Genomic DNA, 70,744 nt, shown 5'->3' on the forward strand with positions numbered 1-70,744 from the left:
AAACAATCGAAGCTACAGAAGAACATCTGCACACTTATGACAAACATAATGACTTTCAAACTCATCACAAAAATTTGTTATAACCGAACATATTACGTCTTACGGTAGTGAGCATTGAAAAATGATTAGCAATGTTATTTATGCTGATGTCATTAAGAATATTTTGGTGATATTGCAAACAATGCTAGCATTCAACCTTTCCTGTCCCAAAGTATTTCTCAGCCAGGTTTTCAATCTACCAAGATTAGAAAACGACCTTTCACAAGCAGCAGAGCTTACCGGGCAAACTAAGAGGAGTAGCTCTTCACAGAGTCAATGTCAAGCTTTTTTCCTTGCAACGTGACACTAAATTGCTCAATAATTGCCAAAGGCAGTGCTCCCATTACTGCAGTGCCGTGGCCTGGTCCAATTCGTCCTTCCTTCACTCTTTGCTAAAATACCTTCAATGAAGGTCCTTCATTGTCTAGCGTCAAATTCAAGACAATTTAGAACTGTGATCAAACATCAATAAAAGGAAAACAACAGCAATTCGAGACGCTTGCAAACAACTAAATCGAAGTACAACTTCACAGCAAATATTTTTTTTAAATTATTGGGGGGAATGTATCCCCCCACTTCGGCACCACTGCTCTTGACGCAGGGCCGGTTACCGAGATTGGCAGAGTGAAGTTTTCCGATTGTTGAAGTGTTGTTGCCGGGGAATTATTCCATTCACCAGGTGCCGCTGAATGGAGAGCAATTCTGAAAGTACGTTGCTTAAGCGCACACCACGAGAGTCGAACCAGCACCGCGCGATCTTCAGCCGGGCGCGTAACTGAGCTAACGGGGCGGACTAAGCTAACGTTACGCAGTTCACATGAAGGAGACATACGACAACATAAAGCAACTTCTAAGATGCAAAGTATGACCAACATCAATGGAAGCCGTGTGGTGACTTAAAGGTAGTAGCTCTTGTTATGGGTCTGCAGCTAGGTTATACTAAGTAGCCTACTGCTGTTTTCTTTGCGAATGAGATAGTCGATCGAAAGATTCCCACTACGGTAGGCTACATCAAGAAAGACTGGCCTCTCCGTCAATCATTAACTCAAGAGGAGAAAAACGTTCTATATCCACCAGTGGCGTACCGTGACCACTTTGACAGGGTGTTCACTGTTCAGTGACGGCAAAGCAACAGCGGGGGGTCTGGGGGGCCTCCCCCAGAAAATTTTTAAATTTAACATTGAATTTGGTGCGTTCTGAGAGCATTTTCAGCACAAATTCTGAACATGAACAGAATTGACAAAACTAATGTTGTCGGAATGGAGAAGAATACAAAATAGATATGTATTTGACAGCGCCTATTGAATGAGACTTAATATCAAACATTAAGTTGCATTTCTAAAGTCACATACTTCAGTTCAGTTGCAACACCTTGAGAAATGTACAAGCGAATTAAAAACAAACAGGTGAAAGTTAAAATAAAAAACAATAGCAAAGCAACTCGATAACACTGGTCAACAAAAAAAACATTTTTTTTTGCATAGGCTTTGAGAACTGATTTAAGGTAACTTTAGGGTGCTGAATCCGAATCTGACCTCAGATTTATCCCATCACGTCAGGTTTGTGAGATATGATAACAGCAAATTGCTACTTTTGTCAAAAGTGGAAGATTTGGCGTTGCGTTTACCACCAACATATGCAGTGCTATAACGAAAGGTTAGTGTTAGATAGGCCAAAACAGCTTAAATAAGGTTACTGAACAAGCATTGCCATAAGCCTGTTTATATCTTTGTGATTTCATGCAAAACATTGACGGGAGTGGGGTCAGTTATACTTTTAGCCTCCCTTTTGACTTGTTACTACTGGATGGTTAATAATGTTGCTTAGAAAACAAATTGGTATCAAAATTATAGTGGGTGGGTGTATTTCAGCTACTTATGTACTACATGACCTGGATTTCTGGATATAGCACAATGTGTATGTGCAATAAACGCAACGTCAAATCTTCCACTTTTAACAAAAGTAACAATTTACTGTTATCATATCTCACGAACCTAACGTGACAGGAAAAACTGAGGTCAGATTCGGCACCTCAAAGTTACCCTAAATCCATTAAAAAACTCCAAGCAAGAAAAGTTGTGTTGACCAGTGTAATAAACAAGAAAGTCGATTGCTATGTTGGTCGGCTGTACTTTTATCCGCCGTACTACTTAGTAAAAACGAAAATGTTTAACACCTCGACTACAGAAGGAAAACTCATCTATAGCATAATTCGATTCTTCTTGTTTGTGCAATAAATTTTTGAATTACATCGTCGTAGAAAGCTTGCTTTTGCTTCAGTTCTAGCAAAAGTTCCTTCTCTATTGAAAGCAAGCTGAGCGAGCTCAGTCTTTCTTGTCCTTGTGTGGAACGCAAGCAGGTATGTATTCTCTTTAGAGCTGAGAAGCTTCGTTCTGCCGATGCTGTAGTGCTGGGAATACTAAGTACGAGCTGCGTTAAGTTAAACAATTCGTTGAAGCCAGAACTTAAAGAGTTTTGATGAACATACTCATACATGTTTTGAACAGTTTGTTGCGAAAATTCTGGCAGCGAGTACACAACTTGAAGTTCAGATTTAAGCCGAGAATAATCGAAAATTCCTCCATATATATCTTGTAATTTTGTCATTAAATGGTCAGGGAATTTTTTTTTGAATTCAGGAAACTTGTCACAGCACAGCAGTTGAAAAAACTCGAATTTTGTGACAGCAGTAAATCTTTGATCGATCTGACAACAAACACTGTCGATTATATCCTGATAGAGCAATGAATAAATGACTTTATTAGTTTCATTATCAAAATCTTGATTACGTCTTGGACGCCTGGATGGACCATCATCACTTGAGTCTGAAATAAAAATGGAAAATCTTACTGGGGTGACTGTGTCAATCTAAACAAAAGCATGTTGTCTCAAACTAAACATACAGGGTAAGTACCTAGTTTACTTACAGCCTACCTAATAATAATATAAGGAGAGGTAGTCAGTTTTAAAATGTATAATATACATTATCAGTACGGTAATCGAAGTTTAGTCTAAATCTTGTATATATATATAACAGTTTTCTGACCTGAAGTAGCTGAATCCCAAATACAGTTGAAACCAGTATTTCTTTCCTCAAGGAGCTTGACACGGATTTCATCAATTTTATCTTTACAATACATGACATCAAAAGATTTGCATTGTAGAATATCATACAAAACATCAGTCAGTCCAAAAATTTGAGCAAACACATGCAACAAAAAAACTGTTTGATGTTCTTCCAAAAAATTCAAAAATCCTCTTGCTTTCACCACATCATCATTGTCCCAATTCTCAGATTCCACAATGCTATTAAAAAATAAACTAAGTTGAGATCTGTATTCTTTGACAGTGCTAGATAAACGTGAGGTGAAATTCCATCTTGTTGGAGCAACTGTTGGCAATCTACGCTGCACAAATTCCTTTAAAGCATGGGTACGTTTTGAAGATTTAGTAAAAAAAGCAGCTAAGCCAGAAAGAGTTTTTAAAAATATGCGGCACTGTCGAATACTTTGAAGGCCTTGTTGAAGAACTAAATTCAAAACATGAGCATGACAATGAACAAACAAGGCCTTTGGGTACTTATCTAAAACTCGCTTTTGCAATCCACTCAGCTGTCCACTCATTACACTTGCTCCATCGTAGGTTTGTCCAACCAATTTTTCTTCCAGTGTGAAATCTTTCACAACTTTCTCAACATGCTCCATCAATCCAACTGCAGTACGATCTGCACTTACGTCAGTGAAACCCAAATATCTTTCATAAACTTTTCCTTTGTGTACATACCGAACTACTGTCGAAAGTTGTGACTTCGTCGAAATATCTGATGTTTCATCAAGAATGATAGAAACAAAGTTTGCTTCATCGATTTGTTCTTTGATCGTGTCAAGCATAACATCCGCAATGGCTTTAATTAAACTATTTTGAACAGCTGGAGAAGTTCCTTTAAACACTGTGGCTGCTTGAAGATGGCCATTCAGCACTGCATCATACCCTCTTGTGTAGTCAAGAAGCTCAATGTAATTTCCTTGATTGTTGGATGTTTCAGACTCATCATGTCCTCTAAAAGGTAGCTCTTGCTTTGCTAAGAAGCAAGTTGCATTGATCAGAGTTCTCAAAACTTCTCTGTTTGCTCTTACATTTTCATTATGACGAGACACTTCTTCTAACCTCTGATTACTTAAAGCAGTATCTATTCGTTGTCGTCCAAAAGTACTTAAAGCGAAGAAAGCTTCAAGGTGTCTTTTTGAGGTCTCGTGTTTTCGCACAGCGGCAGTCAAATGATTGAGATCAAAGTAACCCAATTTATTCCAAATTGAAGACTCAGTACAAAACAGAATACAAGGCCAACAAAACAACTTGTTCTTTATATTGCAACCAGTCAGCCAAGATATTTCTTCAAATCTGGATGTAGAAAATGTGCGCACTGTTGTTTTTGTTCCTTGTTTGCACTTGTTTGTTTTTAAATTTGGCATGACGGGTTTTGGTTTTCCTTTCTCTACAATGGTAAGCTTTTCATCAAATGATCGTGATGAAAATGATTTTTCCAACAATGATGATATAGAAATTGCCATATTGAACTGTTTATGAATTTATTAATATTATTGAAATTACTATACTTGTAGAGTGTACAAACGATATGACTAGTTCAAATTCTTTATCCTGGCACAGCACTTTGCACCGATGATCTTGGAAGTCAAGGATTTAAACTTTATACGAGTCAATGCATCTCCACAGCAGCTCTATCTGAAAAAACATCAATTTGTCATCAACAGGGATTCACATAAATATAGTTCTTATGTTCATAGTAATATGGGCAACTTTAAAAAGAAATTATTTTTTTGTCCACAAAGTACAATTTCCTATCTAAGTATGTCATTATGATGTTTATGTCCATTTGCAGATAGTGAATACAGCAGCTGTATGTTGTTGTCTATATCTATGCAATGTTCTCTGACTAGTACGTATGTATGTTTTTATATAAGAATAATATAAGAGAATATTTTTTTTACAAACTTAACAGTATGATAGGTCTGGTAGTTGGTGCATTTCAGATGATCATTTTCCTCACAATTTGAAAATACATTAACTAGTAACTCGATATTCAAGTACTCACTTGATATACGGTAGGCTACCTATGTATTAAACAGTACCGGTATGCATCAAACTTCTTTTTTTTTAAACTAATTTTTATTGGTAACATCTCCTGTAACATATTAACAGGATGGAAGCTGACCTCATATAAGATCTTTTGCTTTCTTCCTCTCTCAGTTCAGTACATATACTGTAATACCAAAAAATAAACCAATGATTGATTGATTTTCATTTTGTACATACCTACTGGTACCGGTAAATTTCCTAGGCTTGCCACAGTAAAGATGGTGATCAAGATTGCTGCAAAATCATCACTGGCTTGAAAGCTAACAATGCATTTAAAAAAATGCAGTTCAAACTAAGGCGTAGAGCTAGATGAATGAAACAAGAGTTAAGTTTGGCAAACAAAATTGCCTTGAATTCTAGGAGGCATCCACTTTGACTAAAAATACAATAAAACATTTGCAAAAGGCCTTTATTTCTGGTTAAAATCTGCCTAATAACTTACTTTTGCAGTAGAAAGCTATTTTTCTGCCATTACCTCACATCAAAGTAGCTTACTTTGACGTCTTCTCACAAACATAGGCTACCTTAGACTGACGTATGCTAGGATGCATTGCGTTACGGTACGTCAAAGCCCATCCAAATGTCTGCGACAAACCGCACGTCACCGCAGACAAGACGCACGCAGTCTAAGCGCTCCAATACACTTGCATGGAATGTATCGAGCGATGCGATTTGTCGCAGTAAAAACGCATGTAGTCTAAACGCAGCTTTAGCCACTAGCCAATTTTTTTACGAAGTGGCTATTCTTACAACATATTGTAAAACTAGCCTCTGAAGCTATTCTTACAAGCACCACTCAAGCAAGACGTTGTTTACTCGAGCAAGACCTTAATGCGCTCAGGCGTTTCATCCGACGACGCTCATACGTAATTTCGCGCGCATGCGTATTGGCTTGTGCTGCACACTTGATCGTAGAGTGAACCGCGGTAGTTGCTGATTTTGCTGATCGAAACTACACGTCAATGAATCCATCGTCATCATGATTACGAAGGGAGCATTATATTACAGTTTTGAGACACTTTCTTCGGCTATTAAGCAATGGGAAAAAGAAAACTTTGTCAATGTTTATGTGAGAAATTCCATAACAATTGAACGCGCAAAACGACGTCTAGCACTTACATCCACAAAAACCTGGAATGAACAGTTGAAGTATCGTACAATACAGTATGCTTGTGTGCATGGAGGAAGAACACCCAAATCATGTAGTCAAGGAAAAAGACCAAATCAAAGGTAAGTAATGATGGTTTTGTCCTTGGTGCCCATAGGTTGAGCTACTCATGTACGGTAGCCTATATGCATAAGTTTTGCTAATAGATTGAGTTTTGCATAAGTGCAAATTGCCTACATTCCTTATGAATGCTAAGAACTTAGCAAAATGCATATATTCTGCTGAACCATTCCCGCATGCTGTCTATTGTAATAAGTTTTGCTAATAGATTGAGTTTTGCATAAGTGCAAATTGCCTACATTCCTTATGAATGCTTAGAACTTAGCAAAATGCATATATTCTGCTGAACCATTCCCGCATGCTGTCTATTGTAATTTCCATTGAATTGTCATGCCCAGAATTATTCCTAAGTTGCATTGAATTACCCATTAGTTTTGTCAATTTACCCATATGTTACGTCGAATTGCTCATCAGCACAATTCGTCGAATTACCCGTAAGTCTCATGAAATTATCCATAAAGACATGCCTTATGGGTACTTCAACGCAGCTTTTTGGCAATTTGACGTCACTTATGGGTAAATCGACTAGATTTATGAGAATGCTCGGCTGAACTTGTGGTAATTCAACGTGACTTTATGGGTAATTCAGGTGGGCTTATAGGTAATTGGATGCAACTTATGGGCAATTTGACATGACTTGCAGGTAGGCTACTTTAACGTGAGTTATGGCTAATTTAGGTGTACTTATGGGTGATTCAACACGGCCTATGTCACCTCATCTTTGTTGTTTTTCAGTACTTTTATCAAAGGTTGTCCATTTGGAATCAAAGTAAATGCAACGTCAGATGGAAAAGCGCTATGCATCACTGAGATTAGTAATGTCAATGATCATAATCATGATTTCAATGAAGTAAGTGGAAATAACCCTTTGTAGTAGAGTCATAGCCTTTGAGCTATGGTCACACTAGCCCTGTATATGATAAGGAGGCTTTCATCAGAAATTATGTGAAGGATAAAAAAGAGCAATAACATTAGGGGGGGGGGTTAATCGGCTTTTTTTTCAAATTCAATTTTAACCCAGGTTTTAGGATACAACAGTACATTCTAAGACCACTAGTAAAAAAAATTGAAATTTCCGTCCAAAACCCCCTTTATCCAAAAAATTACTTTTCGTGTATAATTGCATTTTGATTATGACACTTGAAGTTCAAATATTGTTTGCTACTGTACTAAAACACGTTAAGAATGTTGCAAGACAGTTTTTCTGATCTTGACTTCATCGTAAGACACGGTAAAGTGGTCATTTCACTTTGCGCGCATGACTACGCACATGCTGAATATGACCAGTTTGTGCGAAACTGGTCATATTCAAGCCGCCGATTCACCAAACCTGGTGATCTTGCCCATCTCTGTGGGTTGGACACCTGTCAAAAGATATGTCATTTTCTTGACTATGTGCATATAAATTATTTTTCAGAATGCATTTAATTTGATGCCTAAACAACGAAGATTAAATGAAACAGAAAGCAGTGTGATCGGAGAAATGCTTGCCACCAAAGCAAATAAAAAGTTGGTACAAAAGCACATTGCAGCTTCTACAGGAAAAACAGTTATTCTTAAAGATCTGCATAATATTGCCGCAAAACAGAGACCTTTGTATGAAAACACCTATGATGAACTTATTAATGAAATGAACAAAGAAAAAGGTTAGTCGACAGACAAAACTTTTTTGTCTGTTATACAGTACAAGATATGTTCATGCTAAATAGTAGAGATGACTTTCTAATTTCTATGTGCAGTATGATAAGTAGAGATAGAATGAGCTCCGGTTCCGGTCAAATTCTGGCTCCGTACTGGAGGTGATGTGACTCCGGCCTAGAGCCGGATGTGTGTGTGCAAGCTGTGGTCAGGGTCATGACCTTGGAAAAATCTAATTTTTTGCATCATTGTAGTACTGCAGCAATGCAAGAATAGGCTACCAGGTTGCCTGTAACATTGGTCAACACCGTAGGCGTATTTGCAATCTACAGGTCGCTGCTGCAGATTGAGTGTCACATGATATTGTGAGCATTCTTCTTGAACCATTTCAGATATAATGTCAATTAAGCAATTCGCGATTGACCTCTTGCCGTAATGGTTTAGACTGCAGATGAATTATTTCGATGACGTGGGTTCAATCTCACCATTGCCAGTTCAATTTAAAGTGTTGACCGCCTGGTTTACCGGTCAATAGACTCTGTCTACTGCAGCAAACTGCGGATTACCAGTACGCACATCATAGTAGGCTACACAAGAAAAATATCTAATTTTCAGACGTTTTTCTATTCAGAAAACGTTTGTCTAGTATAACCAACACAGAATATTAGCAGTACCCTACAACGTGTGGAAAATTTGCAACATTGAGCTATAAAGGGTCAATTGAGAGTATTTTTTGCTTCATTTTCTTCATAAGAATTCATTCTACTTTCCCAAACTCATGCTCCAAAGATTTTTGTTGCAACATAAGGCGCTATGGGGATTGTAAGATTGAAAGCGGGATCAAGGAATTCAATCAAAGGTCTTCAATATCTTGAAACAATTCTACTTTGAGTGGATAGAAATAGAAAACATTGCTAAATTTGAAATCTACGTAAAAGTTTACTCCTAATGGATCCTTTTAACGGACCCTAAGCATTGCAATGTGGCATCTTTTAGAGAATGGGGTGAGAGTGGTATACAACCGCTCAGTTGGAACATTGATTATATGATGTAAATATTACCAAAGGCCTAAACATCCTTCCTCTGGCCAATAATTAAAATAACATAGAATAGAAAACAAATTTCACTAAAAGTTGATGTTTTTGCTTTTAAATCTGATGGAGTGCCTAATAGGCCTAATTGTTTTGCGCTATTTTAGTCTGGCCCAGGATTGTCAAGATTCTTGCTTTGTAGGGTATACTAATCCTCAGTTTATTTTCATTTTAGGTGCTGCAGTAGATGTGTTTGCAGATGATGACAAACAATTGCAGGCGATATACTTTCAAACGAAAGACATGCGGGAAACCTTTGCGGCATATCCTGAAATGCTGCTGATTGATGCAACCTACAAACTTAATGACTTGAGAATGCCATTATATGTGATGCTGAATGTTGATGGCTTAGGTCAGAGTGAAATTGTGTGTCTGTGGCTTGTAGCCACTGAAGACAAACTGACCATCAGCAAGCTGTTAACTCAGTTTAAACTCCACAATCCAGCTTGGGATAAAGTGGAGGTTGTAATGGCTGACAAAGACATGACAGAGCGGGATGCCATGATGAAAATGCTGCCTACTGCAGAAATTTTAATTTGCTATTTTCATACCCTTCGCACTTTTCGTAGAGAAGTTTCCATGGAAAAATTAGGCATTTCTTCAGCCCAAAGGCAGGTATCACTGGAAATTTTAGGAAAACTGGCAAATGCCAAAAATGAGTCAGCTTATAATTTACTGTATAACCAATTCGTTGACACAGTCCCAATTGCTGTCACAACATATTATAACGATAACTGGCATGCTATTCGACATCAATGGGTGGATGGACTGAGCAACTTAAAAGCTAATTTTTTGAACAGAACTAATAATCGACTGGAATCCATCAATGGAAAGTTGAAAAGTGTCATAACAAGATACTCAGGAATGACCATGTTTTTTAAAGATCTGATGGCATGTATCCAATCTCTTTCCACCGAACGTGACCACAAAGCGTCAAATGCTTTCCTTAAGGTTCCAATTGATGCGATTTCAAGTGTGGCGGAGAGACAATACCAACAGCTACTGACACCATTTGCATATATTCATGTGCAACAACAATTCAAGTTAGCGGAAAAGGTTGTCATGTCAGAGATTTTGAATGATTCTGCCATAGTAAAATCTCGTGTCCATGGGGAATTGGCAGTCACAACAACAGCATGTCCTTGTGGATTCACATCATCAATGCTGCTACCTTGTAGGCATGTCTTGGCAGTTAGAAGGCAGCTCCATATGTCAGAGTACAATCCCAATCTTTGTTCAGAACGGTGGACAATGCAATATTTTCTTAAATCCCATCGCCTGACAAGAAACTCACTGGACAACGGTCCTGCATCCACATTACCAGCTGTTGAGATTCTTAACAAGCCTCAAAGAAGATGTGTTTTATCAGAACAGCAAAAGTATCGCCGTGTTCAAGATATTTCCCAGAAGATTGCGTTAATGATATCTGAACAAGGAATGGATGAATTCCAATACAACCTGGATAATTTACGACAAATTGCAGAGTTCTTGCAGGAAGGAAAGAAATTCCAAGTTGTGAACTTTTTGGGTCAAACTCAGAAAGGTAGGCCTATATGCTAGCACTATTTACTAAATCAGAAAAACTAGCCTATTTTTTCAAATATCTGAAGAGATATGGGTTAGTTACTGCAACTTGCGTCGTGATTTTGCAGTCAATTTTTTTTTGAGCAATGATTTTTATGGCGTTGAGCTATCCAATATGTGGGCTAATATGTACTGCATGCGCAGTTGCGCACTAATTTACGATTATACAAGGTTGCAGATGCTCAGTAATTCTGCTTTTGTGAACAACTGCATGATCCTTTTCAGGCACTGATACTGGAAGTGCTGCTGCAACATCTTCCAGCAATGATCCTGGAATTGCACTTCCTACAGTCTCAAGTAGTAGTTCACAGCACACACCCGGTGACGTCTTGTCGACCGTTGATACCAGTGCGATTATGATGCAGACACCGTCCAGTTCTATTCAGTCTTTTACAAGTATGTGCTGTTTCTGAAACATTCATTTCTGATTAGTTGTTTTTTCTTGCATTGCATAATGCATTATGTTTATTAATTTTTTAATAAAAACGTTGAAATAGTGATGTTTTCTACGTTGTAGCCTATATTCGATTCTCGTTGTGTTTATTAACAGATGATGCAGGATCAATTAAATTTCCACCGAAGATGATGAAACGTGGCAGGCCAAAAGGAGCTGGATTGACAGTCATTGGGTTACCACGCAAGAGACAAAAAAAGAGCGGACCAATTCTATTCAGACTGAAGTCGTCTTTTCAGAAAGAAGCAGGTTTGTTGCATTTATGTTTGTGTGACTTCATTTTTGTTATAGCCTACGTTAGTTTAAAAAACTACACTTTGACTTCTGTGGGTCTGCCTAGCCGATAGGCTACGTCAAAGCGTACGTAGGCTACATCAAACAAAGTCACCCATGGTCATATTTTTCAGCAATACTCAGTTGGTTTGTCGATTCTGAGGTAGTAGAAGAGGTCTTGCGTCCATTCAGCGATCGACTGATCGAAGAAAATGAAATTGAAACGTTGCCCGAAAGAATTCCAATGAAGTGTTTAGATGAAAACATTGCCATTGCTTCTGTGCGAAGACATTTTTCTTTTGACGGTTGGACGTTGATGGAGAACCTACTGACCACTTTGCGAAATAAAGGCCGCTGGTTGTGCATCTCCTGTTATTTAGATCTTGATGCAGGCGACAGCATCATGTGCGACTCGTGTCTGGATTGGCACCATCTGAGATGTCTTGGTAGAACAATGCCGCCAAAAACGAAGTCTTGGTTCTGCAGGAAATGCAACCTTATGGAGAAGTGACAGTGAATGTTCAGGTGATACTGCAATCTCGCTTTGTCAATTAAACCAAGGTTATGTAAACCGTGAACTACGAAAAGACTTATTGGCCTTGACGCGTTATGCTTGAAACTTGTAACATTTGATAAAAATCGTTTCTTCAATGGTCCTCACATAAAACGCTAACGATGTGTTCTTGAATGACTAATGAGTCCAATCCTGGCATTAAAAGTTCTGATGCATTTAGGACATTTAACATTCTTTGGGAGAGCTAGCTGAAAGTCATGGACTAGTACAGGTTTGTAATGTAGTTGCTGCAATATACTACGGTCCAACAAGACCTTCAACAGTTCATTAATATTCAACTATTTTACTGTTTCCAACTTAACACAATTAGTATACGTATGTTGAACTCTTTCATAGCAAATGGTGGTACAGAACTTGAAAATAGCAAGTAAAAGGTAGCTCGAAGCTGCAGTTTTTTTTTTGACTGACTCATCAGGAGCTGTCATCAGAATAAAACAAACCTAAATGTGGTGAAGTACTTATAGTAGAAGGAAAGAAGAAAAACTGGAGCTTCAAACTATCAGCTACCTTATACTCGCTAAATCCAGATTTGTTGCATGTGTGTAGTATTTACATTTCTTCACTGTAATCTTAGGCTATGGCATAAATGCTTTGATTTCTTATGGCAAAAAATGGGTGATGAAGATCCATAAGTTTATAACAGTAAAAAATCAATTGTTTATTGTTGAAAGTGGTTGGCTTCAGTTGAAGATGCCATGAGATCCATTGAAGAGTACGAAGCAAAAGCAGGAACGAAGCTTGTTGTTGTTCAGAAACGAGCATACGGTGCCATGTTAATGTTGATTTTTAACATCCTGTCATTGTAATTCACTAGTGTACTAAGTGTTGATATTCATACTACAATAATAAGCCTTTTCTTTGTTGACAAAGATTCTGAAAAGGTTTCTGCAAAGCACAGTGTTTTCACCAAAGTGGAGGATAGACATCATAAAAGAGGAAACGGTTTACTAACTGCAAAAAATGCTATAAACATATGTAAATGTGTTCTGTTTCATCAACTTTTCATCTCGTTTCTTAAAGACACTCAGTTTTCAGGTGTAAAAGCTTTGTTGATTCAAAGTAGCCTAGCCTACTTCACTGACCTCTTTTGTATTTTTTCCATCTAGTGTGCCAAATCCATACGCCTATGTGGTGTTATTGATTGGACCAAGTGACATGTCCAGCGGTAACCAAAGGCAGGGTTTGGGTCACAACCAATCTTTTTGAGACAATTTATTTTTTACCATATTCACGTAGTAGGCTTGGTGGTTTTCAATGTTACGTACAGTACCGTATATTATTTCTGTAGGCTACTATCATAAGATGAAAATTTAGTTGATTGTAACTCATCGTAGATGAAGATAATACGATTGTTGCATCGTTGCGGCCAAGGCATTTGCCTCTTGGATGCAACTTACAAGACGTCCAAGTATTCCCTTCCTCTATTTTTTCTTTGCGTCAGAACGAATGTTGGTTACCAGGTTGTTGCTACTTTTATTATCCAAAATGAACAAGCTTCGGACATAGCAGAAGCACTTTCTGTTGTAAAAGGGTGGTCAGAAAACTGGAACCCTTCGTTTTTCATGACCGATACATGTGAGGCGGAAATCAAGGCCATCGAAAGCGTTTTTTCAAGTTAGTGAATTGCATTAACATTTTCGTTGCTTGTGTGCTGTCTCCATTGCTCATGCATTTGTGTCGTCACTGTTAAGTTGCTACTGTACTTTACCACTCAGTGCCCACGACTTCTTGTTCCGCAGATTGCTACGTGTTACTCTGTGCCTTTCATCGCGAACAAGCCTGGGAAAGGTGGATGAGGAAAAGTGACAATGGCGTTCGCGATGATAAAGCAATTGTGCTGACATACTAGACGCAATGAGGAAAGCAACTACATAGAACAGACTTGTTTGCAATCAAACCAGGCGACAATGAGCGAATGGCAAACGCGATACCCCCCTATTCAGGGATAATATGCGTGTCTGTGACCGCAGGGGACCTGGAGCCGAGTTGTTTTGCACGTTGATAGCACCATGCAGTTGCAAGCACAGTAATAGGCTACTGAGCTCACATTTTGAACAATTCAGTGATCTTCACACCAAGGCTTTTTTTCAGTTGCTAACACGGCCACAAATCGCAGCGCATATGCGTGCTTAGTGTTAAGTAACAGCCTAGTGGAAAGTGTTGTGGATTGAATTTGCTAGTTCAAATAAGTATATTAATTCCGGTACCCAAAGCCTCAAATGAATTCACGAATATCGCAATTGTTAACAATGGCATATAAATTAGGATGTTAGTGCACACAAAGTAGGGAAAGTATTGCTTGAAGAGTTGATTCCTGGGACAAAAATTGAACACTGTAGGCTATGTCGAGCAGAAACTGGTTTAGTGTTTTAAGGTGGTCAAAAATGTAAGCATGCGTCTATTTGCATCCAACAAATAACGAAACTCTAAACTTCTCAGTTTGGTCGGGAAACAAAAAGGGTTGCGAGGACAAATGGCAGGTCTCATCTAGGCAAGGAGAGGAGGGACACATGGGTGATGATCTGGCCTAACAGTTACTGTGCTGTGCTCAAAATATGTACAGTTTTTGTTTAACATGTGCGGTATTCACTTTTTGTAAATAGCCTAGCTTTTCGGAAATGCAACGAGTCATCTGGCGCTATTTGCTTGTGTTTGAAGCCCGGTTGCTCGCTTTGTGAAAAAGCTATCAACCTCAACTTTTGCTTGTCAATAGACAGAGATATGTTGTTTAGATTAGCGTTTATTAAATGCTGTTATCTTTAAAAATATTTGTGGGATAAATGGTTAAAGTCGGTCAAGTTCAACTCTTTACCTAAGAAATATTTTTAACTTTTAGAGTCTGGCTGACCTTAATTTGGATAGACGATAGCTTGTGCTTTCCAGCAATGGTTCAATTGTTAAAATCGAAGCAGAAACAAGCAACTTACAACTAATTTAATAAAGACATATAATGATCGCAGACCGGGGAGACTTGTATACTTGCTTCGATTCGGAAATGCAACGAGTCATCGGGCGCTATTTGCTTGTGTTTGAAGCCCGGTTGCTCGCTTTGTGAAAAAGCTATCAACCTCAACTTTTGCTTGTCAATAGACAGAGATATGTTCTTTAGATTAGCGTTTATTAAATGCTGGTATCTTTACAAGTATTTTTGGGATAAATGGTTAAAGTCGGTCAAGTTCAACTCTTTACCTAAGAAATATTTTTAACTTTTAGAGTCTGGCTGACCTTCATTTGGATAAACGATAGCTTGCGCTTTCCAGCAATGGTTCAATTGTAAAAATCGAAGCAGAAACGACAAAGATATATTATTGATTAAATGCTGGTATCTTTAGAAGTAGGCTATTCTTCGGATAAATAGTTAAACTTGGTCAAGTTTAATTCTTTTCTAAGGAGATATGTGGTGTTTTTCGGGCTTGTGTTACATAGCTATTAGGTAAAAGCGGACACTTGCACGCTTTTTTTTGTCATGGTTGACTAATTTCACCCCACTTTTCCACCATTTTATGGTGGATTCCTCCTGTGTGACGTCATCGCCTTTTTAACCAGGGTCGCGACTTGTATACCAGTTCCAGATCACGCATGAGCGCATATTGATGTCAAACGTAATGCTTGAGTGGTGCTTGTAAGAATAGCCTCTGAGGCTATTTTTACAATATGTTGTAAGAATAGCCACAGCCATTTTTTTATTATCAGTAGCCTACCGGTATCATTTTGTTCATTGGCTTCACATTTTAATATATATATTATATACCGTACCGGTGGTACACCCAAGACGAAACAAACATAGGCAATAATTAATGTGAGACAAACCAGGAGACACAGAAAGCGACTTTGAGTCAGCTGGCACCTGCTACATAATTAAGGTGTTTCAGCAATAAGGTACGGTACAATACCAGTAACATACAAACACTCCAATTACAAAACGATTAGATATGTTGTTTTAAAATGGTGCATCAATGATATTGGCTGTTGCCATAAGCTTTGTTGCAGATTCAGACAAACTGGTCCTAATTTACTGGCATTTGGTGCATAAAAAACATTTTATCTTATCTTGTTTCCAACTCTGATCACCTCAAACCATAGCTCAAACTCTAACCATAGCTCTAACCCAACAAGCTAAAACTTGCTATTTCCTGGGATTCCCCCAATGACGCGCCAAGGTGTGCAAATCAGTGAGTGCACACCCTAGCTGAACTAAAACCATTGCTGTTTTAGCTGCCTTGTGACGTCATTTTTCTTAATTGTTTATTTTAAATAGCACTCGCCAAGGTGTCAGTGCACACCCAGCTTAAAGCTTAAAGGTAATAACCGAAAAAAATTAAAGGCAATGACCTCAAACGTTGGAGTATTAAAATTAGAAGGGGACGAGTTTTGCAATTGAAAAGAAAGCAATCAGCATGCAGCAAGATGTTAGAATATCAGAAAAGTAAAGAACATCGACAACCGATGAAAATTTTCTTTTTTTCTGGATTTCTTGGGGTGTGCAGTGCACACCTTGCACACCCTGAATATACGCCACTGATATCCACCAACGTTGCACATAAAACTAGGTTTAGTGAAGAACTTCGTCAGGGCAATGGACAAAGCAGGAGCTGGTTTCATACCTTGGCAAAAAATTTCCCCGAATGTGCGAAGCGAAAATAAAGGAAGGTGTGCTTATATGTCCCCAGATAAGGCACCTTCTTGAAGACGGTGAATTTGATCAAGTGTTACTTGGCAAAGATAAAATTGCATAGGAAGCATTTATGTTTCTGGGCAGCCGATTGTAGCATAGAATAGACAGCGATAGACACGTGTTTCAGCATTTATGTTGCTGGTCACAAAATTCTTGGGGAACAAAAGAACTGACAACTACACGGAATTGGATGTCCAATCTCATTAAAGCATACAGATACATGGGGTGCAATATGTCACTGAAGATACATCTTTTGGACTCGCACCTGGATTTCCCCCCACAAAAAAAAACTGTGGAGAAGTTAGCAATGAGCATGGTGAGCGATTTCACCAATGAAAAGAGGTACAAGGAAAAACAGAATCAATCAATGCTTGCTGACTTTTGCTGGATGATATCTAGGCATGCTCCATTAACCGTATACAAGAGACAGGCCAAAAGGAGAAGAACAGATAAAATAGATTAGAAATTTACATTTGAAAAGTAACAATTATTTGTTGCATATGCTATGCTGAAATATAAACGCATGCAATTATTACACTGTTTGAGACCTTTGCTTTGATTGTACTTCAGCATAATTCAACAGATCACAGATACGTTTTTTTTAGAAGTTTAACTTAAAAGCTTTGCAAGTGCGCAGAATAATCAAATCACACCGCGCAAATGGCCTGATATTGCTGCGCATCGGCGCACCTTAGAGAGAACACTGGTCAGTAGTCATGGGAGTGTGAGGTATAAAAAGTTTAAACAGGCTTTTATTTTTCTACATCAGTGTGACATAAGTTACTAGCCTGCTTCAAAAAATGTACATTATCTTTGCTGATTGTAAAAAATCCGTCGCAAATGCGTTTCAATTAAAACTTTTAGTATTGGCCACAGTACCGGTCAAATTTAGCCGATACTTCAAAAATGATCGATATCATCGACATCGAAAGCATACATCTCTAATTTAAGCCTTCTAAATCTTAACTGGGTTGCTATGTTGCTGAGCTAGATGTTCTGATCGTGATCTTCACTTTGTCCTGAAACCACAAACGCAGCTGCTGGAAAGGCCAATCTAACTTTAGTACAAAAGAAAAGAAGTTTATTTATTGTCACCAACATCCAACGAGAATGTCACGCAAGAAACAACTAGGCAACCTTTAACACTGTTGTGCAGCACCGGCTTTGGCGATTAGCGGGTCCCAAGAACACAAACGTTTCAAACCAAAACAAATCGATCCATTATAATAAATACTACGGTACTGGCTATTTCTGTTAGCCAAATTTAGGGATCTTTCGAAGCGACAAGGTTCTTGCGCCCCTCAATTCGGTTTTGTGTTGTCGTTCACATTGAAAGAATCAGTTACAAAAGTAACAACAAATGCAACAAAATCATATTGCGACACGTGGTCTATTCCGTGTGTTGAAATGCAAAGTAAGCGTTTTGCTGAACCTTTTTAAAAACGTAAAAATGGAAAATAACAGGCACCAAGACAATGAAGCAGAAGAAATTGAACAAATCCCACTTGGTATGTGAGGTCAAACCTAACCTTGCAAGAAGTTATTACCCACGATTAAGAGTCGTCGTTACTTCTTTGGCTGAAGTTAATATTGCAAAAAATAATAACCACGAGACAAATCCGACAAGATGGATATGAGCGGCATTGAAGCGGAACGAAACCGACCAATTACATTTCAGACAAGGACTTTATGTCGTCAAAGGCAAGTTCTGTTACGCGATCAGCCGTAACCTTCTCGGGTGCTTCTGGTGGTGAGGATGCTGTTCGACTCAGGAGCTAAAAGAAAGCAAAATAAGGAATTATATCATTGTTAACGTTTATCATATAGTTTCGTTATAGATGTTGCCAAAGCACAATTTCAGTGCAACGCACACTTGTTTTGATTTTGTGGTTGCTAATTCCCAAAAAGCAAGATGATTGTTTCGGTGGACACGGACATTTTAAATGAAGAGAATCTCTCCGCAAAAGCAAATGCATTTCTAACAAACTCGGTCTTCGGATGCAGTGCCGTTAAAAGAATAATTTGGGCCTGGTGCCAATGAGACTCTCCGGGCCCAAGTCAAGACACTTCTATGAAAAACGCAAAGAATATGCGGCGGTTTCTTCAAGTATCCGAGCCTCTTGGAAACGTTACGGCCCCCTAAACTTATCCCGGGCCCTAAAATCACCCCGGTCTAATAGTACCCTCTGGGCCCCCTTCTCAACGCTATTGTTCGGATGGTTTGTGAATCTGCAATGATTTGTGCGTGACGTATTGAAATAGTGTCAACGCTTAATTAGTGACGCAAGGAAAGACCAATGCACGAATCAAATCACACATGCAAATTGCAAACCTTGAGTAGGTGATCTTCCACAGTTCCTGCTCCAATAAACTCATGGACCACAACTTCCTTAGACTGACCAACGTTGTTTATTCTGTTGATTAGCTGAAAAAAGAAGTTTTGTACGTCAGTGAGATAAAACATTAAATCCAAGTGCTGTTTAACGTTAACACGAAGCTAACAGACAATAATCTGATGTGTACACTTAAACTTACCTGTTTGCGGCTGGCTGGGTTGATATGAGTGTCCAATAAAAATAAATGGCTTCCACCAGTTATGTTCAAGTTCATATGCTCGGCACCGGTGGAAACAAGCAACACCTGTGGTAAACAACCAAAGTCAATCAACCACAACGCGACACTGACACGGAGGTACAGGGGGTACTTTTAAATCAGGGCCCTGGATAAACTTAGGGGCTAGAAACTTTTTCAAGGGGCCCGTGAATTTGAAGAAACCACCGCGCAGTCTTTGAATATATAGTAGTGTGCTTTGGTACCCGAGTATCTCAATAGTACTCGGCACAAATTAGCCTTTCAACGGTCCTGCTAATGAACATAATGACGTGCTTGATGGTCAGGTTCAGTCAATTTCCAACCCGCCGGAAGTGGTGCGTTCTAATTGTAAGCATACAACAGGTACTTGGCCTTATTACAAAAAAAGTATTCTTCAGTGGAGTTTTATTAAGGAATCAATAAGTTTTTAGTCAATAAACTTCATCACATAATATGAACCAAGATCTTTTTTAATAGATAGCTTTGAATGAACGCCTACTCTTTTTTCTTTCTTATAATTACCAAAGTTCAAAGCAAGAATCAAGTCTCTGGCTGAGTGTTAGAAGGGTCACAATGACAGTAGTCAGCTGGTTCATAGAAAAATTGTCCTAAGTTAAGTGTCTACCAGTCAAAACACTCCATCTGCTGCAACGACCTACAGATTATAAATACGTCTCCGGCAGTGTATCCTAACAGTCACAACAAGACATTGTTAGCACTAGTAAAACATAAAAATAAACTAAAAGAAAGAAAATTTTTAAGAAAATCTTTTATACTTTTGGTGCAGTAGAACTCCTGTTAAAATCGTCGACTAAATCCATCCGTTTTCTTCCAGAAACGGAGTCGTCAATCACCGTAAAGTCGATGCTTACTTCGCCGAGGTGGCGGCACAGTGCGTCCACAAGGCCTGCCCACTGACTCACCAGCACAAACTTTACATCAGGGGTGTCGCATCTGCGAGAAGTGTTATCTTCAATAAAACTGAGGCCCAAGATATCGATATATATTATTCAACTCTCAACTTATAAAAGGCTATAAAATAAGTTATTGTACATTGATTCAACGTCTGCAGACAAGGGCTAATTTGAGGCCTGGAAATCTAAACAACGGCTTTGGCATCTGATGACACCGCTCAAACCATTTAGTCGCAGTATGTCTATTGAAATAAAGAATTTGAAACTGCAAAAAATATTATAAAATCGCAAATTACAAAAAGTAGCAAGCAGCTAATCAGAATCGTTAAGTTTTTTTTGTAGCTAGGTGGTTCACAACGTCTTGTCCATTACCCTTTAACAAAGTGGATAGCTGCCAAGATAACTAACCTGAGTTTCTGTAGAACGTCGATCACTGATGTTACCTTACTGCTGGGGGATGGTGCATCAACAACGGAAGGTTTATTGTCATCGGTGCGACTTTTGATCGGAAGCAAAGCCGAAGAAGCAACATCTGAACACAACCAAATTTATCTTTAGTCTTTTAGAAGTGCAGTGGCTGCTTCGTGATAACGGGTGATACTACAGGGTCATAAAAACTTCTTATCAATTGCTATGAAAACACAAGTTCATTATCTAAAATGGTAGATTTTTTCAAGCTACTATAATGTCATATCCAGAAAAATAGAATCTCACCAACACTTGTTAATAACGATGAATAATGAGGATCATTCGATACGAACAGTTCCAGTTTCTTTGTCAGGACTTTGACATTTAACGTATCGTCTAGCAAGCCAAGGTGGCAGCAGCATTGCATCAGACTGAACAAAAAAAGTTTAATGTTATCGCTGCACTCTCAACCACGACACAGACTACTCAAGTATCCTACATCGGTGAAACACAATGGCGGCCATCCTTAGTAGACGTTTAGTAGACTTAGGGACAGTGAACAAAATAAAACGTTGGGACAGGTGGTGTTGGGATAAAAGTCACCAACGACAATTGCTGGGGGAAAAAAGCTATTTCAGTATTGATATCAACCGAAAAAGAATCCATGACTGTTTGGAAACAAAAGGTTGACAAGAAACAAATAATGAACTTAAAATAACATTGACAGCTGACTCAAAGTCTGATGAGTTCATAGTCTCTTCACCCCACAATGTGTGACAGTTCTTATGTGTCAGTGCTTTTCTTCGGAGGGAGAGATTTTCTCACGCTATCTATTCCTCTTGCGATTCGAAACTCTCTAATTTTGAAATCATATGGTATATCAACCAGGTTTGAAGAGCTGTCAAGGATGTCAATACAAATCATTAACAATCTTTCCAATCGCTCGATAAGTTCTTTCAAGATCGAATAGCTTGATGATGTATACAACTCATCCGATTAGAATATTCAATTTGGGAATTATGTGCAATTGTGCATCTTCAAAATTTCCACTTAGGCAGGCGACAACTGGGCGTTGCATCTTTCTCTTCTTCGGAGTGTTGTACAGAGGAAGATACCGCAGACTGTGTGATCCATGACTGCACAATCTTCTCCATCGAGCAGAAAGTTTGTGATTTGATGATGAGACTAAAGATTGACTACTTACGAGTAGCTTCTCAGTGTGATCTGGACAAACATCGACCATCTAGCGCCGTAAGGGATAGTTTCAATCCCAAGATTCAAATGAAAAAAAGAATTGCTTCTTCGATTAATGTTTTTCTTTTTGCTATAAAGCGCATAATCTAAGCTGAACATGGTCGCAGCTTGAAACAAAAACCATACCGCAATAGCATGGCCACGATGAAGACCAAAAGCTTCTTTTTACTGATGTCATAGCAACCGTATGGGCTAAAGTCCGCTAAATTTATGTCTTCCTCATCCGTATCTTCATAATTGGCGACGAGCGTCTGAAACCGTGACTTGAGTTCGTTGTACACCTGCAAGAGTAGAAAAGAGTTGATTGAAGACTGAAGCAATGGGATTTTGTGACAACAAGTGGGTTTTCATCCACAAACTTACAGCCAAATTAACATTACACAAAACAGAAAGGTGAACATTTTATTAGAACTTTTGCAGCTCATCATGAACCAGTGAACCCTGTATGCATTACACTTCAAGATCACGTAGTTCACGGCATGCTCACTGCTCAGAGTCTTTGTTAAAATAGCTCGACAAGCGTTTTCCCCAGTAAGCCAAGCCATCGATATATGATGATGTGCTGGCGTTGAACTGATGTGATTAAATAGTGGATGCCGATTCAATCTCAGAGTTTCAACAAAACAAAATAAAAAACCTAGTTGGTAGATTGGCAAAGTGGCTAAAAAGACATGGTAGACTTACTTTTTGTTCTTCATTGTTCAATGTAAACTCATGCAAGGCAATGGTCTCTTTCGGCAATCTAATGCCTGGTTTGTCCAATGCAGTGTCGGGTGCTTTTTCTCTGCACATATTTCAAAATTCAAAGAAATGTAGTAAAAATAATAAAAATCATTACACAAGAAATTCACACAAGCTTGGAAGCAGCTCATAGCCAAGTATAAAGTTACTCTGATTTAAAATTTTAATAACTTAAATCAAAATAACTGCATGTTTTCACTAAAAATTGAGTGTGGCAACGACTTACCAAGATGCCACTTTTATTACAATATTATGGAACGAGTTGTATCTTCATGTTCCTGTACAATGTGTACATATTACAAATCTTACCTTCGCAGAACAAGTCCGGCAACTAAGTGTTCAAGCCATTTCTTTCCTTGTTCAGCGCCGCAGCGAATTTCATCTCTCCATACCCTATACTCGTGGAAGGGACGAAAACGCAAAAACTTAAGCATGGAAAATATGGCCGTATGGTCGTCGCGTACTGAAGTGCCTGATCAAAGACAATGGAGGTCAATTTTGAAAAAAAGGTTATTAAATGGAAGGGATGAAGCCAGTGCTGTGAGATGGACCAAGAATAACCAACAACAGACAAAACCCGTCCATCTCCACAGAGCTGTATTAGACAGATCGTTGGAATAGCAACCTTATACAACACTTTGAAAAAAAAGCTTTTATCAACAACCTGGAAGTATTCAACGTATTAAAAGAAACATAAAGTTCTGCATTGTGATTGGTAACTTGGAAACATGACTATCGATTTTACAGCTGCTTGAACAATACAACAAAACCTACTGTACAAAGCCCATCTTGACTGGGCGTTTAATAAATAAACAGCACGGGCAGTTGGACTTTCGTATCTTCGCATGAGGTCGGCTTCATCTAAAATGATTCGTCTCCATTTTGTTGATAAGATATTTCTATGTTTGTTGGCTGAAAGTAAATATTTCAGCTGTTTAATTTTGTTCCCAACGTGAGATTGCTATCTTACCTTTTTATTCTATTACATTTACATTAGATACACGATAACACAAAGAGAAGGAATCTAGGTTTTGTGATAATTTTGTTTAATTGAGTCATTCCATCGCTTGGCAAAAGTCATAAATCGGCTGCATAGCCGAGTGGTGATAGTTCTGGTATGACGCTCAAAAGAAATCCGGTCGAAACCGCTCAAGAGCATGCGGCTGTGTCTTTGGCAGGACACTTAAAGGCATGCCTGAAGGTGGACATGAAGATTGGCTTCCTTGCCTTCCCGTCGACTTAATCTAAATCTACAACCACCGGGATTAAGCATGGACACGAAAAAAAATCCACTGCAATTTTATTGCTCAAAACTCAATGTTGCGATGCAAGAGTGATCAGGCTCTGCATGAAGAAGTTAAGAAAGTCAGCGATACGTTACCGAGGCCGAGGGTCAAAGTTTCCCATTCTCGTCATCAAAATCCTTGGGGAACGTTTACGCAAAGTGACAACGTTTCAAAACATAAAAATAACGTCACAAGTTCCTTGGAAGCTCAAATGTAAAATAACATTTTCCTCCGCTCACCTGCTGACAGCTTTCCTTCTTTTGACCTTGTGGACGGATTGACTTTAGAATTGCATTGTGTGACTGCGATGCATAGTTACAAAATACAAAATTTATATTTGTAAATCGATCTCGTCAACTCTGGTATTATTAAATGAAATAAATTGCAAAGTATTTCCGCGTTAAGAAATATAAGTTCTCTCTAAATATAAAAAGTGACAATAAGTAACCTTGGACGCTGTAGAATTAAATCACATTAAGGTCGTTGAACAAGTCGTTAATATCTATAGCCTATTGTGAAGTAAATCTCATTAGTTTGAAAAAAAGTTTCCGAAAAAAATTGAAACATAATAAATCTCACCTATGTTGTATGCAGTGATGACAATGTCAAATTGAGAAAGTTCGTCAGTAACTTCATCTTCATCATTTCCATCAAAAACATACACAGCGACCAAATCTTTTTTGCAGCTGCACAGCAAGGGTTGTGAATGACAAGCATATACTAAAATGGCGTGATGTATTGTACGGTCTATTAGTTCTAAAATGTCTATCTTGGGTATGGAACATAGGACTGGTGAAACATGACAGTCGTGGATAGAACAATCTCTAGCGGGAAACCACCACTTCAGACGAATGGACTCCGTAGGGTGAACAATGGGTAAGGCAGGAGGAAAGACTAGAATTGATTGACTAAACTTATAAGTCTATGAATTAGCTGTGTAACTTAGAAACAGTTCATCATAAAATAATTTGACAACATTTAAAACAACTCAAGTTACGTGAACCCGGAACAAGCTAAAATAAGTCGAAAAGTTTTTATTAAAATACCTATCAATACTCTTCCACAAACTTCCATTGTAACATAACGATACGGAGTGTGGAGGTTTAACATTGGTGGTGATTTAATCCACTTTGTGTAACGCATATTATACATGTTTTGTACTTAGAACTATTTACATGTAAATATTTTCTCATGCACAATAATTCCATACCAGTTAATAATTTCTTTTTCCCAATGATAGATTAGGGCGTTTGTCGTTACAATTAGCGTGGGTCTCGGTGAGGCAGCTGAAAATAATCAAAGTTTGATATTTAGGCAAAGTTCTCAACTCTGAAGCAACGTCACAAGAAAAATAAATGCATATAAAGAAAACAAGTCAAAAGACCGTCATTAAATTTGTGATCGCGTTGTAAATTCTAAACCAGGGGTGTGCGACCTTTATTATAGGAGGGCCAGATATTAATAACTGGGTGAAACCGCGGGCCGCACGTTTATTTAACATATGATTTCTAGTAGTTGCAGGCACAAACAAGTAGTTTTCTTGTTATTCATGTTATTCTTATGGCATTATTAGGAGGGGGTTATCTCCTTGCAAAAATAATAAGTTAAGACGCATAAATTTCAGAAGAAAACTGCTATTCAAATTTATTGTCACACCGACTTTAAACGAGTTCAGTGAGAGATTTGCAGCTGGCTTCTTTTCCCGAAGACTTTTCCAAATTTACTTTAAAATGAAAGTGCTCGCAATTCAAAGTCCATTTTCCAAGTGCTCGTATGTCAGAAATGATCGATAGGGGATTTCATGACGCCCATTTTGGAAAAAAATTGTTTGCACAAATAGGTTGAGCCAAAAAGATCCAATTTTGAAGTCATGGATTTTTTCAAATGTGGAAAGTCATCTTGGTTTAGATGTCTTCGGTAAAAATCGCCAATATTCATTTCTCAATACATGTACTTTGCTTTCAAATCCGTTTACTCTTGAAGATCAATCAGTTCAAGTTGGATATCAGCTGGTGCTTTGTCAATGTCTGTGTTGAATGGCGAAGCGAATAGGCCTATACCAAACAAATATTCATGAGATTTGAAGTACTTGAAACGAGCCAAAATTTCATACAACAATTTTTCAAGTTGGTCTGCAAATTCAGTTTTCTTCTCAGAATGCATACCACAGTCTCTCAAAGTTGGAAAGTGGAAAAGATTTCCTGTCTCTACGTGAGCTTTCCAAAGTCGTAATTTGTTCATAATACCTTTTATGTGACCATACATTTTTACGTTTCAAATAATTAAATACAATAGATTAGCGGTGGCCGGTGGGAGATTTCTAGAACGGTTAACAGAAGGTGCGCAATCTACAATTATCCACTCCACAATGAATTGTTCTAATTGTAACTAAACTAAATTATCAACACGTTTCGCAGGCCGCACACAATTCAAAGTTGGCACATCTTCGCGGGCCGCACAATTTTTCTTCGCAGGCCGCACATTGCACACCTCTTGTCACAGTTTCTTTCTATCTCTTACCAGGAAAGAGACTTGGAAAGGTTCAATAATTAAATGTCGAATATTTCTACTGGTGAAATGATAATTAAAATTCTTGAAGGACTTTAACGAACGGCTTCTCAAATAACTCTAATTTCAAACACAATTTATATCAGCCCCAATTCTCATCTACTTGTATTCAATTGCTTCAACTCTCAATCAACAATAATCTCTGCACCTATTACCAATCCACAACTCATAACACAACTCTCAAAAAAAAAAAAAAAGGGATTACGCAAATTACACCACTATATATTTATAATTTATAGAAGGTTGTTCCGTCTAGTAACTTCGAGAAGGTTACGTAATGTTACATTGTAAGGACTCATTGTTCTGTCAAGTTGCACTAAACGTAAACAAGCAAGTTTAAAGAAGCTTCCAGATTGTCACGTAGGGTAGAAGATTCTAGAAAATACATTACATAATAAAGGTTTTGCAATCACAGATCTACTGGTAAACAGCCTTATGACGTCACGACAAACGACATTTGGCAATTGTGAAAAACAAAAGAACATTCCAGATTCGCACGTAGGGCAAAATGTTCCAGAAACACGTCGCATAGTAAAGATCTCGCAATCAAAGGTTACTACAGGACAATAACCGATAATAACCTATAGCATAAGAATTCCACAATCAAAATAGCACGCTCGATCAAGATACAAAGCAGCCCGTCGCAAGACCTCGCATATTGATTGTGACACCCCTGTTGTAAACTTTTGTAAAGCTTCGAGATGTTCCAAAGTGCGCCACTTCGATGATTGGCGGGCTATTTTTGTCGACATACCACAACTGTTCCGGCCAGGTACATTGTATATATTTTATTGAGCGAATGGTATAGTGCAGCAAGCCAACTAAGTAACGGCGATGATGCTTAATGGTTGCTTGGCTCAGGTAAAGTCACGAAAAAGTCTTCTTTTGTTATCTGTATCCAGCTATTTTCCATATACTAAATTTGCTTCTACACTTTCAATAAGATGGTTAAATATTTAGCTTTCTGCAAGAATGCTTCACATTTTCGCAAACCACTAGCGTTCTTGTCACCTGTAATTGTTGCCTGCCCGCTAACAAAATGTATATACAACTTACAATTATATTATACATTGTACACGGTGTCACAATGAAGCGTCCAATCAATGAAATGGCTTACACTTTACTTCGAAACAATGACGCCATGGCGTCAAAACGAAGATTCAAAGTAGCTTAAGGGGAAGTGGCAACTTTTCAACTTCCATTGAAAGGATACGGTGAGTAACTGAATATTACAGAATGGTGCTTGCTCAGCCCAAAAGACAGTTGGTCTGCTTAGCATGAAGGATGCCAAAGTGTCTCAGTTCATACGACGGAATGTAGTAGCACCGTCTCTTAGCCTATGCTTTACATGTAAAAATTTGGAAATACTTTGATCCATATTATCCACTGACAAAATTATACTTTTGTTCTGTCAGCCAAATTTAGTAATTAAACGTTGAATATCCAACAACAAAACTTCCTTTGATAAAATGATAAATGGTTAGCTGTGGTTTGGGATTTGAGAATGGTGTGTGGTAAAACTGACCATGTGAATATTCGAATTCATTTTTACTGAAACTTGAAACACCTGTACCTTTATTTTTGTCAGTAATTGATTTCGGGACATTGTTGTCTGTATTGTGTTCAATCTTAGTAGCTGTTTGATCAGCAGCAGCAGCAGTAGCGACTTCACACTCCGCTTGCTTGTTCATATCACTCTCGGATTCGCCCAACTAATTAAAAAAGATAAAACTTAAAAAGTTTTGCAGGAGCAAAATTAAGGTCTAACATGTCTTGGACAACAACAACACAAAGCACATAACAAACAAACCTCTTAAAGGGGCAGTAAACCCCAAACCATACTTTTCGATTTTTTTCTTTGCAAGTGCTCTAGAGATGTATAATAAGTGGTTGTCGTTGAAATTTTTCCTTAATTTCATTGCGTTTCCTTTGTAGGGCCGTTTTAGTTAGCCCTTAGTTTCAGAGCGACGCGTGCTCACTGAACCGTGCCATAATCGGACGTGACGTCATAACGGTACAAGCTGCTCGTATGTTCACGCAAGATGCATTTGAAATGCAGAGTAAGAGATCGCTTATGGTGTCGTTTCCAGCAAATGCAATGAACTATTTATGTCGATTTTAAGCAGCTTAGTAGTTGATAAAATGAACACCGAAAGCAACTAGCTTCAGGCAAGCACCATATTAGTTTATAAAGAACTAGGAACATTTTCTCAAGAACTCTGATAGGTATACTTTAGTGTACAAGTACAAAAATCACTCTCTCTATGCACACGGCAAAGCTTTTCTTGAAGCAGACTTTGAATTGTGACTTCTTTTTATTTCAAATCAGGATAATTTAAATCCAACATATTTTCTATGTTCACTTGAAAATTTCGACCTAATAGCCGAAACAACGCATGACGGCAGAGGCACACGGATTGAATGACAAAGGTAACCCCAGATCCACCGAACAAATTGTCTGTAGACAATGTGCCTATAACGTATTTAAAAGCAACTTTTGGTTACATGAATATAATACAACATGATTGCCCACGTTTAGGTATTGCATTTGCTACATCATTTAAGACGGGTTTTGGTTAGAAAACCGTGAAAAATAAGATGCAATTGCATCAGAAACATCTGGATGCAAACGTCTAAGCATAAATGCATGGAAAGAGGTATGCTTTCCCATTCTTCTCGGTGTTCTGCCAATGTTTCCCTTTCACACAATGCAATCTTCAAAAGGCTCTTGGCATGATCTTTAAAAAAGATAATGCATTTTAAATCAATAAAAATGTATGGTAGTCACAATGATTGCTGCACACATTTCACTTTACCGCACATGCTTATCCAGTCAACGAAATCAGTCCTTTTTACATTGATTTGCAAAACGTTGAATCAATGTAAAAATGACGAATTTTGCGTCAAATAAATGAATAATAAAATGACAAAATTTGCGTCAAATCCGTCATTTTTACATTGTTTCAACGTCTGCAAAACGTTGAATCAATGTAAAAATGATTGATTTTGCTGACTGGGTAATCACATACTACAACTACACAGTACACATATTATAAAGTAGCAGTTTTGGAATATTGCTAATTTCATAAAATTATGGTGTATAGATAACTTATGGTAAGTGGGGTTTTCTTTGATCGTTTTTAGAGAATAGCCTCATTCCTTATGCTTTGCTTTCGGATAGCTAACCCGAAACCTAGCGGTAGACCTGCTGCTATTCTTGTTGGAATGAATAGCAGTTACAAGTTGTCTATGCATAGTATAAAAGAAATGCAGTTACAAGTTGTCTATGCATAGTATAAAAGAAATGCAGACCAAAATGATGTTTGCACTCACAAGCCAATAAAAACTTATCTTTTATTACATCTATTATAACAAATCCGTAACAAAAATGTTGACCAATAATAGGCCTTCCCATCCCGCCCCGTTAGCTCAGTGGTTACGCTCAAGTTCGACTCTCGGAGTGTGCGCTTGAGCAACGCACTTTCAGGACTGCTTCCCATTCAGTGGCACCCAGTGAATTCTCCGGCAACAACACTTCAACAATCGAAAAACTTCAACTTTGCTAATCTCGGTAACCAGCCCTGTGTCAAGAGCCTCCACAAGTATGCGAAACTACCAGGAATAACCAATCAAGGCTTTGCCAGTCCGAGGATAAAGATTCAAAACCAACCAAGACACAAGCAGTTTTACAAATGAAACTCATTTTGGCAGCATGATTCTCAAAAGCAGCAAGCAATGTATGATGTATGAGGGGACGACATCATCGCCACCCGTTATTTTATATGTTAGTTTATTATAGAGTTAAAATTTCTTACCTTTTGCCACACTCCTTGGCTTCATGGCATCCTTTTGACAAACAAACACGAAAATCCGATATGTTGTATTGTGTTGCGGCATAACAAATAACGATTTTTGTTTGGCTTGACCCATCAGAATACCAGGACAACTATGAACACAAAAAGCACATCACAAAACAGCACAATACAACTCAAGATTACAAGACAGTAGGCTAATAAAGAAAACTCACATTTATGTACTGTTACATTACCGTTGCATATCGTGCTAGCCAGTAAATGAAATAAACACCAGTTTGTCAAGGACTTGTTTTTGTTAATATACTTGGTGAGTTATAGATGGGTCATTTTAAAATTGCATGTAGCTAGGATAGGAATCGCTATGCCAGCAGGCAGCAACTAAAATGTAATAGGCTTAGCCGGAAGATATTCTAAATTATATGAAAAACAATTTCTCAAGGATGGTACAGTACTCCCCATTCCCCAATTTATGTAGGGTACTTTATAACAAACATGTAGTAACATTATTGTTAACTCAAAATTACTTCAAGAACTTGACGTTTCCTGACAGCCGGTCGTATGGATGGATTGGAATTTTGTTGTGGAGTTGTCTCCCCACTGGACCTTGACTCCAAAGGTTGCAGAGTTGTTGAAATAGATTTTTTTGAAAAAAATTGAAGGGCATGCATTGCGGTTTAATGCTGTGTGGCAAGTCCCATGTTAAATTGAAGATTTTGAAAATCTGTTTCCTTGAAATGGAGTCGGCATTATTATGCTGGTCTCTGTTGCTCCTGGCCATACTCTTGTGGTGTTTACAAACTTGTCCCATTTCAATTTTCTTGTATGAAGAACCACCAGATGAACACTGAACAGTCATACACAACACATCGACTTGTCATGATGAGTATAAAACTGTAACAGGTTTAGCTTAATCTATTCAAGTAAGGTATGGCACTGGGAAAGCATGTACCGTATATTGAGGTAGGCATATTAGTTTAGCCTGTCTGATAGGCCTACAAACATGTCTGATAGTACACAAACATGACTAAAGATGAAAAATAAATAAATTTAAGCCCCTACAACCCTTGACTGTCTAAACCTCTTGTTACTAAATCCCATCAAAACCATTCTGTAGCACTGAAGCAAAATAATCGCATTTGCTTGTTTCCTGCAAACAGTGCAAGGCCTAGTGTAAATGTGTAATATGGTCTCTAAAATGATGTAATCTAGTATCAAAGCTACAATAAACTAAATCTGAGCTAAAATTTTTACTTGTGATAATCTTATCTACTGCTGCAACGCTTCAAACCTTATCTGCAGCTGCACTCAACACCTTAAACCAGCAAAATGTTTTTGCCAAAGTCTGGTTATGACGTCACGTAAGCAAATATTTTATTTTGACAACAGTTGAGGCGGCGTGTGTTCGAATTGCAAAACCAAAACTTTGTTTTAAGATTGCGCGAGAACAAATGGGTACTTTTTCATAAAAACAAGTGCAACGTGTTTTTGAATATCCCCTTTATGTATTTCAACTCTCAATTTGCATTTGAAAATGGGGTTGTCTGTCCCTTTAAGAACTGTCACAGATATATTTTTATGAAAAAATAGGCTGCATGCAACAAACAGAACGCAACTGTTGTACACACAGCAATTGAAGTTGTGCTTATACTTACCACAGGAGCAGACATTTGTGCTAATATGAAGGATATTATAGTGATAGTTTTTCCTAGGCCAGAGTCATCGGCCAATATACCGCCACTTGTAGGCTGCTCTTCTCTCCAAAGAAGCCAGGCCAGGGCTTGTCTTTGATGTGGCAGCAAATTCACCTAATTGTGACATTTGAAATCATGAAAACCGATTTTCAAAACTATAATTTCAATTATTGTGCAAATGAAGAATCTTGCAGTTTTTAAAGATACTTTTAAATAGACTACCTTTTGAAGTCAGTATGAAACAGTTAGATAAAATCTAGCAACATAGGATTGGTGGCTTTAGTGAACTTTTTTATTCTTCATTTTAGAAGTTTTGCATTCCTCACGAGAATTTGAATAACTGGCTTATTTCAAGCCCTACTGTAATCACATAGCTGCCGTTTAGAATTGAGTAAATATATCACTCAAGTCATTAGGTGGCGCTGAATGGAGAGATGTACAGTTGTACATGATGTCTGCTACACATATACCATACCTATCTAAATCATCTTTACTTGACCTAGTCAAATTTTATTCAGAATTGTGTGTCTAGCAATGGAGCTATAGGGGCGTATGGATGAGATTTATATTAGCAGTAAGTACTTTAAATCAAATAGCCTATATCACCGTCATAATTAAACAAAAAGAAAATCATAGTTGCATCATATCGAATCACTGGTCAGTTAAGCGATGCGAACCTTCTGCTTGCCCAGTCATTACTTCGCACTGATCACTTCACGGCTTGAAAATGTTTCGATTCTACGATAAGAAGATAAAGTGCAGACTACTGATTGTTGAAATATTTAGAACTTTTACAATTAATCTTCATTGTATAAACTCACAAGTAGACCATCTGGAATTTTTGCCTCATCAGAAGGACAAGTGGCTAATGTTAGACGAAACTTTTCCATTGTGTCTTTTGCAACCTGCATAAGTAATGATCTCATCAGTTTTGAGCATCACATGGTTTGACAATCTCTTGTAAGTCAAGCAAAGTAATCAAAATTATAAGAACCATTTTTAACTGAAATTTTTGTGAAGTTTGATGGGATCATAAACATACATAAATTTAAAACTGTTTTTTGAACAAGCTCTTTATGTGACACAGAGGCTCTGACATGAAGTTAGCCCCATTAGAGACTCTGTGATGTAAGCAAAGTATGACCAGTTTAACACTGCCATCTTCGACGCAGGCTACAATTGCTTCAATTCAAGTATCCACTACCCATAAAGTAACTTACACGGTATTCACATGTGTTGATATAACCGAATGAGGCAGAATAATAGGGTATATTTTTTGGGTCTGCTACTATTTGGTGAGTCCGATTCGGTGAGTTCCTAACCTCTAACCCTAAAACGGCAATGATAATTAGGCTACGGTACCCGATGATTTAAAAAAAAAATTGAAAAAATCACCGAATGGGAATCGGACTCACCGAATCGGACTCACCGAAACGGGCCATTCCGATATTTTTTGGGCTAATAACGAGTGTATCTAATATTAACACAATGACGAGAAAGATTTTATCAATATTAGGGTGGTTCTTATTTGCCAACTTTTGAACTTTTAAATTAGCGCCCTCTAAAATAGTTCCAAATTGGTTAAAATGAAAAACATCAACTTTCTTTTAAAAAGATTAAATCAACAATGCTCAAAAACTTTGAATTTTCTTTGCATTTCTAATTTTGTCCGATTCCATTTGAACATTTTTACAGTGCGGAAGTCAATTGTCATGGAAATTCCGTGGTTCTCTTAACGCACTCCGAACGTCATGGCATTAACTAAGCCCAAAAATGAGTTTTAGTGCAATGCTTGCATAGTGCATACTGAAGAACTTTATGAAAAACCCAAAACTTACTTTAATCTCCCAGCTTCATGTCAAAGTAATAAGCTTGGAAACCTCTTCAATGGAGCATGAATTAAACACGTTTAATTACATTTTCATTAGTAGAATTCAAACATTGAGAGCTTACAAGCCGAAAACTGCACAATTTTAAGATATTTGCAATTTTTGGGCTAACAAGAAAATGACATCATGGCTTGGAGCTCAGGAGAAAGTCAAGGTTGTTGGTTGAATACGTGGCTCAAAACTAAAGTTGCATGTTCCGCTGTTTCCCTCGGAATTGGGTTAGTTTTGTTTTCGAGTTGCGGGAAAATTGAAGAACTTGTCAGTTGTGTTCTGGTTGTTTCATTAGTTTTGTTTCATTTTCAACCAACTTTCATGGAGTAAAAATCATTTATACTTTACAATTTTCAGTTATTGATGACTTCACTTTGCACAAATTTTCTAAATGTAGGTTACGTTTGTGATTGTTTCATTAATTGCAACAATTGGGCTACTTTTAGACTAGTTTTTAAGGCAATTGGGCTGGAAATTATAAAACATTTGGTAACACTGTTAAAAACTACATTACTTTGTGTGTGTGGGAAAATATTGAAAGCTGTGGAGTTTTATAAAGCAATTCTAAACGCAATGCAAGACAGATAGCACTTGAAAGGATATTTGCACTTGAAAGGTAACAAAACTGTGAAAAAGCAGTAAGTTAAAGCAGTTGAAGCCACCTATAAATATGGATCTGTTGAATGATGGTGAAATGCGATCACCTTGTCCTTAAGACCTTGTGCAGTTCCACAAATATATCGTATGTATTTGTGGAACTGCATAACGTGGCCAAGATATCATGACCGAGCTCTGTGAAAGATATGCATTGTTATCTGCTAAAGACGATGTTTACAAAGCTGCAAATGAGAGAATCAAATCTGCAAAGCATCTGCCGTAAGGGATGACTTGGAAATCGGTGACGAGCTCCAAAAATGTCATTGAACTTCTTAACCATTTTGGACACATGTCTAATTGTCTAGACTACACTTTGTGTGAGGAGTATGAAACATAAATTGCCCCATAAGCTTTGGAGAAGGAAAAAGCTTATCCACTCTCCAGAGGGAATAATTGCAGAAAAGGATTCAACAAATACGATTGCTTGGGACAACTATGATGAAAATAATGATACGTTTTCAAGCAGTGGCACCCTCCATTATGCACAAGGTATATAATATGGTTCCAAAATATGAAAACAGAGGATGGATGGATTGTCATTTTATTTTTGTTTGGATGCGAAACGTACATGAAACAAAAATGTACACTGTACACTTGTACAGTGTGCATCCAATGAGAGAGTGCGAATCTCTCATTGAATTAGAAGAGAGTTAGATGGATTAAAAGAACAAACCCCATTACAGAGTGATAGTAGTAGTACCAAAGCTGATTTGTCTTGGATTAGAAAAAAGGAGTCTCAAAATGCCTCACACTGAGCTAGAGCCTGTAACAAAAAAGCCATGGATAGTTTCTATCAATTTCAAAACCTTTGATAAGTTTTCCAAAAATCTATTTAGGTCAATCTCCTTTGCTGGCTGTAAAGACACGCCTGTCGCCTATGTGGTCAGAATGTAAAGCTCAACTTACCCGTAGGTATTTGCTCAATAAACAGATGCATTTGCTCATTGCTTTCAAACCTTTCTGAAGCTAAAGTAAAGCATGGGATAATTGTTGAGCCTCAAATAAGGAAAACGTTGGCATCAAAAGAACTGGGGAAATTACTAACTGCTTTGAAAAAAAGTGCTGGCAAGCTTTTCGAATGACAGTGGAAAGATTTCTCAGTAACTATAGAAGAGAATATCACGTTATAGTCCTGTCAGATGCGATTAAAAGCTATCAAAAGCTTGGATGTCGTATGCCCTTTAAATTGCACTACAGTATATGCATTCTTCGGAATGGCCCGTTTCGGTGAGTCCGATTCGGTGAGTCCGATTTGGTGAGTCCGATCCCTTAACGAGGGATTTTTTCAATTTTTTTTTTAAATTATCGGGTACCGTAGCCTAATTATCATTGCCGTTTTAGGGTTAGGGGTTAGGAGTTAAGGTTAGGGGTTAGAAGTTAGGAACTCACCGAATCAGACTCACCGAATCGGACTCACCGAATAGTAGCAGACCCTGCATTCTTAGTTGAACTTTCCTTATGAAATTCTTATAGACATTTTAGTTATGGAAAAAAAAAAAAATGACCCGTTTCGGTGAGTCTGATCCCTATTCGGTGATTTTTTTAAAATTATTGGGTACCGTAGCCTAATTATCATTGCCGTTTTAGAGTTAGAGGTTAGGAACTCACCGAATAGTAACAGACCCGAAAAAAACACAACCAAGGGAGGTGGGATGAAATTATGATGGAAGATTACCTAATTGGAGTTTGGTACGGGAGGTTGACACAACATACAAATGAAAAACTCTTTCCCCTGTGCATTTTTAATTTTGAGGTGTCCATATTGATGGTCTTTCTGTGCTTTTATTGTGTTTTTTTTATGTGCAATTTTAAGCCATGTAAAAGCTATTTGTAATACATATTATTATTAACTTGAAATCATGATTTCATAAAATTAATTTGATTTGTAATTTGTGACAGAACCATTGACATTACAACAATTTTAATGCTATTTTTGAAATTTATATAAGTTTAAGTCAGTATACAGTCAGTTCAAGTCATTGCATAAAGACTTTGAGTGTAGTGTACACACAACACCTGGACTTAACAATAACAAGTCAATCTTGTTGCTATGACAACCATCTTTTAAAGCTGGTTATGAACAAATATATATGCAATTAAAACCATGATTACACAACATAAAAACTTCAATACAAATACTATATGTACAATTGTACATATATATACAATATATAATATATCATATATATGAAATTATAATTAAGTATTTTTTTGTAATCTGTATATATAATTATATATTATATGTAATGTATAAAACAATAAAAACTATTAATAATACTACAAAAAGTGCTCAATGCTAAGCAAAAAAGCAAAGCAGAGCGAATTAAATCAAATATGTATATTAGGGTGCACCATTTGTCCCCAAAAAATTTAAAACTTCTGTCATTTCATCCTAACTTTTTTTTACTTGTGAGGTTAGCTTAGTAAAAGACTACTTCAAAATTTTGTATCGTTTGGATAAAGTTTGACCCCCCCAGCCGGCCATTATTTAAGGCCACCTACAACACTTTTGGATGATTTTTGCCACTAGAGCGCGCTGTGGATAATAATCAACTAACAGTTTAGTTTCAGCAGATGCCTCTCTTCTTTCTCATTCATTAAAAATAAAATTGGTCAAAATAGGATGAGAGGGTGCAGAAATATAGGGAATTTTATATAATTTTATGCTTAAGAGCGCCTCTAGTGGTGATACTACATAATCAAATAACTAGCTTGTTTGTTATCCAAATCAAATGAAACTGGTGTCTAACTCCCCATTTTCGAGGGTGGAGATTTTATTTTTGATGCTTGGTTTTAACAGATTTGGTACTGAATGATAAAACATCATATTTTTTTATTTTACACTACTGTATGCAAAAGATGAAATTGTGTTATTACGGAGAATTGCGGTTTTTTATATTAGCTTACACAAAATGAGATGTTTAATGGAGAACTAAAGCAATGGCTTATTTATTGCAATAAACTAGCCTAACAAATTTACAAAAGAATTTGCCTATATCATTGTCACTTCAATTGAGGCAAATTACACTGGGGAACAATTTTGAAAAAAGTTTTGTTGACTTTGATTTCACACTTGATTTAGGCTAATTCCGGTGTGCTGATTTCAAAAATGTGGCCAGTTTTTTTCTATCACGCTAAGTTTTTGGTCTACAGCATACATCCAAAATATGCAACTTTACACGACTTTAGCCATATAGCTTTTCTATATGTACGTAATAGGAATGCACAAGCAAATCATATAGTAAGTTATATACAAGAAGGGTCAACTGAATTATTAAGCAACAAAGGCACAGGCATCGATTTAGGTCGATGCTTTTTCCCACATTTTTGGTTGGAGGATGCAATCATCCAACAAAACTAGATTAGAATGGTAAAATTGAAGTTAGTTGCTTGCCACTTTCAACCATGTATATAGGCCGTTTGTTTGTTAGAATACTATCATGTCTGCTACTGCGTCTGCTGTTTCTCGTCGTCAGTGTGTAAATAACCTGGTTTCCTTTTGCTATATATATTTGCGTCAGTTTTGCTATTCCTAGCCAAAGAAAACATGTCAGTGCATCTGTCAAATAAGCCTACTTTGCATATTTTAAAATAAAACTTGGTGATAAAGATAAGTCTTGAGCACCCCACAAGGTATGCAAGCAGTGTATCGAGAGTTTGGTATTCAAATTGGTATTCGAAACACCTACGCTCGAAGATTTGGATCATGATGAATGTCTTATTGATGGCAGGCCTAATGATGAAGATTTTGAAATTGAAGATGATTCAGAACTTGGAGTATTCCATCGGCATGAGTTGAATGATTTGAGACTAGGAAAAAAGCTTCGGAACTTAGCATCCAGACTAAATGAGAAAAATTTACTTGGAAAAGGAGCGACGGTATCGTACTTTCGATCGAGAGAAAGTGTGTTTTTACCGTACTGTAGTAACAGTGGCTTTGTGTATTGCCATGATGTAAAAGGTTTACTACAGGAGTTGGGAATTCCGATCTACAACTTAACTGAATGGCGAATGTTCATTGACAGCTCAAAGAGGAGCTTAGTACGTCCTTCTCCATAATGTCAATTTATTAGGTGCAGTACCAATTGCACATTCAGTTAGTCTTCGTGAAGAATACGGAAACATAAAAAGAGTTATGGAATCGTTGCAATATCACAAGCACAATTGGATCATATGTTTTGACTTTAAAATTGTATGTTTTCTTCTTGGTCAGCAACACAGATACACAAAGTACCCCCGCTATTTGTGTATGTGGAACAGCAGAGCCCAGATGAGCACTGGATGGAGAGGAATTGGCCTCCGAGATCTGACCTTAAACCTGGTGATCCCAATATTATACATGAGCCCCTTGTTGACAAAGAGAAAATTATTTTCCCACTGCATATAAAGCTCGACCTAATGAAGCAATTCGTTAAAGCATTGTCAACTGAAAGCAACTGTTTCAATCACCTCGTTTTGGCTTTTCCTGGCCTGTCAAAACAACAAATTAAGGCTGGTGTATTTGATGGTCCACAAGTTCGGCAACTCATCAAAGATGAACGATTCTGTGGTTCAATGTCAGAATTGAAAGAAAATGCGTGGTTATCATTTAAAAACCTTGTCAAGGGATGTCTTGGGAATACACGGGCAGAGAATTATATTGAAATTGTTCAGAGGCTATTGGAAAGCTACAAAGAACTTGGCTGCAACATGAGCATCAAGATGCATTTTTTGCATTGCCATCTTGCTAATTTCCAGGAAAACATTGGTGTGGTCAGGGATGAGTATGGAGAAAGATTCCACCAAGATCTGAAGGTGATGGAGGATATAGTGATATATGAGTGAATGAGGATATAGTGCTCTATAGTGACTAATTTGTAAAATAAGCATTAAAAATGAATTCTCCACCCTCAAAAATAGGGCTTAAACACCAGTTTCATTTGATTTGGATGAGAAAAAAGCAAGATATTTGATAATGTATTGTCACCACTAGAGGTGCTCTTAAGCATAAGAATGTATAAAGTTGCCTATATTTCTGCATCCTCTCATCCAATTTTGACCAACCTTTTTTTAAATGATTTAGTAAGAAGAGAGGCATCTGTTGAAACTAAATTGTTAGTTGTGTATTTTACACATCGCCCTCTAGTGGTAAAAATCGCCAAAAAGTGTTGTAGGTGGCCTTAAATAATGGCCGGCTGGGGGGGTCAAACCTTGTCCAATCAACTCAAAATTTTGGAATGGTTATTTTTTAAGCTAACCTCACAAGCAAAAAAAAGTTAGGCTTTCTTGTAAAAAGTTGGGGCAAATGGTGCACCCTAATGTATATATAATATATGTTTCTAACCTGTGAAGTTGTTTCATATCTGGTTTGCGACATAGTTTCATCATGGTATTCATTGCAAGTCTCTTCTTCATCAGTCTGGGAGTATATTGAAAAATCAAACTGCCATTTATTGATGTCAGTAACATGAACATCTTCAGTAGCGCTACTGACAGAAGTTGTCCTTGATGTAGGATAACTGTGATTTCCACCAGTCAAACATAATTCCTTTAATTTTGCTTTCAGCTCTTTGATTTGGTCTTGTAGATGGGAAACTCTCTGAGGCATTTTGTTGACACTCAAAGACTTAAGCAGTCCTTGCTTCTGTTGAATCTCCTGGTTAATTTTGGCACATTCAGGATTTGAAAAAGTTTTAACCAAACGAGATCGTGATTTGGGACCCTGCTTGTGTGGTGGTTCAGCATTAAGTTCATTTGTGGCATTAAAATGTGGAGATTCGTTTGGTGGAAAATAATTTTGCTGCGAAAAATATTGTGGATGCATGTCATTGCACCTTGGTCCAATACCATCATTGAATGATGGACCAAAATTTGAGTGGAAAGGCGGTTGATGATTTTGTGTGTGCGGCAAATAGGGATTATCTTGCATACAGTGCATGTCATTCATATGCGGATGTGAATGATTGCTGAATGCAGCATCATTGGAAGGTCTTGGTCTAAAGTTGGAGTTTGTGGAACATGGTATAGCTGAATAATCATTAGATGTGTGTTTCCTGTTGGGAATGTTAGGATGACTTTTATAAGGATGATTCTGCAATGGTTTTCTTTGAGGCGGTACACTAGGTGGTTGTGAGGACATACTTCCTGTTTTACGAGCAGCTGCGTCAGGTTTTGGCACAATTAAATCAATGGCTGATGGCTTGCCTGGATATTTATCTTCAACTAATCTCACCTTTAACTTTAATCCAGGTTCTGCTGAGCTCAACCCTACCCTCATAAGTTGTTTTTGATGGAAAAAGGCTTTTTGTCTGGGTGTAGTTAGACAGTTAACATATCCATATCTTTTTTGTGGATCATACCAAATGACCACGGCATCAACATGTTCTGCACTGGCACCGTATTTCGAGTTTTGAGCACTGTGGAGCTTGTTTGAACGAATGCGAATTGCCATAATTTTCTTTTCATTAACTTTGAGCAACTCAAACTCAACAACATTTCCAACTTTTATTTGTAAGCTTTTATCAATGATGCTGTTTAATCCAAAAAAGTACTCCACATTCTTTTCTTTTTCCTTGATATAACCACTTCTCTTTTCAACGTTGAATGAAGAAATTGTGCCAATCATATTTACTACATTGATTATGCAATCTATGATTTAATTTATAGAGCAGTCTAATCAGTATCAAGAGACATATTTATAAAGTTAACTGTGCAAAAATTATACAACAATTAGGGTGCACACTGCACAGGATAAAAAAAATTAAGGCAAAAATCACATAAACGTACAATAAATACCACATTTTAGAATAAACATCCGTCAAATGAAGTAGTTTCCATAGCATCAATTAATCAGTCTGGCAAACAACGACACTAGGTTACAATATATACCGTAAGCATGGATGGTACACAACTTAATGCCGCGACCCCTAGGCTGCTGCATGAATGATGCATGACTTGAATGCCACAATACATGAATAATGCAAGGCCCAAATGACGCAATGCATAAATGACACAAGATTTGATTATACTAAAATTGATTGTTCTTTTGAATATGGTACTAGTAATTTCATTTGTCATGGTAGCAATTTCAAATTTTAGTTTTTATATACATAAAAACAAAAATATAAAAATTGTTTTTTGCACATAACAAAATCAAGATGAGACTTGGTTATTTCTCACTAAAACTACAGTAGTCTTTTTGTTCACTTTTCATAAGGTATATTTTTTGTCTGTTATGAGTTTTTTGTGGTGCACACAAAGTGAAGATGGGCAAGTTTTATTACAAATGACAAAGTGAGTTTATTGGATATTGGGTAAAGTTTTACTTACTTATTCTAATATTTTCTTCGATTACTTCTGCATTTACTTCAGAAATTGCCAACAACAAGTTTGAAGGCTGGCTAGGCAAAGCCCTCCCTTAATATATAATTTTCTAAATCTAAACAGATATGCCAACATGGACTTTTGATACTGTCACCATACAGACAGTTATATTTTAATCATGAAACGCTGTAAGTATGACAGCGAGTCCAAACCTAATCAGTCTACTTCGAAAAAAATTTTTGGCACTTTTTTTGTTGACGCAATTCATATTTTGTACTATTAGTACTTTAGCATCTGCCAATTAACTCGGCAATTGCCAGCGCCAAATGAGAAGGCTGTGTATCTTCCAGGGCGTTTGGTCCATGTTACACAATTACAGCCAGACTGACATGTGGGTTGATAAATAGTGCATTATAATCGTTTGAGTTAAAAATAGGCAACTTTTAAAAATTGCTTTCAGAATTAGTTGGAAATTCCCGTCCCTCTGATATTGGCTAACTTCAGTAAAAAATTGACGCCAATGCCCATCAGGTCTCGAAACAATTTTTTCGGCGGCCAAACATATCCTACTGAAGCAAACTGTTCAGCGGCTAATTGATTGAATCTTTATCCTCGGACTGGAAAAGCTTCTTGCAACCAGCATTCTTTCTAGTAGCATTAACAATATCTGGGTCACTTAGGCTGATGGTATTACACTAAAATGTCATGACCGAGTTATATTTAATTCTACATTTCATATTCACTACAACAGTATTTTGTACATTGTTTGATGTAGCCTGCTTGATGTTGTGTTAGTCTGATATTTTGTGTGATGACTGTTAAAAATTTAAATTCTATGGACTTTGAGTCTGATTGCAAATAAAATAATAAAAAAATAAAAATTACATCAAAGTAATTATGATCAAACATCATTCGGGCATGGTACTGGTAGCACACAGATCGCATCATTTGAGATAAAGTTATTTAAATAGTTACCTCTGCATGCTTTTCATAAAGGTGGCTTTCCTTGAGTTAAACAAATGTCTTGTAAAGGTAGAGTTGTGGCCTACTTTGACATAATCTTGTTGCAATTACAAATACGCAATAAAAAGTAGGGTAGGTAGAATAAAGAAATCTCAATAAAACAAGTTATTGACTTGTTGAACTCAACTCTCAGGTTGTCAGATTGTACCACTGCAGACAAGCATCAGCTGATTCAGCCAGGTTGCCTGCTGTTTGACAAAAAATTGCTGAGCAGGACTCAACTCAGGTGCCAACTGCCACTCAGGGCTCTCACAAACGAAAACCAGAAAATCCCTAAAGCTATGTCAAAAAATCCCTAGATGGCATGAAAAATTCCTAAACATAATTAGCGCGTTATATTGGGTTTCAAATGAAATGTAGCCCACCGCATTTCCTTTTGTTCAATCGTTTCAACACTATTTTCAATTCGGCATGTATATGATGCACACAGACACAAATATATCATATGATAGCTACACTTCACTGTATAACATCAGGATAGTCTTTCTTTAACAAAGCAACTACACTGTTGCTGCCAAACATTATTTAGTCGGCTGCATAGCCGAGTGGTGAGAGCCCTGGAAGAGCGCCCGTTCGACACCGCTCAAGAGCATGCAGTTGTGTCTTTGGCAAGACACTTAAAGGCATGCATGAAGGTGGACACGAAGATTGGCTTCCTTGCCTTCCCGTCCACTTAATCTAAATCTTCAACCACCAGGTGTAAGCCTGGATACGACAAACAAACAAATTACTTAGTAGTGTCAGATGAGTATCCGACAATGTTGCACATTGGTATGCCTTTGTCATTTAGTGACTGCTTGATTGCACTATATATACCTTTTGCTGTGCTGTTATTAACTTCTACAAGGTCAAGGAACTGGGTTTTAACACACATAGTCCGCCCCGTTAGCTCAGTGGTTATGCACAGGGCTCAAGATCACCTGGTGCTTGTTCGACTCTCGGGGTGTGCGCTTAAGCAAAGCATTTCGGGACTACTTTCCATTCAGCGGCACCTAGTGAATGGAATAATTCCACGGCAACAACACTTTAACAATCAGAAAACTTCACTCTGCCAACCTCGGTAACCGACCCTGCTTCAAGAGCCTCTAGAAGTAGCCTACGCGAAACTACCAGGAATAACCAATCAAGGCTTTGTCAGTCCGAGGATAAAGATTCAAAACCAACATACCTTCGACATCACAAAAGACTACAACGATGCCCAGTTGTTTTGCGGATGAAACATCCGTAGTTTCATCCGGTAGGATGCTGAATTTTGTCTTTATTAAATCAGTTTCTCAGCGAAAAATAAACCAGTTCCTTGCCTCACAACATTGATGCACTTTGTGGCATTAAGGTTCACTGGCGATAAGGCAACTTAATAAACACCTGGTATAGTGGTGCTGCTGGTCAACCCTGGGCCACAGGTCTAAAAGAAAATCATATGGTATCTGGTGTACCGATACTGATGTATTGGCGAAAAAGAAACAAACAGGCTACTGACCACTTGCCACAAGGAAACAAGTGACGTGATTTTAAAAATCAACTTTACATCACATAAAATGAAACAAAACAGAATTTACTGATTAGCAAATTACCGTATGCAATACGATTTGCAAAAAATTGCGAAAAATCCCCAAAAAATCCCTAGATCATCAAAATCCCTAGATGTGTCCCTAAAAGAGGCTAAAAGTTCCAATTTGGAACTAAATCCCTAAAAGTGAGAGCACTGCTGCCACTGCCAAACCAAAGCAGGGTTGCCAGACTAAAATTTCAAAAAAGGCCAAACTCACCAAAAAAAAAGGCCAAATTGAGGCCAAATAAGTGGAAAAAAGGCCAAAAATAAGCCAAACTCAAACAAGATAAAATAAGCATTGTAAGTCGTGACTCAATGTGCCAGAATCCGAGCTTGGATTTATTCTTGTTGAATATCAGCATTTAGAAGCAGAGATGCCAGACTATGAAAAGGTCTTAAAGCTAAAATAATACAAAAGGTTTGGTTTTTGGTTTTGAATCTTTATCCTCGGACTGACAAAGCTTTGACAGGTTATTCCTGGTAGTTTCGCATGCTTGTAGAAGCTCTTGACGCAGGGTCGGTTACCGAGATTGACAGAATTAAATTTCCGATTGTTGAAGTGTTGTTGCTGGGGAATTATTCCATCCATTAGACACCATTGAATGGAGAGCAGTCCTTAGAATGCGTTGCTCAAGCGCACACCCCAAGAGTCAAATCGGCGCCGCTTGATCTTGAAAATTCTTCGTTCACGAAGTCACGCGCTAACCAACTGAGCTATCGGGGCGAACTTTAAAAAAAAGCCAAACAAGGAAAATATTAGATAAAAAAGGCCGAATAGATATTTACCTGTTTTTATCAAAATAATGTCTATAATACTCATATTTCTTGATATTTTATGACTTGTAGCGGATTTTGATAAATTGTAGCAAAAATATTTCTGAAAGTAGCCGGAAAAATAACAAGTACAAAAGATCTGTAGCGGATGAGTTTAAATCCGCTACAATGGTGAGATCTGGCACCACTGGCTGGCTTAGAGGTGAGAAAAAACCTAGAACATCACACAACTAAGGCAAAAAAGAAAATTGAATTGAGTCCTGTCTTTGTCATGAGTTACCAAGGGGGGTGGGGAGACTTATATACCAGTCCCAGGTATACAAGTCCCCTCACCTCCCTTGGTAACTCATGACAAAGACAGGACTCAATGGACATGGCTCTTTCGCCTTAGTTGTGTGCTGTTCTAGGCGTTACCTAGAGTTGAGCGCAGTCTGCTGACTCGGCGCCAGGGTCACATTACAAGTATTAAAACAAGTGTAGAGCATGTCTTGAACAATGGTGAATATGGTTTTCATCTGGTAAGGTTACGATATATGAGAAATATTGATTATTATGCATTTTAAAGAATAAATTTAAAAAAGGCCAAATTTAAGGCCAAATCTAGAACAAGGCCAAATGTATAATTTCTAAGGCCAACAGACTTTAAAAAAGGCCAATCTGGCAACCCAGAACCAAAGTGCTTAGTTGCTCCAAAACACAAAAACAATGTGTTCGTTACGGATGACTAAGTTATAAACGATCATAAATATGACAACCAAGTTTAGAAGGAGCAATAATCCACAAACACATATACATAATGATTTCTTTTACATTGCCCTGCCGCTAACATAAAACGTTTTTGTGCAATGCTTTTTAAATTCAATACGAATTCATGAAACTATCGCAATAGATCTTTCCCGCAGCCAGTGCCGGTCTTAGGGTATTTTGGGCCTTGTGCAGAATATGCTTTGCGGCCCCAATGACAATGATCCAATTCAGTAGCATAGCTAGATATTTTGAAATGGGAGGGGGTGGTTTGACCGCCGGCAGACGAAGCCTGATGGCGTGATCGCCGAAGGCGACACCCAGCAGCAGGGGGTCTGGGGGTCCTCCCCCAGAAAATTTAAAAAAATCACTTTGAATTTGGGGCATTCTGAGAGCATGTTCAAAATTTGGGTATGAATATTACTGTAAAATGGTGCTGTCCGGTGGCATAGCAAAAGGATAAGATCATGCATTCTTTGGCATTTTTCGAAAATAAAGCTATGTTGAGTCTGGATGCAACCTATTTCGTCCCCTGAAAAATTCGTACCTTGATTTCGTACCCTGAAATCGGAGTAACAAAATCAAATTTCGACCTATTTCGTCCCCTAAAAAAATCGAGAGAAATTTGAAATGTTTGCGGCAACTCCGATCAGTAATTTCGGCTATGTTGTTTTTTTTTCTCGATCTTTTCAGGGTACGAAATGTACAGGGGACGAAATAGGTTGCAACCGTTGAGTTTCTATGTTTTCTTGTTGCTAATTCCTTTGTTGAATTCACATGTTGAGTTTTTCCATTGGAAATGACAAAATTACTGAATTTTCTGAGTAAATTGCGGGCCCTCTAATTTGCGGGCCCTCTAATTTGCGGGCCCTGTGCGATCGCACGGTTTGCACACCCCAAAGACCGGCACTGTCCGCAGCCAACTAATGCAGCGTGACGTGGAAAATAAAGAATTTCACTTGCTAAGTTCGCAGTGGTAAAGCACAGTTTTAGAACGTTTGGTTGTTGTTATGATCTAATAATCGCTGCTTTTAGCCCTACATTTTGTACTAAAAATGCTTATAAAACTGAGGATCACAATGAAGTTAGTTCTCTATTCTCAAAAGAATCCCCGATTAACCGATTTAATGACAGGTCTGCTCAATGAGATTATATGGTGCCAACTGTGATAACAGATTGCCAGTGACGTTCGGTGGCTTAAACCATTGGGAAAGCAACTTGGAAATATGCTGCAGCAAGGTAGTAGGCACGAGGGGCGTAACCGTCGGGCGAAGCCCGAAGGCGTGTTGCCGAAGGCAACACTTCCAGCGGGGGGTCTGGGGGGCCTCCCCCAGAAAATTTTGAAAAACACTTCCAATTTGGTGCGCTCTGAGAGCATTTCCAAAACAAAATCTTCGGACTTTCCCAGTCCGAGGATAAAGATTCTATCAATCAATCAAACTGGGACTAGTCTAGAATGTTGGCATCTTTTTTAGACTGAGCACAAAAACTTATTGTCAATGTCATCTGTAAGCATTTACATGCATTGGACTGGTGCACTAGTAAAGAGCAAATAATTAGCCTATAAATTAAGCTAGTCCATTCTTGAAGAACACAAGTATGTTTGCTCTGAACTTGTGATGTCAGTCTGTTGACCCAAAGAATTTAAAAAACACTTGTGCTGTTTCAGTACTGGTTGGTTAATGTACCCTTTGGAATTGCATGTTTTATTGTAGAATCTATGTTTTTTTTGGTAAGAGAACCAGCTTTATTTTCAGCGTACTCAGTAGCCTATAGTTACAAGCTCGAAAATCACTCATGCGTAGAGGCTGTATTCCTTTCGCCTGAAACCAAAAGCAGCCGCTATGAGATACGCATTGACGTCACTGGGAAAGCAACTTTAACCATAACAGCAGATAACACATCTGATTGGCTAAGCAGCTGGTGTCGTTTTGCAAAACGATTGAGGATTGGATAAAACGAAGGCGTTTTTCAATGTAGGGTAAGCAATTTTGAAAGTTGATTTCCCTGGAGCTTCAGTGATGGTTTCTGACAAAAGCGTTTGCGTTAATTGGCATTTATAGGCAAGACATGCGGTTTGGTGAGGACCTAGACTACTCACAAGCGTTACGAGTAATTCTAGTCACGAACACAGTAATTTTCAAGTTAAAATAGACGTGATAAAAATAATAAGAAGTTAAACCTAGAATTCAGTCATTATATTTTACATAGTTTTCGCTCAGGTAAGCACTGCTTTCCTTGCTTTCCCTCACCGATCGTCACTGCAGATTGCTGATTTGATAGCCTACCACAAATAAAGTGCTTATAGTGAAGGCACGGAAGGGCCTTCTGAAAGAGTAGGCTACTCAACGCTATGTATAATTTAATAATTTTTCTGCCTTATTAGAGCTGAGCTGAGGTGGTTGTACAAATCAAGCGTCACATAAAACCGTTCAGGTCTACTGAATCTTGGCGTCTGACGTAATGGATTATTACTAAAAAAATAAGCAAAGATTGCATCACCTTTGTCACACCTGTTAAAACATTACATCATCATTAAATCTTGAATTACGAGATATGGTGTAAGCCAAATTGAACTGGTGCTTGAATAGCTTCATAATGCTTATCATCATTACGTCACAGAAGATGGTTACGTGCGTTTGGAAGATTGCAATCTATTCTCGTCATTCTTAAAATTGTTGCTTAAAAAGTTGGTCGCATATTAAAACGGTTTTGTTTGTGCTTGCCAACTGGACAAAATTTCCGTCTTTATCTCAGTAATTTGTATTGTAGGCCTAATGACAAGTTTTAGTGGGTACGGTGTTTGTTCATTCTTCGACAGCCTTGAGGCTATTTTTACAGAAATACAATTCTTGAATAGACATTTTCAGAAGAGTGTTTCTTTCGGTCGTTGCATACAGACCAACGGATCCGGGAAATTTGTGTTACAATTTTCCCACGAAGAGATTATGGTTTACCGTTGTGACCAGTGGTCAGCAATTGGTTGTGTTGATCATGATAAAAGATGCAAGTGGTAAATAGCCTACGTTGTGTTGCAAAACCTGTAAAAAGAATTCCTAAAAACGTTATGCTATCCAAGGACGTCAGACAAACAGTTTCAGTTATCGAGCAATACTCATCAGTATTGGTGTTGTAGGCCTACCAGTACCATAGAATCCATAGAATCACATCAGAGCGGCGCAATAGTTTCGATAAAGTTAAGGTAGTGTAGTGAGAGATAGGCTAATTATCTGTGTACGGTCAGGCAGCATACGGTCACCCGTACAAAACTGTATTGGCCCAACGCGCTAACCAGGTGCACGAATGTACCGGGCCCATATTGACGCCAATACAGTGAAAATACAGGTTTGACGACATTGAGCCAGTACAGGCAACATGTGGTCACCCGTACAAACACTGTATTGGGCCAGTGTTGGCTGTCTACAGGCACCGGTACTAAGACTAGTGCACGAATGTACGGGGCCCGTATTGACGCCGGTATAGTGCTGTAGCGATCCATCAGGGATATCCCTACCATCCATTATATTGCGTCAGATAAGTTTCCATTCCTAACAACTGAACCATTTTAATCCACACGTCATCTTCCAAAGATTTTGTATTTTTTCATCAAAGCTACTTCAAATAAAAACAAAGAGAACAGAAAATAAAACTGTTCACATTCGCTCGTTGAGGACAGTCAGGCCCACTCAGCTGAGAAAACATTCAATTAATTGTGTAGTTTTTAACAGTTTAGTAGTTTTTAATTTTAATTGTGTAGTTTTTCACACAATTAAAATTAAAAACTCAATCTAAAAATTTCAATTTTTTAATTGTGTAGTTTTTAACAATTTGGACGACTGTTAATTAAAATGTAATAATTCGTGATAATGTTTCACTGTCCTGCAATTTCACAATTCTGTAATGTTTAAATTCAATTTTTGTTATAGACCTACAATCAGTGGTGCCGAAGTTATTTGAGGATTGGGGGGGATAAATCAGCATTTTATCAAATTTTAGACGATTTTGAACATTGGGGGGATGCATATTTTATACATAATTTTAGTGGTAGGCTACCGGTATTAAGTTTATTAAACAATCACCGGACCTCGGTAAAGTAGCTGCTAACAGCATAATATAGGCTACTGTTCCAGACAATTGTTCACCAAATCAAACGTCATATAAAACCGTTCAGATCTACTGAATCTTAGCGTATTACGTAATGGAATATTTCTAAAAAATGAGCAGATTGCACCATCGTTTGCAAGATCTGTAAAACATTGCAGCTGCAGCATAACATTACATCATCGTTAAATCTTTAATTACGAGATATGGTGTAAGCCAAACTTGAACAGGTGTAAGCCAAACTTGAACAGGTGCTTGAATAGCTTATCATTGCATATGAATTATTACGTCACAGTAGCTGCCTACGTGCGTTTGAAATATTGCAATCTATTCTCGTCATTCTTAAAATTGTTGCTTGAAAGTTGGTCGCATATTTAACTGTTTTGCTTAGTGCTTGCCAGCTGGACGAAATTTCCGTCTTTATCCAAGTAATTTGTTTTGTAGTGACAAGTTTAGTGGTGTATCGCGTTGTACTCCGATTTCGACAGCCAGTGGGCTATTTTTTTACAGAAATACAATTTTCGAATAGACGTTTTCAGAAGAGTGTTTCTTTTCGGTCATTACATACAGACGAACGGATCCGGGAACTTTATGTTACAATTTTCCCACGAAGAGATTATGGTTTACCGCTGTGACCAGCTACAGATAAGAAATCATGGAGATAAAAGTGCTACCAGTGCTCTTGTGAATGACTGCTGGAAGATTAAGAAATAAAGAAATAAAAATTGGTACCTCCAGCGGGATTCGAACCTATAACCTTCCAATGAATACTTAGTTTTTCAAAAAAAAACAAAACAGAAGTTAGGCTATACTTTTCTTCTTGTCCTCTCCTTCACTAGAATCACTACACTGAGTGCACTATAGGACAAAGTCACTAGTCAGGAGACTGAAAACAATCGTAGCTACAGAAGAACATCTGCAAATTGATGACAAAAATAATAACTTTCAAACACATCACAAGAACTTGTTACAACCGAACATATTGCGTCTTACGGTAGTGCGCATTGAAAACTCATTAGCACTGTCATTTATGCTGATGTCATTAAGAATATTTTGGTGAATGTTGTAAGTTATATAATGCTAGCATTCAACCTTTCCTGTCCCAAAGTATTTCTCAGCCAGGTTTTTAATCCACGAAGATTAGAAAACGACCTCTCACAACAGCAGAGCTTACCGGGCAAACTAAGAGGATCCTAATCAGCTGGAGTATTTGAGAATAGAGAGATTTTTCCAACTCGGACAATGCCTGGTAAGCTCTTTTAGCATCGTACAGAGATTTTGCTACTGTTGTCTTTCTGAATGAATCAATTTGATAACTCATCGATTCATTCGATTGTCTATTCAGCTCTAGATAATTTTTGACCATTTCAGGAACTAAGCCGGTCTTGAAAATTCGTGCAAGTTCTTTATACTTTGCCTAATCGGAATTCAGGCTACTTTCAAACCGTTCGGTCAGTGCAGAGATAATTCTGTCCATGAACTGATTGTAAAGTGTTTTATAATGCAGTTGAGTGTCTGCAGTAGCTGCCATAGAGCCTTCACCCAATCTTTCAGGGACTCTTCTTTGCCGTGGTTCTTGCAAAGGCGTGATAAAATAAGCAGCAAATTTTTCCGGAAGTGAAACCGCATTTTTATAATTGTTCTCAAACTCCAAATCACGATATTTCCCTAAAGTGATTTTCAAGGTCTGAAACAGCTCTTCTTTGCAAGAGTCAATGTCAAGCTTTTCTCCTTGCAACGTGATACTAAATTACTCCATCCAGTAGTGTAGCCAGGAATTTTGAAAGGGGGGGGTTTGACGACCCAGCGACGGGGGGTCTGGGGGGCCTCCCCCAGAAAATTTTGAAAAATTGCTTTGAATTTGGTGCTTTCTGAGAGCATTTTCAACAAGAATGTGAGTATGAATATTCCTGTAAAATGGTGCTGTCCGGTGGCATAGCAAAAGGATAAGATCATGTTTTCTTCGGCATTTTTCGGAAATAAAGCTAAGTCTCTATGTTTTCTTGTTGCTAATTCCTGGCTGAGATGTTTGGTATTGGCAAAACTCGGTCTTTTAATGCAGTTTTGTTTAAAATTAGGCAATTTTTTTTAGACTGAAAGCATCATTCTCAATATCGTGACGTCACACGTGTGCCAAAGGGTGGGGGTTGTAACCCCCAAACCCCCCCCCCCCTTGGCTACGCCACTGCCTCCATCAGTGCCAAAGGCTTCAAAATCAGCACAAGTCCCAAATATGTTTCTGCAGTTTCTTCATTACTGCAGTGCTGTGGCCAGTGGCCTGGTCCAACTCGTCTTTTAATACCTTCAATGAAGGTCCTTCATTGACTAGCTACAAATCCAAGACAATTTAGAACTGTGATCTAACATCAACAAAAGAAAAATAACAGCAATTCGAGATGCTTGCACAATGCACACAACTAAATCGAAATAGGCTACAACTTCATAGCAAATATTTTTTTTTAAATTATTGGGGGGGATGCTGCCAAAATATTGGGGGGGATATATCCCCATCCCCCCCCCTAGTTCGGCACCACTACCTACAATATTATACGAACACCTTCGGATAACTAAAAATTATAGGCTAACTTAACTTAACTTAAAAATTATAGGCTAACTTAACTAGTAATAATTGTGTGGAAATAGTTTAATGGAGTCGAATAATCAAATTAAGCTTAGTTAGAATATCCGTTAGACAGACAGAATTTCATTAGACAGCCAATTGATATTTTAAACCATCGCTAAAACCATCCTTAGATCTATTTTAAATATTAGGCCTACCACATTGGTGACCCCGCACGTAAGTAGGTTTTACAAAGGAAAACGACAGAACATTGGTAAGTACCTAAGTAGCCTACTTGTTTTCCTTATTTCTACATTACAATTGCCGCAATCTTTTTTGTTGTGTAGGCCTATCTTAATTTAAGTGTAGTTTTTAGTATTATCCGAACTATAGTAGCCTATATGGCGCCAAGAAAATCTCGGCCTGAAAGCGAATATCGCGAATCCTCAACTCAAATTAAAATCTCTCCTGGCGAAAAGTTTTGCAACACTTTTTGGAGAGATAGCCCTAGGTTGTGGTTTACGATTTTAGAAAATCGATTTACCACATATCAAATCGATTGCCAACGTCTGAAAACAGACAAACTTATATCGTGTCTGCCTTACGATATCATTGCGTACAAGATTTAATTAGCGACGGGGCAGACTATGATCAATTACAGCTATTACAGCAGCATGTTAGGGCTACTTTGAACATCACCTAATCACAGTGGTGTAGCCCAAAGAAAATGTGCTGGCTACTTTGAACACTGTTCAAGTGTTCAAAGTGGTAGGCACTTTGACATAGGACAGTTTTCCTTGCGAATCAGCTGATTTCAACCATGCGACTCACCAAGTGATCTTCTGACCGATCTACTCGAAAGATTTTTGATAAAAAGAAAATTAAGTGAATGTATCGCCACAAGCAGCGTGGCCTAATGGGTTAAGGTTGGGGCAAGTGAGTAGTCATTTCAATTACGTTGGTTCGATTCCCACCATATGCTAATGTTCTTTTTTCTTTTGCAAGTGAACTGAGTGCAAAAAGGATTTTAATGACTGTAATCAATTGAGTTTATAAGGAAAATTATCCTACCTTTCTTAACCAATGCGCCGCGACGCAATGGTGGTAGCCAGTGGCGCCGGCAGGCGGGGCAGGTGCCCCCCCCCCCCCAATGTTTTGTGCATCATCTTTTTAATTTTTTACATTATTACACATTGTTTTTGTTTTTTTAATATTTGGATCCCAACCTGAAGTCAACTCAAGTTGCAGGGGCGGGGATAAAAGCTTTCTCTTTTATTTTAAACTTGCTCTTCTTGCTGCTCTTATTATTACGATTTTGTGATGCTATCCACGTACTTCGCCTGCTGCCTGTCACGTAACAATTGTTACCGGCTGTTCAGGAGATTGGCTCTTGCTTGGTTCTTGAGTGGTGGCAGTGCATACAGCAGTGGGTCATTCAATGTTGCAAGGATATAATGTAGAATTGTAGATTTAACTTAACGAAGTCTACTAAAGTAATACAGTAAGTAACCAGTGGTTTGATGACTATCTCTGGCTGAAGTATTCAGAAGCTAAGGATGCCACATTTTGCTTTCCCTGTCGAGTTTTCAACAGCTTGGTATGTTATAGTGCTGTTAATATTAGTTAAAGTTTATCCTATTAAACTGCAATTGTGCTCCACCCTACCGGTGTTAAATGATTTTTCATTCTTAATGTTTCTTTATCCTATTCACGAAGATTTTATGCGCAATATAATGACGATAAAGTATAAAACACAAAATGAGCGAACAATTATAATATATGCGTATTAAAATGCAAAAAATGCAATATGACGAAATAATGCAACTAAAGTCAACATGTTTCTACGTTTATTAGAAGTTAAAATACGCTTCACTTGCAGTAAAATTGTTTTCTCATGCTTTTATTTCTGAAGATATTGCGTTGCTTATTGCCTTTAAATTGAAAGACTTGCGTCCCGCGAGCAAGATTGTGCATTTTTTACATCGATTCAACGCCCTACAACGTTGAATCGATGTAAAATCAGCAGATTTAGCTGGCTGAGGTTGGTGTTTTAATTGATTATTTTTACTTTCAGTGAAGCTTGTTTTTACGTCTAATAAACGTAGAAACATGTTGACTTTAACTGTATTGTTCCGTCACACTGCATTTTTGGCATCTTAATAAGAAACACAAAAATTGTTCTCTAATGTTGTGTTTTAAACTGATCATTTGATATTGTGCATTTTCCTGATGAAATCTTCGTGGATAGGAAGAAGAAATATTAAGAATAAAAAATCATTTAACACCGGCTGAGTATTTATTGCAGTTGAACTACGCCCGGTGGCTGTCACAGTATATTTATTCCATTAACTTTTATTAGCCTAAATTCTCACAATGTCATAGGCTACGCAATACGCATATGACCGCCTCTGCGTTTGATATATCTACTATGTTTTGACATCTGTATTTTCCAAGCATAGAAAAACGTTTTCACAGCGTTTCAGTACAGTATTTGATAATTTCTCTGTCAACTAACAGGCTAGTCAAAATCATGAGGCATATTTAACTAACAGACTGTTGGATAATCAGAAAGTGCATTTGTAAAAAATAGATTTTCAATCTGAAAAAAAGCTACGCAGAATTTCGCTAGCTATGACAGTTGCAAGTCCCATACGGAATCAAACTGTGATTTATTTTGAAGTTTATTTTTTTCAACAGATCAGACATGTCAAAAATGTGCGATTTTTGGTAGGCTATATTGCAGTAGACAATAGCAGTAGAAAACAAGTGAAATTAAATAACATATCACTGTTTTGCATGTCTTGCACCAGTGGCGTAGCCAAGGGAGGGGTTTGGGGGTTTCAACCTTTCAAATTGAATTTACGGATGTTAATACATTGTTTGCAAGAAAAGCTTTAGCCTATGATGTAATTTCACGTCAAATTGTGCAAGGATGCAAGCCATCTGTAACTGCTGAGATCGCTTGTTCGATCTAGATTAACGTCTAAACAGCTATTCGTTATACAAAACCGATATAGACATATATCAGAAATAAAGTAACTTCATTGTCTCAAAGCCTTTTGTTTGAGACTCATCAAGATGTATGACGTCTATGACGTTACATTTTCTAAACTTTGGGTTGACTTTAAAGCATAAAGTTAGTGACTTATCGGAATAAGATCGCTTTTTGGATGAACCAAGGAGAAAATTGATAAATAATAAAACTGCAATAATCTCGCAAAAAAAAAGCAATCAACCTATGTCTCTAAAACAAAGTTTGCCTAATTTTAAACGAAACTGCATTAAAAGAGTGAGTTTCGCCAATACCAAATATTCAAATATCTCAGCCTGGAATTAGCAACAAGAAAACATAAAGACTTAGCTTTATTTCCGAAAAATGCTGAAGAAAACATGATCTTATCCTTTTGCTATGCCACCGGACAGCACCATTTTACAAGAATATTCATACCCACAATTTTGTTGAAAATGCTCTCAGAATGCACCAAACTGAAATTAATTTTTTCAAAATTTTCTGGGGGAAGCCCCCCCAGACCCCCCGCCGCTAAGTGTCGCCTTCGGCGAACACGCCATCGGGCTTCGCCCGTCGGCCGTCAACACCCCCTTTTAAAATTCCTGACTACGCTACTGTCTTGCACTGTCAATATTTTGCCCCCCCATTGTTGAAGGTCTGGCAGCGCCACTGGTGGTAGCTGGTTCGCACGGAAAACTCTCCTATGTTAAAGTGCCTACCGTTGAAAGGGTAGGCACTTTAACCGTATCTGTTACTGGCATAGACCTTATGGTCTCGCCCTCTGCTAATTCAGCAATTTCACATAGAAGCAGTGACGCTAGAAACCTGAGATTTCTTGACTTTTACTTTTTTTTCTTGCCCTAACTTTTAATCCTGATTATGTTGGTATCGGATAATTGTGATGTTCACAATAAAGCTTTTGTCACAGCCAAATAAAATGCAAGAAATTTCCTGATATTCAATAGCTTGATTGACAGTTTACTATTAGCGTGCGGTTTCATTTTGTGTTTGTTATTCACTACGCGACAGCGCTAAAATTCCATTCCCTACCCAGGCAGCAAAATTTGTCATTTTTACATTGATTCAATGTCGATTTTGCTGTCTGGGCAGGGAGTTGGTCTTTGACGCGATATGAGTCATTCTTTGCTGGCAGACAATGATTAGGAAGGTAATTTATTATTTGCGTAAATTGCTTTGTAGTGCAAAAAGTGCATGGAATACTGTTTGCACAGAAAAGGAAAAACAAAATTGATGAAATTCTGTGTTCTATGCAAGAGGACTTTCAAAATAAAATGTGAACTGAGAAATTTGACCAAGAAATGGCGAAAATAGGTCAAAAACCGAGTCTTTATCACCTTTTCTACCTAAAATACACGTATATTTTGCGAAATAAATTGATTGAAGTGATAGATAAGGCTTTTGACCAACGGCATACTTTTTCCCGTTGTTATTTGATATAAGCCGACGGAGTAATTAGCAATAAGAGAGACGTAGACTTGATGGTCTCGGCCAGTAACTTTTGACGCCAAAAGGAAGCAGTGACAGATACGGTTAACATGCAGATATCCAATCCAGCACGAACCAATCAGAAGCTACGCTTTTCATGACGTCATCAAGATTGCGTTTGGGAAGAATAAAGGAAAAACGCAAATTCTAGCTAAATTAAATCATCGCTTTGCCATCGGTTGGCTTGGCGCATTGGGTTAGGGCGGTAGTAGTCATTACAATGACGTGGGTTTGATTCCCACCTCTGCTATAGCTCTTTTTTCTTCTGTAATTACCAAACAAAGTTCAAAATAATTATTAATTCTCTGGCTGAATGCTGGAATGGTCACAATAGCAGATAACGTAGCATCTCATTGGTTCGTGGTTGTATTGGATACGCGCGTGGATTATTAGAAATCTGCTTGTTAAAGTGCCTACCCGTTGAAAGTTAGGCAACCTAAACTAAAAAAGTGATGCCATCTAAAACTTTCGAAATTACGAGCGATATCCAAAATCCAGTTTTCAATTATCCTCGACATGCTAATAAAATTGAAACCTTTTTCTAAAAAAAACGGGTCAACAGCTCTTTTACTTTCCAAGATCGGCATAAAAGTTTCCAGCCCACTTAAAACTGTTATCAGGCGGCAAAAATTGTAAATTTTCAGAAAATAATCTCAAAGCAATTTTTACTGTCAACAATACCATTATTTTGCTATTTTCGGAAAGGACTGCTCATAACGATCATTTGATGAAGTTTTCCGCGAAATGCAATTTAAAGTGTGCCTTTCACAGGCCTTATTACAATAGGTAGTCGGATTTTTAAATTAGTGTTCAAAGTTAGACTAAACCAAAGTTAGACCATTCAAAGTAGCCCTGGCTGACACTCAGAATAATATGGTGAAATAGGCTAGGCTGCTGTGCTGTTTTCGGGTGTTCTTTAACATGTTGCCTAATGATGATATATCATTATTTAAGTTTCCTGAAGATAAACACCTCAGAGAAGTAGTCTAAATCAATAATCACTACTTACAGCAGTGGTTTCCAACCGGGGGGGAGAGGGGAATTACCCACTAGGGGAAATTTTTGAAATTTTCAGGGGAAAATTTGGTTTTAGGATTGTAAATCTTTTTAAGCCAGCAGATTGGCCTAGACCAGATCTTTAAAGCGTTAAGGTAGGAGCCCTTAACTCCCGATTATTTAAACAACTGTGCACTGACATGGATGCAAACCATCACGTAGGCCTAGGCTACTTCTTTTTCATGAGGCTATCGTAGCCTACTCGATGGCTTTCAAGAGGAAACGTTACCAAGCGAGTGTTTGAGGTCAGAGACGAGCTTAATTTTTTTAACCTTTAAATAAAATTGGAATTTGTTTTATTGCTGAATGATGACAAATGGATTTAATTCCTTGCTTATTTGGTTATATGTTTGGTGCATTGAATAAACTAAATCTGAAAATGCAAGGAAAAAACCATCAATATAGCCTACGGTAGCCTATATATTCAATCGCCATCTCCGTTTGAAGCAGATTGCGCATCAACCTGGGTTATCTGCAGTCTATCCATGAGCCATTGACATATTGATATCATTGGAATTTACAAACTGTAGGCTAGGCTACTGTTTTCATGCTGGCTCAAGGCAGATTGGAAGAGACTGATTGATTTATGTCACTGTCATTAGAAGATTGTCTTAAACATATTCAATTGTTCATTCTAACTTTCTCCAGTGTTGTACGTTGACGCCGTCAATTTGACGGCGTCATTTGATGGCGTCAACTTTATGTTGACGCTGAGGCTAGCGCCGTCAATTTATTTTTCAGTTGACGGAAGTGATAGCGCCGTCAACTATTTTGCCAATTTTAAGCGTCAAGCGCTAAGCGTCATTTTTTGTTGTCATGGAAAATCTCGTTTCACAATAAGAGTTTCACCTATGGTTTAACAATGTATTCTGGCCAGCGCGACTCATCCGAATTGCCGGCTTTTGCGTTGGTTGGAATGGCTCCCTGAATACACGCGGAAGAAGGTCGCCAAATGGTGATCACCCATGTATTGAGAACGAGGGATCAGAAAGAGAAAGCGAAAAAATCCATGAATGGCATCGCGGACGTTGAAGATACTTTATTTCAAGAGCTCTATGCCCCTGAAAAGAGCGATGTTGGTGCAGTGGACCTCGTTGAAAGATTTATACATGCTAAACTATCACAACACGCTTGGAACAGTGATACCTTTCCGACTAAACGTTTTCAACTTGTTTTTGAAATACAACACGCCAATACCAACCAGGGCTGCTGTGGAACGCATGTTTTCACTTGGAAAGGACAATATGCGCAGGGGCGCCGGAAGCGGGGGGGGGGGGGGGGAGCAGGGGGAGGGAATGCCCCCCTGCCCTCAAATTTCTGTGGATGGGGAGGGAAGAGGGGGCAATGGTGCCCTTTTAAGGTCATGTAAGCTACTGCACACTTTGCAATATAACAATTTATGCTATTCGCTTTTAGCCTAGTTATAATGTTCTATTTTTGCTCGAAATAATATTCACGACACTAAATTCTCTATCACAGTAAGTTATATTACATCATTAAGTTATAAAATAGCATGATGCCCTTCCGTGCCATTGTTCTTTGTAGGCTATAGCGGACACTTGTATCATTACTCGATAATGAGCTGATAGATGAGCATTATTGCTATATCTTATCTTAAAACTTAAAAAAAAATTGGCCTTTCAGCAACAAAAGTGCCCTTTTTCATACTCCTGCCCCTCCAGTCAAAAATCGCTCCGGCGCCCCTGAATATGCGTCCCAAACGCAGCAGATTGTCAGACAAACGTTTTGAAATGCTTGTGTTTCTGCAAGGAAATAACTAATAGGCTGAGCAGCTAATTACAATACAGTCTCAAAACATAATACCTGCTCTTTATTCATAGCTATTGTTAACCTGAACTTGGTTGAAATATTTCCGTTTTATGAGACGCTGGCAAAAAATAGCGCTAAAAATTAGCGCTGACGCTGACGCCGTCAATTTCTTTAAGAGCTTACGCACTCCTTTACGGCGTAAAGTTTTTAGGTAATTCGCGCTGACGCTGACGCCGTCAAATTATTTCAATGACGCGTACAACACTGACTTTCTCTTTCAATTATCAAGCTTGCTGGTGAAAGCTTCCAAAGCATCTTTAAATACTGAGCGGTAGGCTACTGGCATCTGCTCGGCCCCCTCCCCGAAATCCATTAGTGGGCCAATATATTTACTTATTGCTTTTAAAAATAGGACCAGAAAGCGTTTAGGGCGGCAAACTCTTTTCACATGGGAAAAATATTTACATTCACCATTTTAGCAAAGAGTAGGCTTTGAGATTTTACGGAAAAAATAGTTAATAGGCTATATGACTACAATGCAGAAGGGGATCGCGAAAAAAGTTGGGAAAGGAACAGAGTTTTAACAAGGTAATATTTATAACATAAATGAACAATGCAATGCAAAACTTAATGTCCAAATAAATAAAACGGAAAAGGGGTGTGGGAGGCTTGCCCCCAAGAAAATTTAGACAAATACATTATAGTTTTGATTTGGTCACGTCTTAGGCATTGTCAGGAGCAATATATATATTTTTTTATCAAGATGCACACTTTGTAGGTGTAAACAAATTCATCAAATTAAAATTGGATTGAGTAGAAGTTTTGTTTAAAATTTAAGTTAGTCTACCATTTCAAAATTTCTTTATTTACAACCACAGAAGGATTTCAATAATCTATTTTTTGAAAGTTTGTAGACTATAGTTTACAGCCTTAAGTGCCTAGGCCTGCCTTTCAGCAGGCAGCTCAAACTTTGAAAATTTTACCTGAGGTGTCTCCACCTTCACAGATAGCATTTTCACTTCATAACCTATCTCTATTCACATTGAAATTTATTAATTTAATTATTAATTAACTAGGCCATTTGAGTGAGCAGTGTTTACTTCAAAATATTGCATCATTTTTTTTTTTTTACACAAACATTTTTTCACTTCCTCGTAGGCTATCAATCCCCAACTATGCTTGCCCAATATTATCGAGATGAAGGAAATATGATTGAACAAGCGAAGAAATTTTACAAAAATGGAAAAAAAAAAAAATTACATGTCGAAAAACGCTGCACGAACTAAGTATAAGTGGGCCCCCAGTGATGGGCATTATCGGCGATAATTCATCGGCGATAATTATCGGCGATAAATTTTTATCGCTTATCGTTATCGCTCAATTATTTTTTCAGTTATCGTTTATCGCCAAAGGCAATATTTGATTATCGCCGATAATTAATCGCCGATAAATTTTATTTTGGATCAACACACAAGTGGAAAGATCATGAAAAGTAATATTTTAACTATAGCCACCTAGTTAATGAAACTAAAATTAAAACCAGTTCTTCTTCAGTGCCTGAAGTGTGTGTGCACAGGTCGTTATCAGGGGAGGGGGCACGCCCCCCTGCAGCGACATCCCTGACAACACAATAAATTTTAGAGTTGGAAATTGCAATGCAATGAAATGCATGCAACAAGTCTCTTGTTGTTTTGCTGCAATGGGCAATCGCGAGTGAATTTTACAATTAAAATGTAAGCGCACAGGCGGAACAACTTCCTTTGAAGCGAAGCGAAAGAAATTGGCAAGTGTTTTGTGAAAGTGTCGCAATACGAGGCCGCTTTTACATCGGAAACATGGTCTTTCGCGCCCCCTCACGATCAACTATTTCATTCTTGTGTTTTCTTTTTCGTTGGAAAGTGTTAGTTTTTAGTAATTGTCGTAAAAAAATAAAATCTCTCTCGTCAAAACATGAAACTTACTGTTTTAAGCGCATTAAATCTTTAGATGAGTAGATTAACTAAAATTGCAAGAACTTGCCTTGAGACGTGCGGTTACGTCACAAACTCAGATTAAAAGACAAAATTCACACACAATAACAACACAAGATCGGTTATAGACTGTAAGATCAATTTTTTTCTAGCTTGGCGATATAACTTTAATCCAAAAATAATAACCGAATGCATAAGTGCTATTTAACTTAAAAAGTTAACCCATTTGTGCCGAAAGTGAAAGTACTTAAAAAAATTTTTGGAAAATTTAAATATTGCATAATTATGACCTAAAAAACATATCACAATTATTTTTTTCCTAATTGTGTTTGTACTTTTTGAGGAAAAAGCCGTCCTATATATAAGACGCTAGGCAAATCCATTATCAAATTTCACAAGTTTCTTGTGCGTAATGCTTAAGCGTTATTACATTTTACTTATCGCTCAAAGTGATAAATGGGAAATGTCTTGTTCTTGTCTTGTCATGCCATTATTGTTATCGAGCATTTCATTGAAATGAAAGTTCAAAAAATATGAAGATGAAAATTAGCAAAGTAACATAACATCACTGAAAGAAATCATTGCGGAATATGATATTGCTTGAAGCATTTAACATGCAGACCGACATCACATATTTTGCATCTTGTAGTAGTTTTTGCATGACAATAGGCGGATTGAGTTGCGTGGTAAAATTATGCTAAATACAGTATAACCTTTCTCATTTACTGTAGCCTACCTATGCGACATAGCCTATCTCAATCAAATAATTTTATTCCCACTAATACAGTGCCTACATTGTAATTCTTATCTCAACAACTCAGCGTTCTGCCATTGCTTTAATGATGGTGTTCACAAAGAAAACAAAAAAAAATTATCTGAAATTATCAGTAAATTACGATAATTATGTTATTGTTGTTAAACAAACACGACTGATTTGACAAGCTTGATGGATTTCACAGTATGCACATTTTTACCACCAATAACGCTTAAGATTACTGATAAATTTTCAAGCATTTTGCGTTTTTGAGAATTTTTTCAATTATTTGTGACTTTGCTGTAAACAGCCCTTTAAGCAGAAAGCAAAATACAAAGTTTGAAATTTTTTGTGGTATTTTCATTTGATTTAATTATTTTGCCTACTGCACGTAAGCGGCAGTGTAACTCAATTGATAAAAGCATCCAACTGGTATCTGAAGGTATAATTATAAGCACGGCGGTTTCCTCAGTGGTTTGATTCTGGATCAAGAGGTTGAAGATTCGATACCCACTGCCGCTATTGCGATTCTATTTATGCATACAAAAGTTTTGTCCCTTTACAGTATATTATGTTCGATTTTTCGGCATGTTGATGAAAACAGTTCGTGCTGCATGGAATGGGGCAGCGTTAATCAAGAAAAAAAATTATCGTTATCGGACATTATCGGCGATAATTTATCGTTTATCGTTATCGCTTAACTTTTTTTTGATTTATCGTTTATCGTTATCGCTTTAGGCATTTTTCGTTTATCGTTATCGCTTAACTGAAAAATGAGTTATCGCACCCAACACTGTGGGCCCCTAATTAGAGCTAAGCCGCTAGTCAGGGGTTTGGAAAGCATTAAATACCGCCTTGCATGATTTAATTAGCTATGGATTATTTATCGAGCTTCTGTAGTATTGTTTAATTTTTAAAACAGTAAAAAAACCTTAGACATACTAAAATGAGTAGGCCCCTAACAACCGTGCCCCCCCAGCCGGGGGATATTGGGGCAGTTGACACGACCCTGGTCATAGATACAAACAAACAAATGTCCATTAAATGACATATCAATGATTTAAATGTGCGTCCAGCTTCAAACATGCTCTGTGGACAGCAAAAGAAACAAAACTTGTTGTATGGCTTTGAAAAAGGTTGAAGACAAACATCATTAGCCTATGATTGGTGGTAGCCCAACATTGGGGGAAATAGATCACAAAAAATATATATATACTATTTATAAGGCACAACCGCACGCTTTAGATAGATGTCGAACCGACATTTTAGGCATCGTGCAAGCACTCTAAAATCTGAGCCCAAGGACAATCGCAGCCGATGACCGACAGTAATTATATTATTAAAATGCTCGATATCATAAGGATGTTTGCCGGGTTGTATAATAATAATGTTATGGTTTTATTTATTGTCGCTTTACAACAGCTATAAGGTCTTGTAGCGACAGGGCATATTTTAAATTTATATCAGGTTTACGATGTCATCACATAATTACCCGACTTATTCTCATTGCGCTATGCAAGAAAGAACACAATCTGTAGGCTAGTCTTTTTAAAGTTATCGGTTGACCCGACCTGGAATCGATTTCAGATCTACCAGCACCAGAGCCGAAAGGTGCGTCTACACGAGAAAGTGTTCTTGCTTAGAAATTCTTGCTTAAGCTAGTGATTAAGCTCGTTTCGTCTACACTGGCAACCTCGACGAAGATTTTGCTCGCTTGAATCGCGGTCACGTGAGTATCTAATCCCCAATGACGTCACGTTTTAAAAAGTTCGCGCCAAAGCATAGCAGTTCGCTCTAAAGTACAGCAGAGTAGACTAAGCAACTGACTGTTCTTTAACCATTTAAAGTTGTTGCCGTCTTTCAGTCATGGCTTCCCAGAAGTTGTGTAAAAAATGCTGCAAAAAGCGAAGGATGCAAACCCGCAATTTACTGCATATTGAAGCATTCAGACACCTCAGTGAGGTTGAAATGTTGGAAACAGAATTTCGTGTCAGCGTGGGTGACTGGTAACAACCAGCAAAATCATTCCTCCGCTATTTTTATTACCCAGTGCACAATGGCAATGGTTTTCTGCTGAGATCCTGTTTTGGATTTGAAATTGGAAAATATTGTGCTATCTATGGGCTATTTCGAGTACGGTCACCGCCAGTTCAGCCCGCAACATTAATAAGAACGGGTTGGGATCAAAACTTAACGAAATCCTTTAACGATACCGCCCTGCCCTGTCTGGATACTGAGCTGAGAGGAGACCTGAGATTTTGGCGGGAAAAACATTTCTAAGCAAGAGAACTCACTTAAGCGCCCAGTTTTTCGCTCTGGAGCGTATTTTTTCTCGACGGCTCGCTTACTCGCCCATTTTCTTAAAAGTAAGCGGCACAAACTGCGATTAACTTAAAGAAACAAGAAGTTTGTCTAGCTTAAGCAAGAAAACAGTCGTCGTGTAGACGCACCTGAAGGCGAAACTACTCAGCTGGTCGAAGCTACAATGTTTGACCAGGGAGATTTTTTTCGATTAGGCTCTATCTGTTAAGCCTTTTACTTATACTGTTAATGGCATTCATGAACATATTTATAAATTTCCCTAAACAAAGAAGAAAATCTGTGAAAGCCCAAAAACCATGAATTTACAGAACTATAGCCTACAGGATAATGTTTGAGGAAACAAGCTTTTTAAGTGAAGGTCTTACAAAAATATACTTTATAGAGCAGTGGTTCTTAACCGGGGGGGCGCGCCCCCCCAGGGGGGCGTGAAGCATCTCTCAGGGGGGGCGCGAGTTTTACAACAATTTCAATTTTTTTTTAATTACTTTAATGTCCTAGGACCTATGCTGTTCGTCATATTTTGCATTTTATCTTGTTTTATATTGTATTCAGTAATTCTTGCTTTATAGCATCATTAAGCATCATGATATCATTTGAACTTTTATAGCCAAACTCGACCTATGGAAGAGTCGAATTCAACAAGGAAATCCATCGAGCTTCAGTAACTTGGACTCTGCTCTCAAAGATGGTAACTTTTGAGTCTGAGTTGAAGAAACAAATAGAAATCCACCTTAATGAATTGAAAGCGGAGTTCATCAAATACTTTCCAGATCTGGATGAGAAGCGTGAAACCTGGAAGTTCATCAGAAACCCGTTTCAATGCAAAGTAGTTGATATTTTCGAAAAAGGACAAGAGGAGTTTCTTGAGATGAAGTTCAACTCCACAGCTAAAGAAGACTTCAAAGCACTGGAACTTGAGACGTTCTGGGCTAATTACCTTCCTGTTTACGCTCTTATCGCAACTAGGGCTCTTCGAATTCTAACAATGTTTAGATCCACGTATCTTTGTGAAGCTGCATTTTCTGCTCTCGTTGCTATCAAGACTAAAGTACAGAAACAGGCTGAGAGTTGAAGGAGACTTACGTTGTTCACTCTCTGGAGTTACACCTCGCATTAAAAATCTAGTCGCTAAGAAGCAGTGTCAAGTATCTCACTGATGTGTACAATAAACAGACAAAAATGCAATTTGTTTGGTATGATACTTGTTTAAAATCTAGGGGGGGCGCGAGGCACATGACCATTATTGAAGGGGGGCTTGATAGAAAAAAGGTTAAGAACCACTGTTATAGAGTATATAGTATAGGTGCCATACCGTTGACAGAAAGCTTGTAGCCCACATTTGTTTTAAAGTCAATTGATGAAACTTGGTGATAAAATGGAGAAACGTCATTTCAACATCACTTAAAATTAGATTCAGAATGCTCCAAGAAATGAAAAAGATTGAGGCGTAAATTCCAAGCCAACTGTGTCGACGTTAATGACACGAAAAGTAGAAACTGGTGATTGCTGGTGTGCGCCTTAAAAGTAGCTGCAAAAGCTGGATCTCACTATTGATTTTTCTACTATGTTTTGCGTGTGGTTGAGGTTTTTTTGCAGCTTCTATTTGGTGAAAAATGGACAGCTTTAGTTCTATGTGAGTAAAAGACTTAACATCGGATGACATGCATGGATGCTGACCACATTTTAATGATTGTTGTTTTTCAGGTTTTTGGTTCTATTTTGGTGCATGGCTGACTTGTCTGAAGGTAAAGTACAGTGTTAAACGTTTTCATATTAACTTTGCTCATTTGCTAAATTAGTGATCTCGCTTTTAGGTGTGAACATCACGACTAATTCTAGCCGTTTGGATTTTGGTGACGTTATGGCTCCGAAAGCAGGAATACCAGTGGTAAACTACGGTGACGCAACTGGTGTTGACATATGCAGTGGAGTTGATTGCGGAACTGACCATTGCTACACTTTTCAGCCTGACAATAGGTACGGTAACTACCAATGCCGAGACACCCTTTTTATTGCGATTGTTTGCTAGAGGACTGGCTTTGGATTTTGTTACCCTGATCTTTTGCTTATTTTTTAGTCGCAATTTCTATCCCTTGTGTCACGATCCATTGTTTTACTTCAACATCGATTGTGATGAAGCTGTTTGTGCCCGTGGACATTGTATGGATGACAGGTGGGATTTTGTTTGAATTGCTGGTTTCAATTGTGTCTTTCGTTGCCACTGAACACCTTTACTTTTTTCCAGGTGTTACTGCCCAGCCGGGAACTACGGACGCAACTGCGAGAAGACTTGGACTCCTTGTTTAAGTAATCCGTGTCGGCGCCAAGAAGTTTGTGTCACTTTCCCTGGAGGCAAGCACAGGTGGTACACTTGCATTGTTTGCTTTAGAATTTGCATGTCAGTTGCTCAGTGACAGTGCTGTCTTTCGTGCTTGTCTTTCAATTGTGCGTTTCAGGTGCATGATGCGTAACACTCCAATTGGTCACATCCCATCCGTTGCAAATGGTCATTTTGCTCTTCAGCCATTGGTTCCTCGGACCGCTTGCATTGGGGTGACTTGCAGCGATGGCTTTACTTGTACCATCTTTACTCCGAATTCTGGGTAGGATGCATCTGTGTCGTGTGAAATTTCTAATTTATCTGTTTTGCATACTGAATTGACACCTTCCGATTTTCTTATGCCTGGGCGATTGCCGCTTAGTTTATTTTACTTTTTCGGTCTTTACAGGAAATTGTATCCACTTTGCTACCGCCCATCTTCCCCTTTGAGTTTGGTTGGATGTCCTCAAGGAGTTTGTGGAGTGGGTACTTGCGTTAACGACAGGTTTGTGCTTCATGCGCTTCGCGCAATAACCGTCGCCATTGTTCATGGTTGGTCAAGTTTAGTTGCCGTTTCTGTTTTCTGTGGTCCGCACGAATTTATTCCGTTTAGGCATTGTGCTACGCTTTTCGATTTCGTGTTCAGGTGTTTCTGTCCTGCCAATGTACATGGGGACCACTGCGAAACCACCTTCACTGGATGCTCGTCCAATCCTTGTTTTGGGACTTCTATTTGCATCACGGTTTCTGGCGGAGGTTACTAGTAAGTTTCATTTTCGCTACGTTTACCACAATGTCCTCGGGTTTTCCCATTTGCTCATTCATCTTTTCAGTTGCCAACCAACTCCAACGATTACCACCACTTCGAATCCAACTAACGCATGTTTAGCCAATAAATGCAGCAAGTCCTCCAACTGTCGGTGCATCCCTTCCTGCATGCACGAATTTGGCTACTACTGCCTCAGCTCGGAAGGCTACATTGGAGAACATTGTGACATAGGTTTGGAAGTCTTGTGTGTGATTTTCTGCTACTCTGTCTTGAGCCCTATGGTTGGCAGTCATTGGTAGACGATGCATAGATTCGTTTCTTAACCTGCCGGCATGTGCCATATCGTTTGTGCCTCTAGGTCCTCCACGGGTCTTCTGCAATGACGACAACATTCGCATTGAAATTCCTTCGGCATTTTTGCAAGAGTACGCTGGAGCTTCAACTACTGCTTCCATTTACATGTCAACCACTCTCGATGGTGCTGGTTCCACGCAGTCACTTTGCAGAGGTATGCCAATCCTTGCCGTCGACTTCGTGCCCAATTCACGTTTACTTAACCTTTTTGTAGATTTCTTACTGAACCTGCTTTGCATTTCATTTTGCGATGCCTTGCTGTCAGTTTTAAACTTGCACTGAGGTAGTTATGGTACATTTGGTCTTTCCATTTCAGCCGTTTCCACCAATGGGCTGCATGTAATCACGGTACCTGCTTTTTCGACGCTTTGCGGCAATACCTTGGTTTCTGGTCCGGGCCGAGACGTCGTCTACAGCAACAACATTTGGGTCAACAACAAGCCATCGTCTTTGTACGATTTACCCCGAGCTGTTGTGAACTTTACATGTTCTTACCAGAAGGAGTACTCCATTGTGGCCGCTTTGAAACCAGTGTAAGTTCCCATTACAAGCTTTTTCACTAGGCCTACATCAAATTTTGTTCGCATTGACACCTCAGCTCTTTTGCACAGGGTTGACGAACCTCGACCTCAGATCTCTGGAGAGATGGTTGCCCGAACTTCCATTTCTCTGTGCAAGGTTTCGACCTGCCAAGATGTTTGTCCTCGCAATCTCCTTGTCAACCACGGAGCTATCTACACCGTCGCCGAAACGCTTCACCTTTCTGTCAATATTGATCCACCAGTTGGATTTTACGGGGAGTCGTCCTTCGTGGCGGAAGTAATGGATGCCCATCTTTCCTGTTCTTCCAACCGCGCTGTTACCGATCGTGTGCTCCTGAAGGAAGGGTGAGTTTCTTTTACCTTTCTGTACCTGTTTACTATTCTGTTAACGCTTGTCTTTTTCCAGTTGCACTGTTGCTCGTGAATTGAATTGTTTTCTTGGTCGACGAAGTGATCGATCAGTCTGCATGTCCTTCCGTGTTCCTAGGCTCAACGGCTGTACGGAGTTTTACATCCACGTTCGAATGGTTCTCTGCAACAGAGCTAATTTGGAACCATACGTATGTTTTTGCCATGATTGCTATTGTGTTTAAAATCGTGTGGATACTTGCCTTGTGTGGCAGCAGAAGATTTACTTGCGTGATCAGTCATCACTACTTTCACTTTACATCAGTCAGACATTCCAATTTCACAGCAGCCTACTGTCAGATTCAGTGACATAATAACGTGCAGTTGCTTTGGTTTCGTTCGTACAATTTTGCACACTTTGCTTTATGTCATACAACATTAATAGGCTACATTGTTTAAATTTCTTAAGCATCCCTAACCTTTCCATTTTTTCACCAGGGTTGCCCCGATGGAACTACCTACAATGTTTGTCGCGATAATGTTCAAAGGCGATCGGTCGGTGTTTCAGATTTGTTACATGGGGCCGACATCCATCGCTTTGTGGGTCCTATTATCATAACCTCTGCCCACGACGGCTCTGACAGATTGTCCTTCCACTCCGACTTAAGCGAGCCTATCTTCGTCACTTCCAATACCAGCGTAACGGAATTTCGTTTGCATCCTGCTGCCAAGTCCCCTTCTGCATCAGGTTTGTCGAATGTAGCCGTTTGTAGCCATAAATGTAGAATGTAGCTGTGAAAACGGCCGTTTTCACTTAAATTTGGAAGTTAGATGCGTAACAAATAAATCCAGTAGTAATGTCGCTTCACTTTCAATATCTGTCTTTCGTGACGTAGTTTTACAGACACTTCTTTGTTTTCAGGAGACTCGAGCATCACATTTCCAGTTTTAGCAATTGGTTTGCTTTTCTTGGCGTTTGTGCTTTTGATTTCTGTGCTCTTTTATCGAAAGGCTTTTTCTAGTCCCTGAACTGTTCAGTATTCGCATTGTGTCAATGTACGTGACTGCCAAATAAATTTAAGTTACCAACGTTATTTTGTCATCTTAACTCGTCTGCAGCCTACTTGTCTGCTAATTTAAGCACAACTGCCGAGCCAGTAATTGGTTTTCTTGGCAACTTATAGAACCTGAGGAACTTGAGATGCGTAACGACTGCACAGGCTTGTGGCACTGCACTCACGTCGAACTTCATAAATCGGGTTAATGACTGCCAAATAAATTGAAGTTGTCATAGCTTGTGAATCCAGCGTGTAGGAGCCACTAGCTTAAAGCAGGCCCTGCGGCATCACTCCATTCTTTGTGAAGGCCGTATAAGATGTGCTTAGAAATCTTTTCATACCTACAGAAATAGGCGTTTGGATCACTCCGCCTCGTGTGGCATCTTAACA

At 38.2% G+C, this 70,744-nt stretch overlaps 7 protein-coding genes across 7 annotated transcripts; 3 read left to right on the forward strand and 4 right to left on the reverse strand.

Moving 5' to 3' along the window:
* Window positions 1–1,149: 1,149 nt before the first annotated feature.
* LOC145774747 (uncharacterized) lies at window positions 1,150–3,240 on the reverse strand. Its single transcript, XM_082586049.1, has 2 exons — window positions 3,086–3,240; window positions 1,150–2,864 (listed from the first exon to the last, which is right to left on the reverse strand). The coding sequence occupies exons 1-2, from the start codon at window positions 3,177–3,179 to the stop codon at window positions 2,236–2,238; spliced, it is 723 nt and encodes a 240-aa protein (XP_082442175.1). The 5' UTR covers window positions 3,180–3,240; the 3' UTR covers window positions 1,150–2,235.
* Window positions 3,241–3,304: 64 nt separating this feature from the next.
* Window positions 3,305–4,610, reverse strand: LOC145773816 (zinc finger MYM-type protein 1-like). The gene is made up of 2 exons (XM_082584944.1): window positions 3,548–4,610; window positions 3,305–3,345 (listed from the first exon to the last, which is right to left on the reverse strand). Exons 1-2 carry the CDS (start codon window positions 4,608–4,610, stop codon window positions 3,305–3,307), a joined length of 1,104 nt encoding a protein of 367 aa, XP_082441070.1.
* Window positions 4,611–6,091: 1,481 nt separating this feature from the next.
* LOC145773817 (zinc finger SWIM domain-containing protein 3-like) lies at window positions 6,092–13,887 on the forward strand. The gene is made up of 7 exons (XM_082584945.1): window positions 6,092–6,426; window positions 7,160–7,274; window positions 7,842–8,070; window positions 9,329–10,696; window positions 10,963–11,133; window positions 11,288–11,440; window positions 13,778–13,887. Exons 1-7 carry the CDS (start codon window positions 6,176–6,178, stop codon window positions 13,885–13,887), a joined length of 2,397 nt encoding a protein of 798 aa, XP_082441071.1. The 5' UTR covers window positions 6,092–6,175.
* Window positions 13,888–17,785: 3,898 nt separating this feature from the next.
* LOC145774523 (transcription termination factor 2-like) lies at window positions 17,786–41,157 on the reverse strand. The gene is made up of 17 exons (XM_082585784.1): window positions 39,843–41,157; window positions 32,804–32,887; window positions 31,944–32,096; window positions 28,050–28,188; window positions 25,119–25,194; window positions 24,488–24,594; window positions 24,148–24,210; window positions 23,397–23,534; window positions 22,932–23,094; window positions 22,566–22,665; window positions 22,008–22,162; window positions 20,934–21,058; window positions 20,628–20,751; window positions 20,082–20,259; window positions 19,249–19,353; window positions 19,046–19,138; window positions 17,786–18,488 (listed from the first exon to the last, which is right to left on the reverse strand). The coding sequence occupies exons 1-17, from the start codon at window positions 41,121–41,123 to the stop codon at window positions 18,381–18,383; spliced, it is 3,192 nt and encodes a 1,063-aa protein (XP_082441910.1). The 5' UTR covers window positions 41,124–41,157; the 3' UTR covers window positions 17,786–18,380.
* Window positions 28,401–31,455, reverse strand: LOC145774734 (uncharacterized). The gene is made up of 3 exons (XM_082586031.1): window positions 30,816–31,455; window positions 30,292–30,422; window positions 28,401–29,214 (listed from the first exon to the last, which is right to left on the reverse strand). The coding sequence occupies exons 1-3, from the start codon at window positions 31,145–31,147 to the stop codon at window positions 29,033–29,035; spliced, it is 645 nt and encodes a 214-aa protein (XP_082442157.1). The 5' UTR covers window positions 31,148–31,455; the 3' UTR covers window positions 28,401–29,032.
* Window positions 41,158–65,648: 24,491 nt separating the features above from the next.
* On the forward strand, window positions 65,649–66,035 carry LOC145773818 (zinc finger BED domain-containing protein 5-like). Its single transcript, XM_082584946.1, has one exon. The coding sequence runs from the start codon at window positions 65,649–65,651 to the stop codon at window positions 66,033–66,035; it is 387 nt and encodes a 128-aa protein (XP_082441072.1).
* Window positions 66,036–66,511: 476 nt separating this feature from the next.
* On the forward strand, window positions 66,512–70,390 carry LOC145774700 (uncharacterized). Its single transcript, XM_082585992.1, has 15 exons — window positions 66,512–66,596; window positions 66,668–66,708; window positions 66,778–66,940; window positions 67,041–67,136; window positions 67,209–67,325; window positions 67,420–67,566; window positions 67,693–67,788; window positions 67,930–68,046; window positions 68,117–68,283; window positions 68,411–68,560; window positions 68,723–68,939; window positions 69,018–69,293; window positions 69,355–69,508; window positions 69,795–70,044; window positions 70,219–70,390. The coding sequence occupies exons 1-15, from the start codon at window positions 66,577–66,579 to the stop codon at window positions 70,323–70,325; spliced, it is 2,118 nt and encodes a 705-aa protein (XP_082442118.1). The 5' UTR covers window positions 66,512–66,576; the 3' UTR covers window positions 70,326–70,390.
* Window positions 70,391–70,744: the final 354 nt, after the last annotated feature.

The sequence above is a fragment of the Aplidium turbinatum genome, chromosome 7 (genome assembly GCF_918807975.1).
Source record: "Aplidium turbinatum chromosome 7, kaAplTurb1.1, whole genome shotgun sequence".
Classification (NCBI taxonomy): Eukaryota; Metazoa; Chordata; class Ascidiacea; order Aplousobranchia; family Polyclinidae; genus Aplidium; species Aplidium turbinatum.

Excerpts from the sequence above, each read along its gene's own strand:
- LOC145773816 (XM_082584944.1), bottom strand. The coding sequence starts at position 4,610 with ATGGCAATTTCTATATCATCATTGTTGGAAAAATCATTTTCATCACGA. Across the intron at positions 3,346-3,547 it reads TCTTCAACAAGGCCTTCAAA|CATTGTGGAATCTGAGAATT; the intron begins GTATTCGACAGT and ends ATTTTTTAATAG.
- LOC145774734 (XM_082586031.1), bottom strand. The coding sequence starts at position 31,147 with ATGACTGTTCAGTGTTCATCTGGTGGTTCTTCATACAAGAAAATTGAA. Across the intron at positions 30,423-30,815 it reads GGAAACGTCAAGTTCTTGAA|TTGTCCTGGTATTCTGATGG; the intron begins GTAATTTTGAGT and ends TTGTGTTCATAG. Across the intron at positions 29,215-30,291 it reads GCCAAGGAGTGTGGCAAAAG|ATCATGCCAAGAGCCTTTTG; the intron begins GTAAGAAATTTT and ends TCTTTTTTAAAG.
- LOC145773817 (XM_082584945.1), top strand. The coding sequence starts at position 6,176 with ATGATTACGAAGGGAGCATTATATTACAGTTTTGAGACACTTTCTTCG. Across the intron at positions 8,071-9,328 it reads TGAAATGAACAAAGAAAAAG|GTGCTGCAGTAGATGTGTTT; the intron begins GTTAGTCGACAG and ends TTTTCATTTTAG. Across the intron at positions 10,697-10,962 it reads TTTGGGTCAAACTCAGAAAG|GCACTGATACTGGAAGTGCT; the intron begins GTAGGCCTATAT and ends GATCCTTTTCAG.
- LOC145774747 (XM_082586049.1), bottom strand. The coding sequence starts at position 3,179 with ATGTATTGTAAAGATAAAATTGATGAAATCCGTGTCAAGCTCCTTGAG. Across the intron at positions 2,865-3,085 it reads TTGGGATTCAGCTACTTCAG|ACTCAAGTGATGATGGTCCA; the intron begins GTCAGAAAACTG and ends TTTTTATTTCAG.
- LOC145774700 (XM_082585992.1), top strand. The coding sequence starts at position 66,577 with ATGGACAGCTTTAGTTCTAT. Across the intron at positions 66,941-67,040 it reads ACTTTTCAGCCTGACAATAG|TCGCAATTTCTATCCCTTGT; the intron begins GTACGGTAACTA and ends CTTATTTTTTAG. Across the intron at positions 68,940-69,017 it reads GTGGCCGCTTTGAAACCAGT|GGTTGACGAACCTCGACCTC; the intron begins GTAAGTTCCCAT and ends TCTTTTGCACAG.
- LOC145774523 (XM_082585784.1), bottom strand. The coding sequence starts at position 41,123 with ATGATTGGCACAATTTCTTCATTCAACGTTGAAAAGAGAAGTGGTTAT. Across the intron at positions 32,888-39,842 it reads GATATGAAACAACTTCACAG|GTTGCAAAAGACACAATGGA; the intron begins GTTAGAAACATA and ends TTACTTATGCAG. Across the intron at positions 22,163-22,565 it reads TGAACAATGAAGAACAAAAA|GTGTACAACGAACTCAAGTC; the intron begins GTAAGTCTACCA and ends CTACTCTTGCAG.
- LOC145773818 (XM_082584946.1), top strand. The coding sequence starts at position 65,649 with ATGGTAACTTTTGAGTCTGAGTTGAAGAAACAAATAGAAATCCACCTT.